Source organism: Anabrus simplex, chromosome X, assembly GCF_040414725.1.
Source record: "Anabrus simplex isolate iqAnaSimp1 chromosome X, ASM4041472v1, whole genome shotgun sequence".
In the NCBI taxonomy this organism is placed as follows: Eukaryota; Metazoa; Arthropoda; class Insecta; order Orthoptera; family Tettigoniidae; genus Anabrus; species Anabrus simplex.
Window position 1 is genome coordinate 49,758,125 of NC_090279.1, and position 72,089 is coordinate 49,830,213.

At 38.8% G+C, this 72,089-nt stretch overlaps 1 protein-coding gene across 1 annotated transcript; it reads right to left on the reverse strand.

The window, feature by feature from the left end:
• Window positions 1-11,617: 11,617 nt before the first annotated feature.
• On the reverse strand, window positions 11,618-52,188 carry LOC137503264 (uncharacterized). The gene is made up of 4 exons (XM_068230806.1): window positions 52,123-52,188; window positions 47,522-47,617; window positions 27,510-27,592; window positions 11,618-12,161 (listed from the first exon to the last, which is right to left on the reverse strand). The coding sequence occupies exons 1-4, from the start codon at window positions 52,186-52,188 to the stop codon at window positions 11,984-11,986; spliced, it is 423 nt and encodes a 140-aa protein (XP_068086907.1). The 3' UTR covers window positions 11,618-11,983.
• Between the last annotated feature and the right edge of the window lie 19,901 nt (window positions 52,189-72,089).

The following is a 72,089-nucleotide window of genomic DNA, read 5'->3' on the forward strand; positions in this document are numbered from 1 at the left end:
TACTACATCGACGCAAAATCTACGATCTTTGTCTGAGGTTATGATTACACCAGAGTATCGCAATCAGTTTAGAACTTTTATTCAAGATACCTATGGATCTCTCTTTGCACCTTATATAGAAAAACTTTTTACAGGACAAACTGACACTACCTACGGTATTCGCTACGAAGATGACTGTTTCTGGATGGGAGATTCAAATGTTAAGATTTATAACAACAAACTCATTGTAAAAGGTGTTACCTATAAACCTACGAAAGGACTCTTAGAACTTCTTTTCTCACGAATACCTGACAAGGATATAATTTTACAAGATGATCTTAAAAATATAAAGCAATACTTTTTGCTACTGACGCAACACGACGTAATTACAAGAGAACAGAAGCTGTAAATGCGAATAAGAGTCACAAGTATCGTGAGTTTATTTCTAAGCTGTTTCCGACTGCACGTAGTCTTGATGTTATCTACAAGTCTTTGTTGCCGTATGTGGATGTAAGATATTGGATGACCCAAAATTACTCGTTGAACGATTACAACTTTTAAGAGCATCGCAAGAGGCTGGTCACACTGGTCACCGATCAGAAATATTAGAAATAGAAAGAGAACTACGTTATGCCGGTATTATTTTGTAATGGCTCGTCAAGGGAAGATCTCACCTGTAAAGGTAAACATCGCACATGAGTTACATAAACCAGCACGTCGCACCCAGTGTCGCAGACGCGTTATTACACGACGAAAAAATGATGTCTGGCAAGCAGACTTAGTAGAAATGATTCCATATGCCTCTAGTAATAAGGGGTATAAGTATCTACTTACTGTTATCGATGTGTACTCGAAGTTTGTTTTTGCACAACCCGTGCATTCTAAAACAGCAGCTCAAGTTAAAGAAGCATTTAAACATATTGTTGAAGAATCGAAACGCTGCCCAAGGCTTCTTCAAACTGATCAAGGTAAAGAGTTTTACAACAAGGATTTTTCTTCTTACCTCAAGTTACTTGGCATTCAACACTACTCTACGTTCAGCAATCTCAAAGCAAGTGTTGTAGAACGCTTTAATCGTACACTCAAAACAATGATGTGGCGAGAATCGCACTCATCGCACTATCGGAACAATCCACGTCTTGTTACAAAGAATACACCTCGTATAAATGCTATTCATCTTGTAATTAAAACAGCTGATCCACGTCGCCATCGCTATAAAGAAGGTGATTTTGTTCGCATCAGCAAACACAAGTCTATCTTTGCAAAAGGATACACACCTAACTGGAGCACTGAAATTTTTCAAATCAGAAGTGTTAAGCTTACTAATCCAGTTACGTATTTACTTCGCGAGCTCAGAGGACAGCCTATTGAAGGAGGATTCTACATCGAAGAACTGCAGAAAACAAAATATCCTGATCACTATTTAGTTGAGCGTGTTATTCGACGTCGTGGCAATAAACTGTATGTTAAATGGCTTGGTTTTAATAACAGCTTTAATTAATGGATTAATAAAGAGGATGTACTTTAAATCTTATGTGTGTTTTATTTTAATCCTCTACGTTTCCTTTCTTCTAAGTCACTAGGACATGCTGTAGGATTAAGCAACACCTGTAACATGTTTTGACAATTCATATTTATTTTCGAATATATATATACATTTTTATCCTTTGTTTATTTTGCGGTCTTTGTCACTCAGTTTTCGTTTTATTACACCAACAACGACAAGTGCTGCTATATTCTTCTGAGTAGCTAAAGCACTAGGTAATAACACACACACACACAGCATAACTGTACGAAGCAGATTTTAACAGCTACACGACATACTCTATGCAGGCAGTATGTAACTACGTGTCAGGCGAACGTGTTCTAGGGCCGCAGGGGAGATGAAGCACGAAGAAAAGAAGAGCAATCACTCTATTGATGAGTCCACGCCCAACATGCTTCCTCATCTTTTTCCCAGCACGTTTCTTCACCTTTCCCTTGTTTACTCTCTCCACAGCCATGATAAGTGTTTACAAGCGTAGACAACTCGTTAGTTTCAGGTCCGTGATACAGTTTAATTAGTTGACATGTACGGCACTGTCCCACAAAAGGTCTTCTACCTAAACTCACGTGTTCATGATGTAAACTACAGGTTTGATGCTCTGACAAAACAGGATCTTGAGTCCACTCACGAGGCACCTTATCCCAAATCTTCTTTACAGCATTCGCAGCTACATTAACCAAAAATGCCTTTGGTAATGCATTTAACTCTTCTTCAGTAAAAGTGTTTAGTTTCTTTTTGCATGCATAAAACTTTACGATCGCCTTTTCAACTGCGTTACACTTAGTATCTGTTAGAAATGACATGATGTCTTTACTCTACAAATGTTTCTTTTACACTAAGGTTATTTCGACACTGCAGTTTACATATGTTGTTCACTTCCCGGCATGCACTGCAACACAACCAATCAAAGAGCATGCATACATGTTGTAAAGACTGTTTACTTGTTTCTCTACTATGCTCTTTCGGAAGAGTTTTAAATGATGGGCGACCCAATTCATAAATGTCGATAATTTCACACATTGATGGTAGAAAATAACGCAACCATTCTTTCTTTTCACAACGCTTTAAAAGAACAAGATCTGCTCTTGACAAATGTGCATTCATCATTAAAGGTAGAAAACGATAAGGTATTCCTTTTTCTTCCCACTTCAAACCTAAATTGTTTTCAATCCACTGAGTCTGCTTTTTATCTTCATCTGTTTGCAAACAGTAAGGGAGCGGTGGGCTAAATACTAAAGTAACAAGTTTTGGTGCCCACAACACACTGCAATCTAATACAGCCACCTCTTTAAAAACAAATTTGTTTCCGTTTACTTTAAAGCCTTGCACATCAACTATTAATGTTTTCATCCTGTTTGCACTCTACTCTCTATCACTGTTTCTCGAAGACTAAAGCCTTTAGTCAACGAACGGGTTTAAACACCTACAATAACGTCATCGCTGTAGCACATGCAAACTCTTGTTTTTATGATGCATACTTATTGCATTCCTTTACACCGACTTACTCTTAAGAAAACGGACAAGTCTAAACATGGATGATGACGTCATCACTGCAGCACGTGCTTACTCTAGCCCCCCCTTCCCGATGTATGATTAAACTTGTTCGAATTTACCGCCACCACATTTCAACTAAAGAGTGTAGCACCGAGGTAAGCGATGTAAGATAGCGGTAACTGTGTTGAATAAAAATGGCTGTTTGTCAGAAAGAATTTTTCAAATTATCCGCTAGTACATAGAGTGCGGCACTGCGCTCTCTTGATTAAAGATGGCGGATGACAGCTGTCAAAAATCACGTGGGTTTGTAAAGCACGTGGAATTTACTACCACTACAAATAGGGCAGCACGGTGCTCTCTAGATTAAAGATGGCGGATGACAGCTGTTAGGAAAAAGAATCTAGATTTTAAATTGCTCGCTACTACGATAAAGATAGCAGCACGGTGTTCTGTAGTTTAAAGATGGCTGCTTTTCAAAAAAGAATTTTTGAAATTATCCGCTACCACATTTCAAGTAAAGAGTGCAGCACTGAGGTTTGCGATGCAAGATGGCGGGTGACAGCTTGTCAAATAGATTTTTTCAAATAGTCCGCCTCGAAGGTAAGTACCTAAAGAGGGCAGCACTAAGGTTAGCAATACAAGATGGTGGATGACAGCTGTGACGTAAAAATTTCCCGAAAGATAGCAGCACGATGCTCTTTTCATTAAAGATGGCAGCTTGTCAAATATAATTTTTTCAAATTAACCGCCTCAAAGGTAAGTAGCTAAAGAGGGCAGCACTGTTCTCTCTGGATTAAAGATGGCTGCTTGTCAAAAAGAATTTTTCAAATTATCCGCCACCACAAAGAGGGCAGCACGGTGCTCTCTTGATTAAAGATGGTGGATGACAGCTGAAGAGCACATAGAATTTGTTTCCAAACAAGAGCACGTGGAATTCGCCGCCACCACATTTCAACTAAAGAGTGCAGCACTGTTCTCTCTGGATTAAAGATGGCGGATGACAGCTTTCTGAAAAGCACATGGGTTTGTTTCCAAACAAGAGCACGTAGAATTTTCTGCCACCACATTTCAATGGTAAGTAGCTAAAGATGGTAGCACGGAGCTCTCTAGATTAAAGATGGCGGATGATAGCTGTAAAAAAGCGCATAGGTTTGTTTCCAAACAAGAGAATGTAGAATTTTTCAAATTGCCGCCACCACATTTCGAAGGTATCTAGCTAAAGAGTGCAGCACTGAGGTTTGTGATGCAAGATGGCGGATGACAGCTGTCAGAAAAAAGCACGTGAGTTTGTTTCCAAACAAGAGCACGTAGAATTTCCCGCCACTACAAAGAGGGCAGTACTTTGCTCAAAGATGGCTGCTGTCACGTGGAATTGTCTGCCACCACAGGTATCTAGCTAAAGAGGGCAGCACGGTGCTCAAAGATGGCTGCTGTCAAAAAGCATTTTTCAAATTATCCGCCACCACATTTCAAAGGTAAGTAGATAAAGAGGGCAGCACTGTGCTCTATAGATTGAAGATGGTGGTTGACAGTTGTCAGAAAAGCACGTGGATTTGTTTACCGATTCAAATCTCGCGCTAGTTAGGTTAAGTTGGTACCACTAAGGTTTAGACCCGCCAAGATGGCAGCACTGAAGATGACAGGTGACGAATTTACAGCTACTGCAATAAGGAGGGCAGCACGGTGCTCTGTAGTTTAAAGATGGCGGATGACAGCTGTCAAAAAGCACGTGGATTTGTTTACCGATTCAAATCTCGCGCTAGTGAGGTTAAGTTGGTAGCATTAAGGTTCAGGCCCGTCAAGATGGCAGCACTGAGGTTAGCGATGCGTTGTTGTCTGTCAAAAAGCACGTGGCTGTCAAAAAATGCACGTGGCTTTGTTTACCAATTCAAATTTCGCGCTAGTAAGGTTAAGTTGGCAGCACTGGAAGAGGCCTCTGGCTGTGGTGGTGGTGGAGGATGCCTCTGGGACCCGGTGGTGGTGGTGGCCGCCGAACCATCCAATTATAGTACTGCTACCATCTTGCGCAGTAGCCTCTAAGCTAGCCTTCTTCATAAGAGTAGCCGCCATCTTGTGCGAGCACCCCTAGGCTGTCTCATAAGGAGCTATGTGTAGTCACCATTTTGTGTCCGTCATCTTGAGTAAGCATCCCTAGGTGGTCTCCAGCCATCTTGTGCAAGCACCCTTATGGCTGGTTTACACGTGGACAGTGTTTAGTACAGTAGTAAGTGGTAAGTTACTACTTAACTCACGTAGGCTTGTTTAAACGTAAGACAGCGTTTAGTACAGTGGTACATGGCAGTTTGTCACTCAAGCCACGTGATTCAGTCGTTCCTGTGTCGTCAACTACAGCAGAGATAAGATGGACGGCCATCAACAACGTGTTAGATAACATTTTAGAGGAAGTTGAGGATGAGGTGACCAAAGTTAGGAGAAAAAGAGAATGGGAGCAAAAATAGATTACCAGAAGGAATAATCTCGGGGCAAGTACAATTCTCTTTAAAGAATTAGCCGAGGAGGATCGACAGGAATATTTATGTTATCCTTGCGAATGTCACAAGCAACATTTAATGAGTTACTGCATAAAGATACAAAAGACAGATACCATCATGCGTAGAGCATTATCAGCAAAGCTGAAACTGCATATCGTGCTGTACATGCTCGCGACGGGAAATAATGTCCGAAGCCTTCATCATTTCTTCAGAGTTTCCAAAGCCAGTATATCTAGTGTTTCCGGAAGTATATGAAGCTATATATATAAATATATATATACTGCTCTGAAAGATTTCATACAGGTAAGGAAAAATACAAACACATATTGGTTACAATATTATATATAAGCAATTGTTCAGCAAAACGACTATTATCAAAGGTTTATTGCTTTTAAATTTCAGTGAATACACATCAAAAACCTATCACAATAATTAGTATTGTTTCCATTCTGCAGTGACTTAAAAGCTTCTGTCCATCTAGCCATTGTTGTCGGCAATTAGAATGAACGATCAAAAGAAAACAGGAACTCACAACCATGATCAGCTCCGTAGCTTTACCCACAACTTATGAACTTGACTAAATTGCGCCCGTTCGCACGTGGTAAGTTGCAAGTACAGTGCTCCCCCACTACTCCGATGGGTGCGCACGCAGCTGGTGAGAAGTCTACTTGAAAAGAAAAATAGACTGGATTCTATTCCACTTGACTAAATTGTTACTTAATCGTTTACTTACCACTTACCACTAAAGTCACAGTTCACACGCTGCAAGTCACTTAAAATTAAGTTAAAAATTTAGTTACCACTAAATTACTGTCCGCGTGTAAACAGGCCATTAAGCTGTCTCATAAGAAGCTATGTATAGCCGCCATCTTGTAGAATTAGATAGCCGTCAATGTCAAAGGGCCTAAGTAGGAATCGAACCGTTGATCCCATCATTAGACTATGTTTTTCTTATGCTATCATGTTCTTGATACTGCGAACCTCGGTACTAGGCGGAAAAATTTTGTCCGTTTTGCTCTACGATATACCTTTTTCGAGACATTTAACATTTTTCATTTAAGCCCCAAATTTAATAAATCGAACCAGCACGGCACGTTATACTCTCTACCATAGTTAGACCTGACCATGTTACAAAAACGTGCTTAAATATAAGCTAAAACACAGCAAATACCAAAGGGCCTACGTAGGTATCGAACCGTTGATCTCATCGTTAGATATTGTTTTTCTTATGCTATCATGTTCCTCATACTGCGAACCTCGGTATTAGGCGGAAAAATTTTGTCCGTTTTGCTCTACGATATACCGTTTTCGAGATATTTAACAATTTGCATTTAAGCCCCAAATTTAATAAATCGAACCAGCACGGCACGTTATACTCTCTACCATAGTTAGACCTGATCATGTTACAAAAACTTGCTTCAATACAAGCTAAAACAAGCAAATGCCAAAGGGCCTAAGTAGGAACCGAACCGTAGATCTCATTATTAGACTATGTTTTTCTTATGCTATCATGTTGTTCATACTAGGAACTTAGCTACATGGCGGTAAAATTTTGTCCGTTTTGCTCTACGATACACCGTTTTCGAGATATTTAATATTTTGCATTTAAGCCCAAAATTTAATGAACCGAACTAGCACGACACGTTAGCCTCTAAGCTAGCTTTTTTGATAAGAGCAGCAGCCATCTTGCGCAAGCATCCTTAGGGTGTCTCAAGCCATCTCGTACAAGCAACATTAAGCCGTCTCATAAGAGCAGCCGCCATCTTAAACAAGCATCCCTAGGGCGTCTCATGAGGAGCCATGTATAACCGCCATCTTGCGCAGGCATTCCAAGGGAATCTCATAAAGACCTATGCACCCTTAGAGAGTCATGTATAGCCGCCATCTTATGCAATTAGCGTTGAGAGATGGGTGCTGTAGAATTTTTTATTTATCCGCCACCATATTTCAAAGGTAGTAGCTAAAGAGTGCAGCACTGAGGTTTGCTATGCAAGAGGGCGGATGACAGCTGACGGAATTGACCGCAAGATAGCAGCACGGTTCTCTGTAGATTAAAGATGGCTGCTGTCAAAAAGCATTTTTCAAATTATTCGCCACCAAAGTTGAAAGGTATGTACCTAAAGAGAGCAGCACGGTACTCTCTTGATTAAAGATGGTGGATGACAGCTGTCAAAGAAGCACGTGGTTTACGTTCCAAACATGAGAATGTGCAATTTTCCACCACCACATTTCAAAGGTATGTGGCTAAAGAGTGCAGCACGTTGCTCCGTTGATTAAAGATGGCGAATGACAGCTGCCGAAAAAAGCATGTGAGTTTTTTCCAAACAAGAGAATGTGGAATTTTTCAAATTGCCACCACCACATTTCAACTAAAGAGCGCAGCACGGTGCTCCTTGATTAAAGATGGTGGATGATTGCTGTAAAAAAAGCACGTAGGTTAGTTTCCAAACAAGAGCACTTGGATTTTTTCAAATTGCCGCCACTACTTTTTAAAGGTATATAGCTAAGGAGTGCAGCACGGTGCTCTCTTGATAAAAGATGGTGGATGACAGCTAACGGAACTTTTCAAACTGCCCGCTACTACGTGCTTATGGTAGTAGCCATAAAGAGGGCAGCACGGTGTTCTGTTGATTAACGATGGCTGATAACAACTGACGAAATTGCCTGCAACTACGATAAAGATTGCAGCACAGTTCTCTCTTGATTAAAGATGGCGGATGACAGCTGTCAAAAAAGCACGTGGCTTTGTTTACCGATTCAAATCTCGCGCTAGTAAGGTTAAGTTGGCGCATTGAGGATTAGGCCCGTTAATATAGCTACACTGACGTTAGCGATGCGTTGTTGTCGATGATAGCTGTCAAAAAGCACGTGGCTGTCATAAAAGCACGTGGATTTGTTTACCGATGCAAATATCGCGCTAGTAAATTTAAGTTGGCAGCACTGAGGTTTAGGCCCGTCAAGATGGCCGCAGTGAGGTTTGCTATACGCTGTTGTCTGTCAAAAACCACGTGGCTGTCCAAAAAGCACGTGGATTTGTTTACCGATTCAAATCTCGCGCTAGTTAGGTTAAGTTGGTACCACCAAAGTTTAGGCCCGTCAAGATGGCAGTACTGAGGTTTGCGATACGTTGTTGTCTGCCAAAAAGCACGTGGCTTTGTTTACCAATTCAAATTTCCCGCGGGAGGTGCAGGCCCCTGGGAAGGCCTCCCTGGTGGTGGTGGTGGTGGTGGTGAAGCGGGCCCCTGGGAAGTCCTCCCGCGTGGCGGTGGTTGAGGAGGCACCTGGGAGCCCGGTGGCGGTGGTGGACGCCGAACTACCCAATTATAATACTTAAGACGAGGCCACATAACCAGTTGCAAATAGAGGATTGTGGTGGCGTTTAATAAATACACAGAGGGTCGCTGAACGCTGAAAGGCATAAGTCTTTAATGAAGGTGTATGTATGAAACGGAACTGTCTGCGGTCAGTTTGCAGATGCAGCAGATTTTAGAAGGCAGTGAAAGACAAGAGACAAAATAAATAACAGAAAAAAAGAAAGTAGGAACCCGATATCAGAAGGTTGCGTGTTCAAATCACGTCGGGGTCACCAATGTTACTGCTTATAACTCTTGGTCACTAATCAATATTTAATGCATTTATTTACACTGCTGTATGTACAACAATAAGATTTTACAAGCAAAAAAAACGTCATCTTAATGAATTCGCGATATCGGGTTCCTACTTTCTTTTTTTCTGTTATTTATTTGGTCTCTTGTCTTTCACTGCCATCTAAAATCTGCTACATCATATATCTGGCATATAACAGGACGATGATGGATTGCTTACCCTACTGATTTCTCTGATAACTTAGATATGTGTTTGCTTACGTAGATACTGTAAGTTTATATCTAGATTATATATATGCCTCCATCTCGCACAGTTGAATGATGCATGAAGTTTGTTATCATGCAGAAGAATTAGATCGCACGAATCTGCCCATTCTATGCCAGCCTCTCCTCTTTTGTCGGTACCTGCGTAGCCCAATATTGTATTATGCCTGTTGAAATAACCAACCACAAACTTCACATATTGATGCTGGAAGGCTCTACAGATCTAAATACAGTACCTTATGGCTTATTAATTGAGCCCTACTGTGAGAGTATCAATGACATCACGGGAGAGGATCTGGAAAGCACAGAGGGTGTTCAACCACTAAACGCATGCCCTTGATTTTTGGAGGCGAATATTCTAGCCTCGGTGAGTTTTTTGAATGAATATTATTAGCGTGTGGAGAAAAATGCGAGGACATATATTTTGTGTAATTTTTTAGATCCTTACAATGAAGTCAATACTAGAAATAAAACAATCAAAATGCAAAATATTATTATGCAAACTTGCGTAAAATAAACCAGTAAATCCATACATACAGAGGATGACGATGAGCAGAAAATGGGAAGTGGTAATAGTTAAATGAGGTCTGTGTATTCCAGTAACTTCTACAACATAGTCCGGTGTATTTTGTTATGTGTAGGGCTGATATGACCTTGTATTATTTTAGTGGAAATTTATCACAGCTTCAACAATTGATATCTCTACTGAGAAGATACGAGGCGAAATTTACGATGCTTGCGTGTGTTAGAAGTTCCATGTATTATAACAGAAATTTTGTCATACTTTTCTTCGGCATGGGAGGTTAAATTCAGTGCATTTGTCATAGAATTTGTTCAGAGAAGAACATGTTTGCGATAGAGCAGTAAAATTTTCAGGAATTTTAAGTATGTTAATATGCAAGATTTCATGTCCACAGACGTAGAATGAGTTGTGCATGCAAATTGAAAAGGTTTGGTCAACTCGTAATTTGTAGACGAAATTAATTATATTATTGATTATTATTTATTTATTTATTTATTTATTTATTTATTTATTTATTTATTAATTTGGCGTTTGGCTGCATCGCTAGACAATTAATATATACAATAATTACATCATACTAATAACAATAATTGATTCCATCACGCTAATAAGTTGAGGACAGTGGAGAGTTCGATTTTAATCTATCTCAGCAGTATAACTAAGGTATTTAGCATTAGAGGTTACCTGAAGACTTTTTCTGCCAATCTACTTCATGATAAAATTGATATCAAATGTTTGGCCTTCACATATTTTCTGGTTGTTGTATCCAACAGTAGACAAGAATGAGTTCAGTCCCTGGGAAAACTTCATGAAATTCCATCTAAAACGAATCCAAATCTCATATTAGAAAACCCGATACTTGGAAGTATCCGCTCGATACCTCCACAAGAAAAATCTGGTAACACAGTTTGGCAAAATTCCTCAGGTAAATAATTTCAAATATTTGGGGAAATCACCCAGCCATCTGCATTAAATCATGGAGAAAACAGAGATATTTCTATATTACAAGTAGGCCATAGAGTCACATGGAAAGGGTACAAAAAATCAACATCCCGGAAAGCTAAATTAAAATATTATAATACCTTAATTAAGCCAGATGCATCACACACATCAGAAACCTTGATTATTTGAGAAAGACCAGTATCTAAAATTATCGAAAAACAAGAAGTCCTAAGCAACATCTTTCTCCCAGCATGCATAGAAGGGGTGTGACTGAATAGGAGGTCTCCGGAATTATACCAACATACTGAAAAACTATCGGATACAAGTGCAAAAAGTCGATTGAAATTTGATGGACATATTAAAGGAATAGACGAAGAAAGCTCGCTAAAAAGTTATTTAATTATGCCTAATCGCTAAGAGTCAGAATGACTGGATAATTGAAATTAAAAAGACCTTCAAGGAATCAGCATTCCAGATGAAATTACATGGGACACGCCTAGCTTTAAAAACGTAGGTGAACAAATATCATTTCGCTAAAAACCCAAGATGAAAACAAAGGAATGGACCACTTTCCGGTGTACGTCATGAGGTGTGCCGAGAAGGTGCCGTTCTGGCTGAAGAACTTATTACTTCTCTTCGGTGTGCGATCGCATATGCCTCGCTAGATCTCCAGAATTGGAGGTCTTGTGGAACTCCGAAGCCTTATGCAGTAGTTAGTGGTACGTAAAGCAAAATGACATTATTATTAAATCTCGTGTGGCTTCCTCCCGGCGTGACGTGACTCTCGTGCGCCGCCTCGGCCGTGTGCACCGGCAGCGTGGTATTGCGTGCGAACGATTTGCCACAAAACAGGGCGCAGAACGGCATCTCTCCAGTGTGGTTCTCATGTGCATGGTTAACCCTCCAGTGGTCGCTAGATGAACTGTAACACGAGTGGTCGCACGTGAGATTTTCTCACACATTAAACATAATTTATAATCAATATATCTGCTATAATTTTGCGGGGCGTAAGAGTGAGCTGTGTTATACAGTTCAGATAAAAAGTGATTACCCATATATTACAGAAAAAAATTACTCCTTAATGGAAATCAGTCATTAGTTCAGTCACTTCAAGTACAAAAGTGCCGGGCTGAATGGCTCAGACGGTGAAGTCGCTGGCTCTCCGTGCCCAAGTTGGCAGCTTCAATCCTGGCTCAGTCCGGTGATACTCAAAGGTGCTCAGATACGTCAGCCATAGCTTTAAAGACATATAAAAGAACTCTTCTGGGACAAAATTTCGGCACCTCGGAAACTGCAAAGACCGTGGAAAGGTGTTACTGGGATGTAAAACCAAAAACATTGTTATTAATATAGAAGTTTCTGACAGTCGCAATACAAGAGCAACAATAAAGTACAATAGGTCTTCTCTCTAACACCTGAGTTAGCTGGACTTTCTGGCTGAAGATTTGCCACAGACATATTAGCTACATGGCATCTCTTCAGTATACGTCTGCATTCGTTTTGAGAGTGCGATTTCTCGGAGAAGAACATACTACAGATACTGGACTGTTGTGGCTATTTGCCTGTGTGAGATCGCATGTAACCAACTACTTGAGATATCGTACTGGATAATTAACCACAGACAGTGCCGCCGTACGGAGTCTCGCACGTGTGAGTCTGCACGTGTCGTGCAAGTTTGGATTGCGTGCTGTATGATTTACCAAAGATAATGCACCCAGCGGCTTCTTTCCTGAATAATCACGCATGTGATTTGCGATTTTGTGCTTGAATGACTATTTACAAACAATACGACAGAATGGCCTCTCCTCTGTATGAAACCGAATATGTTTCGAACCTACCTTTGTTGGTAAAAATAATTTAACTGGTTCTGCAGCAGTACGGTTTGTTTCCCATGTAAATATATGACAAGACAGATAGTATTTCGTGCTGAACGATTTGCCGCGTAATTCATTCAATTTGCCCTCTTACCCGTGTGAGTGTTTATGTGATTTGTAAGGTGGGATTTTCGACTGAATGACTTGCCACAGACATTGCAAGAGAACGGCTTGTTAACCGTATGTATCCGCAAATGAGCTGTGAGAGTGAATTTCTGCTTGAAGGACTTGCAACAGACATTACACCAGTATGGCTTCTCATCAGTGTGAGTCCGCATATGTATCAAAAGTGTACTTTTGAATCTAAAGCCCATTTTACAAGTATTGCACCAGTAGTTTAGCTTCTCGGCCGTGTGAGTACGTATATGACAAGACAGGTAGCGATTCGTTCTGAACGACTTTCCACAGTAATTACATCTGTGTTGCTTCTCTCCCGTATGAGTCTGCATGTGAATTGCCAAGTAGATTTTCCGGCTTAATGACTTTCCGCAGACTTTGCAACAGAAGGGCTTCTCGCCCGTATGTGTCCGTAAATGGTATCTTACAGCGGTTTTGTGCCTGAAGAATTTGCCACAGACATTACAGCAGCACGGCTTCTCGCCAGTATGTATCCGCAAATGCTTTGTTAGAGCGTTTTTCTTTTTGAAGGTTTTACCACAGACATTACAACAGTGTGGCCTCTCGCCTGCGTGAGTTCGCATATGTTTCGAGAGAGTGGCTCTCTCAGTGAAGGGCTTCCTACAGGTACTGCACCAGTATGGATTCTCGTTCGTATGAATACGCATATGACGAGATAGATGGGATTTCCTGCTGAAGAATTGGCAACAAACATTGCACACGTGTTGCTTCTCGCGTGTGTGAGTTAGCGTATGAAGATTTAGTTTCTCTTTCCGGATGAAGGATTTCCCACACACATTGCACCCAAAACAAGGTGCTCCGCCATCCGGAGGTTGTTGATATGCATAGCTCACCTCAGGTCTCGATCTACAGTGACAAATTAAAACCATGAATAATTGTTCAACAGTCACCTCAACCACAACTCTCACACAAAGGCATTGCTACTGAACATTCCACACACTGATACCACATGCTCAATAGCTGTAGTCGCTTAAGTGGGGCCAGTATTCAGTATTCGGAGATAGTAGGTTCGAATCCCACTATCGGCAGCCCTGAAGATAGCTTTCCGTGGTTTCCCATTTTCACACCAGGCAAATGCTGGCTCTGTACCTTAATTATTAGGATGCGACGTAAAGCAACTAGCAAAAAAAAAAAATACCACATGCTGAGATTTCATTTCACATGAATATCACATTCCTGAGAGTAAGCAACATCTGAGATCAAATTCAGAGTGTAGACTTAAATTAAAAAAAGCTCTCACTTGTTACGAGGATGTTTTGCGTCTTTTCCCTCGAATCACGATATCACGCACAAGAAACTTTTGACGGTTTAGGAATGTAAAATTTTATATGGAGGCAACCCCATTTAAAGAATGCATGAGAAGAAATGGTCCAGTCTAAAAGTAGAAAACAAGCTCTTTAATCCGGCGCACATTTATCTACTGAAATCCATATATGTCTGTCCTTCTATATAAAGACGGTATATGATCTGGAGTTTTGATCTTATTCAAACGCTCTGCACTTAGTTGCAGGCAAGTCATTATTTTTGTAAAATCCGTTGTTGTTGAGGTTGTTCGAGAGAATCTCAGTGGTTAGATATTAATAAAGTTGAGAACATTGTTTGCCGACAGTCAGCAAGATACGCTGAACCACGGCTAATCTGCTATGAATGTTACTTACGGTCACGAAAAACATGCATATTGAATTTGTACATTGTTAAAATATCAGTTTAGCATTATATTTCATCACAGTGTGGTTATTTCTAATTACGTAACATTGATGTGCAATCAAACAGAACAACCTACAGATAGGACGGTAGGTTTATACAAGGGAGTGCATACTTACTATCATGACGTACATCAGTCTACGTCTTAATTGCTGTCTTTAACAGAGGCCGCATGTAACAAAACAGGCCTCCCTTTACATCAACAACATCAACATCGTCCAACAAGTATCTTCCATCAAATATCTTGGAATTCTTGTGAACCAGCATTGTGGTTCAAAATGTGAATTCTTATCCAGGATTGGACAAGCAAAAAATAAGTTTAATACCATGACGACCTTACTCACCAGCCGAGAACTCAACCTCCAGCTCAGAGTTCGAATGCTACGTCGTTATGACTTTTCAGTCCTTCTGTGTGGTTTCCAAGGGTGGACGCTCAGCCCTTTATTGGAGAAGCGGATTGAATCTTTTGAAATGTACTTATATAGAAGAATACTCCGAATATCTTGGGTAGACAGGAAGACAAATGAAGAAGACCTCAACATCTTGAACAAGAAGAAGGAGCTTCTCATAACCATCAAGGAGCGTGAGCTCAGCTACCTTGCCAGAGATGCCAACTTTCAAGAAAAGCAATTCGTAATGTAGCCGTTCGGGCTCCGGGGGGGGGGGCTGACGGGCGTGGCGGCCGTAGAATTTTCCTTTTCGAGATCTTACTAACGTACATAACATTGAAAAATTAATGAACAACATACAATTCAACCAGATATTCAAAGACTGGCATATAAAGAGTATGATTCTTACCCGCTAAAGAAACAGGTGATCTGCAGTAAATATCTGAGGTAGGTTGAAGGATCATTTCTTTTGCTGAGTACTGTAGTTTCTGTTTGGTAAACGTACACTGGTGACATGCTACTCCGTTTGATATCGTGTGCTTCCTCTGCACTAACAGAGCATTTAACAGTTCGGTGTTCAGGTTATGTAGCGCATACCTATCTACGAAATGCCACTGTAATATTTGTCCCAAATGGAACATAATCATTCCTTTTACACAAATGGAGTGAAAAATCTGCGGTAACCGTCGTTACTAGAGAAATATGTATACGTTCTTACAGGCTTTAGTAGGACTCACTTGTGTTGTGTTCCGCTTCCCGTGCCGTCTTTTGTTTCTTTCTTGAGGTCCAGGGCTAGCACTGACGAATGGGAGTGCTATGTCTGTGAATTCTCATTATCTTTGTCCATGTGACTAGCGCGGGCAGTTCAAACAGCAAAATAAATATATAACTTTTTTGTTGAAAGGAAAATAGCATGATCCCATGACCTATAAATACTGTATATCATTTATGAATGAGTTAGGGCAAAACGAATGGGCAACATGAAGAAAACGACACCTAATTAATGTAAACAACTTCAGTGAGCAAAGATATCACACACGAAAGTGTTAGACAAAACAAAACACATACGGAAGCGCTGCGACGTAGCAGAAAAAAATAGTTGTAAGGTTGTAAAGTATGTATCCATATCATTCTCTTCAAGTAAAACATTTCGTACTATTTCTTAATTTACTACATATTTTCGAGTATTGCTCCCTAAATTTTTGAACTACTTTTGGTTTATTACTAGCGTCATTAATCAGTGTAATTTCCTGCACAATAAGTTGCTTCATTATTTCAAACCTTTTGCATTTTGTAACACATGATCAGCATATATCCGACAAGAGCAATATATGTAAATTTGGCAACTAAAATCGCAATAAATACTTCAACAGTCACGCACGCAGTATCCACAATGAAACGGAGTTTCTCACCACTTCGCCGCCAAAACAAAGGCAAAACAACTCGCATATTTGAATGGAAGTCTGGTCATGTGACGAAGACAACAGCTCCGCAAAATATACCACTTCACAGGTGCCGATTTCTCCGGCAATAGAAGCAGACACTGAGTTTGGCGCGAGAAAAATCTAAATATTCTCAAATGACGGACAGATAAGGGGTATAAATAATTACTGAGAAATCCGAAAATAATATTAAGAGAATTAAAGCTGTAATGGCATTCCTTGTCTATACTTTTGAACATTTCATACACTTAGATTTGAAAATCAACAAATATCGTAATTTGAGGTATGTGATTCGTAAAGGCGTAATTGTGATGGGTAATTCGTAATTATTACGATTGAATTGTAACAGTTGGCATCTCTGCCTTGGGCACATCATAAGAGGTGAACGATATGAATTTCTCAGACTGATCATTCAAGGGAAGACTGAAGGGAAAAGACCTGCGGCGGTGGTATGGACATAAGTCTATAGAAATCATCCGTGCTGCCGTTTCGCGTGTAATCATACTCAATTGAATCGCCAACCTTCGGAGGGAGACGACGTCATAAGAAGAAGTACGCAACAAGGAAACCACTAATCCTGATGAAATCCTGGTAATGATGAAATATAACAAGCAGATGACAGCTCTTTCACTAACACTGACGCTTTCTGTTCTCCGCCAGACACTGTTGCCACAGACATTACGCAGGCGACAAAGAATATGGCTCGGTGGTAATGTTTTATTACAATTATCTGATATCCTGAATTTGAACCCAAATGCAAGCTATCATGTCTATGAATATTCTTACTAGTGTTGCTTTAATACTACGTCTAGAAGGAGCATGAAAATCAAGGCTTTAGCCAAAATTCGCGATGACAGGACGTTGAATCGAACCGTGGTGGATACTGCTCCTGTGTAAAGGAAGGAATGAGATTCCTTTATTTCAAAAGATCACGGACAACGTGATTATTTTTAGTGGATTGATAACATAGCATTCAAGTCTGTGCCTGTCTTCCTACCGCAGAGTGGTCCTACATATTCTAGGAAAGTAGAGCGAGAAATGTAAATTTATTGGTTAAAGGCCAGATCCCTTACAACAGGCGAATTCACATGGCCCAGTCGAATGCATAACTTCCTCAGGAGCAGAGTAATGTTAGGCTCGACTACCTACACTCTTAGGAGAAAATAAGTGGACAAGTAAAAGTAGGACATTGATTCCAGGTACGACAGGCTGGACCTCTTGATCATCACACAAGATATTGATGTTGAGAACACTAGGCAACTGGGGCAGAGAATTTGACCATGGATTTAATATCATACGTTTTGTGGTAGGCAAAAGGTGGAAAAGTCTGTGGCATTTCTTCTTTACGTGATTGCGTGATATTTGTGACAAGTGATTTATCAGGTTTACAGTTAGTTTCTCAGTACAATGGTATTTATTTTGCATTGATAAATATTCTCCACGAACCAGCTATATTGCTGTAACATGTCGCACGTCCCAGGTGACGGATACGGTTTGCCTGCTGGCCTGCTGGTAGGCTTGAGCAAAATATAATAGTTCTCGCGGAGCAAACACGCACGAAGTCCTTAATGACAATTTTGGCGGGGATGGGAACGTTCGATGCGGAGCAGTTGACAGAAGTGGTACTCTACTCTTCTGGAAGTTAATACAGTAAGGAGCGCAGCGTTTCATCTCTAGAGGAGCGGCTGCAAAATGCGTCTGTTCCCCATGTCCGGAACGGCGTAACTACCTGCTGTCATGAGCTCTAAAATGCTTCAAGACAAGCCGGCCGTAAAATAACACCGTCACGTGATTGCAGAAATATGTCTCATGGAATCGGAACGAAGGTTAGGGCGTACCCTGGAAGGGACGCGCTTGGCAGGGCCCGGTCAGCATGAAAAGTAGGCAAGGGTTACCAGCGCGGGCTGTGACGGTTAAACAAGCGAGTACCCCCATTTTGTATCCCATCACTGAATTATGCCTACATGAAGTAGCAAATTAGCAACAGCACTTGAGAGAAGGCATATAGGCATCTGTGAGGTGCAGGGAAAAGGATGGACAGGGAAAAGTTATGCGAAACGGGGTGCGGTTACTAACTGATGTACAACGGAAGCCGAAGAACATCTAGTAGCGTTGGCATCGTTATACCAGCAAAATTCGACGGTTCAGTCTCTGAGGTGCAAAAGTATGAAAATCGCTTCAGGTAACTCGTCCACATTGGGGAGAGAAGGAAATTCCAATTATTCTATGGAATTCTCCACAAACTGGCTGGGCAGAGGAACCAAAGATGCCTTCTGGGCAGTCTGGCAAGAAGAACGCTGACTATCTTATCGTTGCCGGTGATCTGCATGGACGTGTCGGACGGAGGAAAGAAGCACACACAGTCCATGGCGTTCATGAATATGTTCAGAAGAACGATGATGGCCAACAAATTCCCGATTACGCAGAAACTGATCATCGCGAAAACACAGTTCAAAAAGCGTGATATTCAGCTAGTCACGTACTACAGTGGCTCTCCTCCAACTCACACTGACTACATCCTTCTGAGACGAAGGAATCTCAAAGATGTTCTAGAGACAACAGTTGTTCCTTACGAAACTGTTGCGATGAAACGAGCGGAATATTTAACGGCCAGTCAAATCGAGGCAAGACAAAACGTAAGATATCCAACCTTTTTACAGCATCAATGAGGAAACAAGACGGTTTGCTACTCGACTGGCGGGAAGCTCGAGTACACTGGCGGAACCACTTTGACAAAATTTCAATCTTGGAATTGTCGTATCTACCTATCCCAATCCCCTCCGCTGTTGATGGTCCAATGTAAGAAATTGACGTCACCGAAGTCCAGAGAGTTTTGCTTCCCTCAATGGGGGGATGCAGCAGTGTGACTAAAGCAAGCTATTCAACCAGATCACCAAAGAAGGTCAAAACCAACAGATTGATGACGGAATATCCATTCAAAAATAAGGGAAGCCCTGACGAATTTTCTAATTACCGCTCGATCATACTTCTGAGCCACGCAATGACAGATTTCGAACAAATCTTCGACAAAAGAATTAGCAATTTAGCCAAACATACAACAATCAAAGCTGGTTTTGTGTAAAATTGTGGCACAACAGGAGCAACCCACGCTACAAAGCTGTTACGTGAGAGACACTGTGAAAAGAATAAGAGGCTTCATCACGACTTTCTGGACCCTGAGAAGGACTTCCATCGGGTACCTCATAACCTTATCACTCAGCGCTACAAGAACATGGCATTCCAGAGCACCTTGTTGAGAGGGTATAATTGTTCCACCAAGAACCAAGGAGTTAAGTTCAAGCTGCCGTAAGAGCGTCTGATGACTTCCGCATAACTGTAGAAGTCCACCTGCCTTATCACCACCGCTGTTCATTCTTGTGATGGACACCATTACATCAGACCTGCACAGTCCAATACCATGGACACTTCTCTATGCAAATGCTGCAGAGAATAAGCGCCAAACAGAAGATAGGAACAATCGACTAGCGCAATACGTCCCGAGCCTTAAGAAAAAGAAGACAGAATATATGACATTACATCGTCGAGAAGTTGGAACCATGCATGTTGACGGTGAATATATAGTACGAGTAGAGAAATTTAAGTGCCTTGGTTCCACAATCTGTGATGATGGACGGCTTACTGATGAAGTCAACTTAAGAATATGCAAAGCCTGGCTGATGTTGAGAATGACAACGGGTGCCCTAGCGACCGTCGGATGAAGAACCATCCGAAATCTAAGACCTACTAAACTGCTATCCGTCCTGTCGTTTTCTATGGCAACGATTGCTGGCCAGCTAAAGAGGCAGAACGCCAATTAAGCATCATGGATACGAAGATGCACTGATCCAGAAGAAAATTGAGGAAAGGCGTGTGCGCTGGTTTGGCCATATGTTGCGTGCAGAGGACGATATATTGGGAAAGTCAGCGTATACATAGAAAGTCGGTGAAAAGCGGCGCAAGGGACGAAAAAGACAGCAGAGGACAGATAAAGTGCACAACGGACTGAAGGCTGTGTGACTACATACGAACATGGCCCGAGACTGAACTAACTGAAGACAGTCACAACACCGGACCCTGCCACTAGGCAGGCTAACACTAAAGAAGCAGAATAACAAGAAGCAGATTGATGAATATTTGTAATAAAAATTGGGGTACAATGGATAATATAGACATCCTATCATTCAACTCAGTATGTTCAATTCTGTATCTTACAGCCTATGTCCAATTTCTATAAGGTCTTATTTCCACAAAATAGTGTTTGAATGACAGAACGCTTCTGTATTTCGTGTTTACGTGCATTATGAAGAAAATATATAACTCAACAAAATTAAAAATTCAGGGGTATCTGTGTTAATCGGGAATGACAGTTTGAACATTCAGTGAAATTCTACAAGTACCAACAAGAGGGGAGTCCATAAGTGTATTCTAGCTTGAATGGAATTTTGCAATTCAATATTTCTGCTTGCAGGCTGAATGCTGAAACACATAGCTGTCTATAATGATGATGTATGTACGTGTGTATATTTCTGCTTACATCCGTCAGAGATAGCAGACAATCGTAATAATTAATTTGTTATTTTCACCCTGATCACGTCTACAAATATAAAGACCAAGGAAGAATGGCATGAAGAGGTCACCTCAGGGCCATATGACACTCTACACTCTACAAGTGGAAGAACACCGCATCACTAAGTGTTTAGTTCAGGACCATGTGTCTCTACACAAACGGAAGTTAGCCTCATCACTAATTATTTAGCTCAGGGCGATGTGTCTCTCCACAAATGGAAGGTAATCTAATCTCATCACTAATTGGTAAATTCATAAATATGTCCTTTTCCACAAGTCAGCAATTGGAAGGTCCAATAAATAAAATCTTTAAGTCCGTTTTTTCAACTTATCAGGAAATGAAATACAAAGTTTCAATCTTACACAAAATCTATATTTTTCACTTCTGTAATCCAATTTTTGGTTGTATGGAAATATACATATAAACTATTATTTAAAATAACTAAAAGCTCTTATTAGTTGTGAAATATAGTTTATAAAATGCAAAATTTTTGGGCTTCAAATGTCACTTGTACTCATCCACATTACCCATTCCATCAGAACTATCAAGACTGGAGTCAGTAGTTTGAAGCACACTGCTATAAAACAATCTGTCACTTACTGGCACATACTGGAGCATAAGTTTTAAGTCCTTCACCTTTCCCTCCTTCAATGGCAAGTACGTTTTTTACTTCTGCTTGGGTCCCGCATTCAGCAGGCTATTCTTAGATACACCATATCTATACAGCGACACCTCCTTAAAGCCTGTTCCGTTGGTCTCTTCAGATAATTGCATCTTTCCCCCACTTGGAAAATGACCCAACAATATTTCGATATACCTGGCAAACTGGGCTTTAATATGCCCCTGTACATTTCCTGATAGTGTAGGACAGGAATGATTCTTTCCTCTTCCCTAGGATCTTCAGAACTACCTGTGAGGGATTTTTGCACAACACAACATCAAAAGCGTTCTTCTTCTTACATTCCTTTAACATTTTCACATACTTTCAGGACCAAACTTCTTCTTATATTGCTCGATTGCTCCAAAATCTGAATCAATAGGCATCATACTGTGTCCTGGTACAGGTTACACTATTGTTATTTTATCAAAAATCCTCTTGACACATAGCTGATCTAAATAACAAAAGAGATACTTATTCTTGTTTTGTGAGAATGCATTATCACAAAAAAGAACAAGATACCTTTCTGTTGACTTGTAAATATTAATGTAATCCCCAAGATGGGTTTTTACTTCATCAGGGCACTTTGCAGCAAAATATTCTGCATACATATATATAACGGCTTTGCTTGTCTTTATATTATGAATTCCAAATATGTGAATCCACAACTGATGGTGATAATATTCATTTTAAACATTTGTGACAGGTAAGGGCAAATTCTTCTGAAAATCGAAGCAAATGGCAAGAGTATCTAGAGAGTCATTGTTTTTCGCAGCACAGAGTAGCTGATAAAAAGTTTCTGCATTTCTCTGGTGCTGCTCCAAGCACTTCACCAGATTTTCTTCAGTTCCATCATTTTTGGATGATTTAGCTGCATCAATGTCTATTTTGTACCTTGTGCAGATATTACACATAACTTTTCTAGGCAGACCAAATAAAATACCTGCCAGAAGATTTCATATGAGATGGCATTGTCTTTATGTTCTTGATTGTAAGCTTTATGAAACTTTGAAGTGTTCATATTTGGGTCTAAGAACTTCCTCAGCCTATGTCTGATCATGTGTAGTGTGATTCTCTACAGGGCAGATTGTCAATAAAATTTATTTCTCTAGTGTCTCCTCACGTGTTCTCCGATGATAATTGGTGCTTTCCTCTCATGTCTATTACACTGTAATCTGGTTTTTGGCACTTTTGCTACCAGACGATCCCGCTTAATACCAAAAAGAGCAGTAAATGCAGAGGCACAATGAAATTGTTTGATTGTTGTCTATAGTTACAGAATATACGAAAACTCACCTAGGATGGGAAGGAATATCAGATATGCTTGGACGATGTATTTTCGGTTGAATTAACTGCAGACAGCCTTGTAAATATATGTTCTGCTCCGTGTGTGATTGCAGACTGTTAAATCTGTCATACAACTTTTCCTGTCAAGCACTGATAATTTACTGGCACACTTGCACCAGCATGGAGGAATGTTCTCCATCACCCTTGTGTTACTGGCTATTTTCCTATTCTGTTTACAGTTTTTTACATCAAGCTTTCTTTTCTTGCCCACTTTCACGTTCTTAACACTTTGAATATTAACACTGTCGTTATATTCTCCTTCTGTAATGGCGTTCCTCTTCATACCATCTGCAGTAACTGATGATCTATAATCAACATTGGCTGTCACAGATTTCTTTCTTTGTTGATGAACGGGACTCTCATGCTCTGCAACAAAAGACACAAGAATATTTAGGTGTAAATACCACAAAAGATAACCCTTTAATTTTGAATTATGGCAAACGACCTTAGGGAGATAAATACTATATTGCTAAGTAAATTTTCTTTACCGACCTGGTAAATTATTATCCTCTCTTTCTGCAGAAAATATACCAGTTATTATCTCTTCTATCACGACTGATACCTGGCTGTTTCCTGTTTCAGTGTACAAGATACGCTCTTTTCTCACGCCCCTCTCTTCCATATTTCCATTGTCTTCTTGTAACTGAATAATGGTGGATATCTCGGCTTGCTCTGCAGTCTCTCGCACAGATTCATTGTTGTGTTCTTTGAAGGTGTCCTCAAGGTCCATCAATATTCTCTCTGAACATTAAACCAAAAGATGAAATATGTTTGTATACAGATACTTTTATAGTCTAAACTTTCAGTAAAACCATATGAATGAAGTGGAATAAAGCAAAACTATGAGTTTCTTGTACATACCTAATTCATCTGCACCTAACATGTACTTCAACATCTTCCTCACTACACATGGGAGTGTTACAAACACACTACTAAGCAATATTATTCCTCTGGCTTGATTGTTGAGCAATAAATGAAGTTGGCAGAGTGTATTTGTTGACAACAAAATCTCGGATGGGGTGAGGGAAATGTTGGATTTATTTCAACGGACTTAGTGGACTTAGGGATTTCTTTCGTTGCCTTGAGTGGACTTGGAGATTTATTTTGCTGCATTGAGTGGACTTAGTGATTTCTTTGGACTTATGGATTTCTTAAATTTAATTACTAGAAAGTACGAATTATACTCATGCAAGTTACATACACTTAGGGTTATTTATCACTGAAATTGATTGGAGAATTGAAAAGAGCGGGAAATTTTGTTCCGGATAAATGCATTATCTCCATTTGTCAAAAAATGGACTTAAAGATTTTATTTATTGGAATTATGAAATTTTATGAATCTTAAAACCTGTTCATATTTAATTCAGTACCGAAGTGATATGGCACATATCTTAGACATTTTAGAAGAAGGCATTTAAGTTGCTGCATGATATTTGTAGACTGCTGAAATATGAGTCAAGATACCATAGCACCTGAGGAGAGATATAAAACAAAGTGGGAAGCTGTAGGTAAGATCCGGTCAAGTGAATCTTTCAGAAGCATCTAAAATCTATGATATACAATAGACTAAGCTACGTAGCAATGGTCTGTCCTCTGCCTTATATACCAAGGGAATACACACAAACAGCTTGTCTCTTTGCTGGTTCGAGAGTGCCTCTGCACAAGATATGTTTAGGAAGAAGAAAGTTTATTTTTTAATTTTTTATTTTATTTTTTGCTAGTTGCTTTATGTCGCACCGACACAGATATGTAATATGGCAATGATGGGACAGGAATGGCCTAGGAATGGGAAGGAAGTGGCCATGGCTTTAATTAAGGTACAGCCCCAGCATTTGCCTGGTGTGAAAATGGGAAACCACAGAAAACGATCCTCAGGGCTGCCGACAGTGTGATTCGAACCCACTATCTCCCGGATGCGAGCTCACAGCTGCGCGCTCCTAACCGCATGGCCAACTCACCTGGTTAAGAAAGTTTATTTAAACTCCATCCAAAAATGGAAATATGCATTTTGTGTATGAAAAGTATTCATAAGCAACATTTTTATTGGTGGTCATAATACAAGATTGTTCTCTAACATAGCCTATTGTGTCCTGTTACACAGGAATTACAAAGAAACAGCAGAATTTGAACCTTGAAGAGTGTACATATTTGGGCTATCTTCAGTTGTGTGCATGGTTCTGCTCTGACTAATGAGTGAGTGTAAGTTGGTACTGGGTAGTTCAGGGGACTGGAATGAATATTTATTGCTACTAGTTGAGAATGTACAGTAGGAATAAGTCAATGCATCACATAACTGTCAAGAAGACTCTAACCATCCACAAAATAAAATCTTTCAGAATTCATAGTTTCCATCACTAATCTGGATTAAAGTCAAACCTTAGGCTATGACTAGCCATTGCAGGACCTGCCAATACAGGGGCTCGGTCAAGGGCACCAATCTGTGATTATACAATCATCTCCCAGGGATTATCGAAGATCGTTTCACACAGTAACCAACAACGGTGTGACAGCAAAAATAATTAGCAAGTAGTCCAATGTCATCCCTACAGTTCAAACAACAATACTGCATTAAATGTTTGAAAACAGGATGTACACTTGTGCTACATTTTAACGTCAGTGATAAAAATTACAATATTAAAATAATATTACATAATTACATTATTATTTACCTACTTTTATGAGAAAATAAATTTACTTACTTGAAGAATTCTGAATTTTTTAGGCAACCTGTACAAATTTAAAACTTCACTTGTACTTGTCCATTTTATTAGATAACACTAATTGTGTAAATGTGTTTGTAAACAACATGCTACAAGCACTTGACTGACAAAGAGCACTAAAATGAAAAGTTGGACTTGGCGACAATCAGCAAGTGTGACCCCTACACTGGAACAAACATAAATTCAATGCCACAAACTCTTTTTGCTTACAACAATGTGGACATCTCCAAAATAGGCACTCAGTCAGGGTTTCATCTTGTCACTTATAAACTTTACAAACACGGAAAAGTTTAACTGACAAGATTAACTTGTGAGTGTCCTATGCTTGTAAGTCGTAAAATCGGCACGGTATTTTACAACGTGCATTTCCTCTAATGCTTAATCACTGGTAGATAATTGTTATTGCTCATTAGATTGGATTCACTATTCAGGTTGAACCACAGTTATAACATATTTACACACGAAAATCAAAGTCTTATTCGCTATAACGAAATACTTAATTCGCGGATATTTACAAGTTAATATGACGGCAATGTCATACAATGTCAAATACTGTTCATTTGTGATGGAGGTTTAGCCTTATTAAAACTGCAATCAATTGTTATTACACACATATTTAAGGGAATATTATGAAATAGATTAGTTTGGCAGATTAAATGTTCAATTATTTCACTTGAAAAACGTCTTAATATTCACACGCTTATTTCTCATGAATGTTTAAACTCAGTTTCATTCGAATATGAATACAAGTTTAAATCAATTAAATTTGTTCAATTTGCAGTTGAAAGTACTAAGTCTCTAAAGTGATTAATTATCATAAATCTTTGACAACACTTTGAAATTATTAAGTTAGTATCATATCACTCCAAAAGTGTCTAAGTTCCAACACGAGTTATTGTTGTATAAGTCTTGTAGAAAACTTTACCGTACATTTCGTACGATGTGATGTCTTGAGTTCGAACATCGCGAACACATTCACGAGAGACAACATGACCACACGACGACAGCGAGTTGAGAATTGAACTGACCTGACCTGGCATAACCCCGTTCTCTTATACCAATCTGCCGAGGTCAGCTCCCCCTTGTGGAAAAATCAAGTTTCTTTATACCTGAATTACTCCTGAGGTCCGTAGGCCTTAATGAAATTGCAGTATGTTTGCCTTCAAATAATGGGCTATCCGATGGCGTATCTCATTCATTGATATCTCAATGGGTTACATAGTTAATACAATTTCTTCTAGTATGTTCGACAATATCAGGAGCAGGAGCGTGATGTAGCTTGCTTGCTGTATGCATGCCCAAGCCATTCCGTTACGCTGCTTCGCTTGCTAGGGTCGTCCCGTTGCGCTGACTTCCGTTAAATAAAATTATGTTCCAGGCCATACATGGTTCCTGGTACAGTACGAACGAACACAATTACTGAGACTATCTGGAGGTAATAGTAGCAGATGGCATTTCAGATGATAAGAATGTGATGAACAAATGATGCAGTGACAGTGAAAGAAAGAACATATTTTGCATGGTTGCTTAAAGGCATCGAAAACAAATACACTTCAAAAATATCTAGCTTTACCAGAGATTATTTTTGTATATATATTCAGTAAAACTACATGACGGAACCTTAAATATGATCTTAAAGTTCCTGAATATTTTAGATACACTTAACCAATAGAATTCTAAGATATTAGTGTTTATATGTAATCTTGTAAAGAAAGGATTAAACTGATCAAAATGGCAAGCTTTTGGAGATCAACCAACCACTACTGAACACGAGTGTGAGTAGGTATGACCTGTTCATATTGTATTGGATTTGTTGTGTACGTACTTTGTTTCTTCTTTGATGTATGGCAACAGCTGATCATCAGTATGTTCTTCTATGAATATTTCCTCCTTAATATCTTCGAAGGGCTATAAGTAAGAGATAAGAAAAGTAGAATAAAGAAGTAAGGGAGTAAAATATATAGGCCTAAACAAGAAACAGCTGATAAACTAAATTGCATAGTGGCAAAAGAGGAGTATAATTAATTTATCTCCTATTTTAAAAATATAAGAGTGGAAAGGAACAATTACGTCAAAATCACTTTAATTGCAAAAGAGGTGTCTACCTTGGTGGTGAATGGTACACAAAAATACCTTATTATCCAGCAGTAAATTTTAAATGAACAGAGAAGAAGACAATTTTTTAAAATGCAGTATTATACAAATCACACTGAATTTTTTTTCTATTAAACACACAGCTAATCCTATATATATTTATATTATTTACAAAATTCTACCTATAACACCTTCTGTATTTACAAACATGATCGACGCATATACAATATGTGAAATTGTTTCAAATAATACTATACCACTGCTATTAGATTAAAATTTACATTGCAGTTACATATTATATATTTTTACTCTTTTGGAACCTAACTTGCATAAGGACCTGCTGCCTCTTAACCCAAGTCCCTTTTGCCACTGCTTTTCAGACAACTGATAAGACAGATAAGAACGTGAAAAGGAACACACTCCAGGATAGCAGTAGACAAAGTAGCCAAGAAAAAGAGGAAAAATTTGTTAAATTGTAAAATTAAAATTGCCTCCATATTTGTGAAAATTCAGCAGAGTATAATTACACATACATGTGGGGATGGAGGCACTTCCGGATGATTGTACATGTCCAATTTAATGAAAATAAATAAATAAATAAATAAATAAATAAATAAATAAATAAATAAATAAATAAATAAATAAATAAATAAATAAATAAATAAATAAATAAATAAATAAATAAATAAATAAATAAATAAATAAATAAATAAATAAATAAATAAATAAATAAATAAATAAATAAATAAATAAATAAATAAATAAATAAATAAATAAATAAATAAATAAATAAATAAATAAATAAATAAATAAATAAATAAATAAATAAATAAATAAATAAATAAATAAATAAATAAATAAATAAATAAATAAATAAATAAATAAATAAATAAATAAATAAATAAATAAATAAATAAATAAATAAATAAATAAATAAATAAATAAATAAATAAATAAATAAATAAATAAATAAATAAATAAATAAATAAATAAATAAATAAATAAATAAATAAATAAATAAATAAATAAATAAATAAATAAATAAATAAATAAATAAATAAATAAATAAATAAATAAATAAATAAATAAATAAATAAATAAATAAATAAATAAATAAATAAATAAATAAATAAATAAATAAATAAATAAATAAATAAATAAATAAATAAATAAATAAACAAACAAACAAATACTATCTACAAATCCTTACCCAGTACTACTCCTTGCTACTCTTTCTGTTGATCCCTATAACCACAATGACTATCTATTTCCTTTATCCCCTTATATTCACATTCGCCTTTTTCCATATTTCTATAGATGACTTGACTTGTCACCTCTTTGTTCATGTCCATGTTATTTCTTTCCCAAAACACTTCACTGTAATATTAAATAATCCCATATTATTCCTACCATTTTCCCAACAATTGGACAATGCTTGAACCATAACCACAGAAGTATCCATCATCCCTCTCTGTACAATCAATCAATCAATCAATCAATCAATCAATCAATCAATCAATCAATCAATCAATCAATCAATCAATCAAAAGCATTTAGGACGTTCGGTTGTTTATGTAGAAAAATATTGTGTTAATGTATGAAACAATTCCCTTGGTAAATTATTTCAATCACTAAATCATCTTCCTGGAATATTTGGAAAAATTTATCCCCTTGAATTTCATCTTAACTTCATGTTGTGACTTTTCTTACTTTTAAAGAACATTAAATTTCTTCATTAACTGACGTCATTCCAAGCCATCTCTCCAATGACATCTCAGAATAAACTTGTCCCCTTTCTCCAAGTCTTCCTAGCCGAAACTTCGCAACATCTCTGTAACACAACCCTTTTGTCAGAAATTACCTGCAAGAAATGGAGCTGTTTCTGTGGATTATTTCCTGTTCTCTACTCAAGTAATACTGGTAACAGTCTCATACTCCCATTGTGGCCTTGATGGAGATTTATATGCCCTCTCCTTTAAAACCCCTAAATAACCGCATAATCACATGAAGGCCCGGTTTCATCAACACATGTTAGTACTTAACAAGGTGTTAAATCATTTTAACATACGATTTAAGAAAATTTGCGTTTCATCAACAAATGTTAACATTAACAAATGTTAAACTGCGTATTAAAGTTAACATCAGCCATTTCCAATGTTAAATGGCTAACATTAGCATTTAGCAACCTGTTCCAAAATGGCTGCTGTGAATCTCGCTTTCGAGGCGGAATTGCTCTATTTAGATCTTTTACAAAACAGTCCTGATCGAAGAAGAGTTCAGCGACGTAATGACTTTGAAAATTTGACGGATCCGAAATTTCTTCATAGATACAGGTTATCGAAAACAGTCGTTGCTAAGGTTGTTGACGAAATTCAAGTGAGGTTAGAATATCCTACGAAGAGAAACCTACCTCTTTCTCCAATGTTGCAGGTACTGATAATATTACGAGTTTTTGCTACTGGTTATTTTCACATAATGGCCGGAGACAATGCTGGAATTTCTAAAGCCACTGTTAATAGAGTTGTTTGTCGTGTGTCTGCAGCCATAGCATCCATGAGAAGGAGGTATATAACATTCCCTTCAGTAGAAGAGCGTCAGTAAATTATCCGCGACTTCTATGAAATAAGCCGTTTTCCTGGTGTTTGTTCTACATGCAATAGATTGCACACATGTAAGAATCCAATCACCTGGAAGCAATTGGGCCGAAATATATCGTAATCGAAAGGGATATTTCTCTGTTAATGTTAATGTTCAGGCGATTAGTGAGCCTAACCTCCAAATCAGGGATATACTTGCTAGGTAGTCTGGTTCTGCACACGACAATACAATATTTAATAACTCCCATATCGGAACACAGTTTGCAGTGGGACAATTAACGAATTGATTTTGTTAGGTGACAGCGGATACCCGCTAAAAAAAAGTATCTGTTTACCCCCGTTGAAAACCTCGCGGACTTTTCCCCCGCCTCGTCCTTTTCTTTTATCGTCAAGCCATCTGTGCGCTTGCACTCAATAACTTATATATATATATATATTTACTAACGAATTCAATTAACAACTCTTCTTCGAAGGAGGAAAAATTAGAACTACGATTCCGTTTCACTTCACGCGCCATATTTTACAGCTGTGCTCAAACAAAAGCGCATCGGAGCGCGCTGTAAAACGGCATGTTCGTACCACTGCCTCCTTGATTCGCACCAGTTCGCAATATTGGGAGAGTTAACAGTCGATTAGTTAACATTTCACAAGAAAAGTTTGATGAAACGCAAGAAATCTAACAAGATGTTAAATTTCTAACTCCGTATTAACTAACTACTTGTTAGTATATATTTAACATGTGTTGATGAAACCGGGCCTAAGACATCTGTAAATTTGAAATTCAATCCTGTTTATGTGATTACCACAATGAAGACCTATCCTTATCATGAATATCTAGATACTTACAGAGATCCCCATGAAGAACTATCAAACCATCAACACAACAATTAATTGTGAAACACACAACCTGACTTTTCACCCCGTTTACCAACATAACATAGCAATACATTACAATATTGTCAAGGTCTTTTTGTAGTCACTCACAATCCTGAAACTTATTTATTACAAAGAGCCTTATCTTTCATTTCAGTTCTTTATTCATATTGTTTCTGCCTGCTGTCATTTCATGATGGATACAGTACTTTTGCATCCATCTCTTGGTACAGGCTGGAGCAAAGTGTAGCTTCCACTTAAGTTCCAGTCTCATCCGGGGCTGTGACAATATGGAAGCTGCTGGGGTATGAGTGGTGTTGATTAATGACATTCGGAGTACAACCAGAGTGTCTGAGTGTCATGAAAGGTGATGCTCATAGGGTTAGTTGTGCTACAATAACACTGTCTGGCCCAGTGGGGAAAGCAATGGCAAACTACCTCACTCATCTTACCTAGTAGACCTCATTTTGGTACTGCCATTGGTTTTTTTGGTTTCCCTATAACTGCATAGCCTTTAGTGATGCTATTTGAGGATCCAACCAGCCTCTGGGCTGATGACCTAACAGAGAGACAGACATTCATACTGTGTGTATATATATATATATATATATATATATATATATATCAGAAAATGAAGGTCTCATAATAATGCCTTGCGGGACCCAATCCCATAATTGTTTCAGTATCAAATAAAGCTTCACCTACTCTAATGCTATGAGTTCTATTTTCTAGAAATACTCCAGACGTGGCCAAATTATTAGAGTAAAAGGTATATTTCTATGTTTATGTAAATTATTGAACTTTATAGCCTAATCCTTGACCTTCTTTGGTGGTAAAGTTACCCCTTAGGATATCCCGGTCTTCACTAACGTACTTTTTTTCATACAGTGGCTACAGTGAGAACCGCAATGTAATTTCATTATTCACATGGTTTTGTGTCATTTTTGCTAGCATTCATGAAATGTTGTTTATTGTCTATATCTGCATATTGTTGCTGTATGGAAGTAAATAATGTGACCTATTGTTAAGACTGTGCATTCTGTATGTTTCATGCATTATTGATATTATTCACATGTTCAGTTGATGGTTTTTAAGAGTGGTTTCAAAGAACTATAAAATTTTGAGGTTATGGGGAGACGAAAGGACCTTTCGCCAAAAAAGGGACTGTCAGAGAGATACTTATTGAGAAACGTAATTCACAGCAAGTGATAGCTTCTAGATTGCAAATATCACAGCGATCAGTAAATACAATTTTAAAATGGGAAGACAATGGGAAGAAAAAATGTCAACAACGTGCTGGAAACTGTTTGCGAAAGAAGAAACTAACCCCCAAGGAGGAAGCAAAACAGATTCATTTGTCAGTAAACAATCGCAAGGTTATTAGTTCGGTATGTAAAAAATTAGCAGATTATGGGTCATTGGTACCAGCCAGGACTGTGAAGCGAGAGCTGTTTACTGCTGGAATGAGAGCAAGATGACCTCAAAGAATACCGAAGAGGTTCCAGTAGGCCAAGACTCTCCGAACATTTTCATCTGAATGACAGTAAAAGGCAAGTCCATGCAAATTACTGTAATTCCTAAATTATAATTCATTATTCCATTTTTACCCAATGTAACTGATGTAACCATACAGTACAGTACAAGTATGACATTTTTCTTTGAAACTGTACAGATTATTGCATTTAATGACAGGCTTACTTGTTTTATTTATTCTATGTTTTTTAGTGACGAATCGGTATTTCCTGTCGAAGAAGAGACAAGTAAATATGTCACGAGGAGAAGCATCCAACTTCAGTGATGGCCCCGAGTGTGTTTTCTTAGTACGGCTGTGGGCGGTTATATATTGTAGAAGGAACTATGAGACGTGAACAGTATAGTATTAGGAACCCGTTTGCTACCTCAGGTGCAAGAGTGCTTTGGCCAAAGTGAATTTATTTTAATGTCACACAGCAAAAATGTTATCGAATTTTAAGGGAAAACAATGTGAAAGTATTTGATTGACCTAGAAACAGTTCAGATATGAACCCCATAGAAAATCCTTGGGCGATAGCAAAGAAAATTTTTTTTTTTCAAAATGGCGCCTGGTAATGGCGACGTAGTGTTTTATTCTCCGAGTAAATTAACCGTAAAATGTGACGAAAAGTGCGGAAAATGTCGAAAATTAGTGAAAAATGGAATGTTGTGTGATTCATGTGATCGATGGTGGCATTATAAGTGCGGAAATTGCCCTAGAGACGTAAAAACTAAAGAAAATGTTGACTGGATTTGTGAGCAGTGTGTTCGGAATGTTGTTGTTGGGGACGGCGTTGACGAAGCACCGAAAACAGTCGATGAGGAATATAAAAGTGCATTAGAAATTATAAACATTCTAAAAAAGGACAATGAGACTCTTAAAGTTGAAAATCAAGAATTAAAAGAAAGACTGCGATCGCTAGAATTTGGGACTGACCATTCTTCGAGTGATATACCGGTACAAGTAACAAACTCGAGCACGTGGTGTCAAGTAGTTCGTGGATGGCCGGCTAAGAAGAAATCTACAACTGAATTTCCGGAAATAAACATTAGAAATAGGTTTTCTGCCCTAAATAATTTAATCCTGGAAGAAAGTGATCGCGCGCGTGAAACCAAATCATCGCGATCCGTTGCCCTGCCGAGTTTAAAATTTAGGCCTAGAATTCAGACTCAAGACCCAATTAGGCCTAAATCAGCGAAGGTAGCTGTGTTTGGTGATAGCCAAGGAAGGGGAATTGCGGGAGTGATTAACGACGAGAATATAGCAGCAACCGGAGAAATATATCCAGGAGCTTCTATCAGCAGTGTTGTGGAAAACGTAGAAGCAACAACTAGGAACTTCGGGAGCGGCGATGCAGTGCTTATCATCGGTGGGACGAACGACGTAGCTCGCGACGACGCCAAGAATGTAAGATCCCAACTTAAACATACACTAGGGAAGCTGACCCACACTAACGTTTTTGTAGTGAACGTGCCCCACAGGCATGATTTGAGTAGAGACTCGTGTGTGAACATTGAAGTGGACAAGGTCAATGCAGATATTGTTAAAATTTGTAAACATTTTCGGAATACTCAGGTTATAGAATGCAGCAGTTTTGAGAGATACTGTTATACAAAACATGGCCTCCATCTAAACAATTCAGGTAAACGAAAGATAGCAAATATTGTTCTAGATTTTATTAATCTTAAGATATGTACTGTAAAGTAGGCAACTCCCTTGAGTTATAATACTGACCAGGAAAACTAGTAGAAAGAGCCAGCTGTACTTCAAGCTGGCTCAGTCAACTAGAAAAAGAAACTCAGGATAGTAAGGAATTTCAAGTTACCCAATTGCAACAGTCAAGTTTTAGGGAGGAAGGGGGTCTGAGATTGCTCTTGGTAAACTGTCAAAGTGTAGTAAATAAACAATTAAAATTCGGTACATTGATGGAATCTTATGAGACTGATGTGGTGATAGGAGTGGAATCGTGGTTGAAAGAAGGGGTGGGTAATAGAGAAGTATTTCCAGAAGGGTACACAGTCTATCGTAGAGACCGAGGAGATAAAAAGGGAGGGGGTGTGTTTATTCTGGTGAAGGAAACTTACTGTTCACATGAATGGTTTACCGATGAAAGGGATGAAATATTAGGGATAAAATTAGTTTGTGATAATATGAAGGAGGTGGGAATTATAGGAACATACAGGCCTGGAAGAGAGGAAAGAGACATGGAAATCTTTGAAAAAATAATAGATTATACTCATAAAAACAATAATAATGATATGGTAATAATTGGGGGAGATCTAAATTTGCCTGAAGTTGAATGGAAAGGAGCTGCAAGTGAAGCCCATGAACAGAAACTGGCAAATAAGTTAATTTGGGAGGGAGGATTTACACAAGTAGTACAAGAACCGACTCGTCTCAATAACTTACTAGATGTATTCTTGGTTAAACCATGGGAAATTGTTGATAAAACTGAGGTAATTGAAGGAATAGGAGACCATAAGGCTGTAATAATGGATGTAGGACTCGTACCAAAAAGGCTTAATAAGAGGGTTACACAAGACAAGAAATTGTACAGAAAAACTAAAGTTGATGAATTTGGGACTTACCTTAAATCACAATTCAGTTGTTGGATAAGTGAAGGGAGTAACGTGGATACACTTTGGGCTAAATTTAAAGGAATTATTTGGGAAGGAGAGAAGAGATTTGTACCTGTTAAGAAGGGTAAAATGACCTCAGACCCTGTTTATTATACAAGGGAAATAAGAAAATTAAAAAGAAAATGTAGAATAGTAAACAGGAAAATCAAAGAGGGTAGGGAGAGTAGAGAAACTAGAAAACAGCTAATGAGGGAACTGAATAGAGTGAAAAAGGAAGCAAAAGAGAATTATATGAATGGCATACTTCAAGAGGGTAATGACCACAAAGGGAAATGGAAAAAGCTGTATTCATATATCAGGAATCAAAAAGGAAAAGGAATCCAAATTCCTACAATGGTGGGAGAAGGGGGTGAACACTATTTAACAGATACTGAGAAAGCAAACCTATTTAGTAGGGAATTTAGAGATTCAGTAGATGAGTGTCAAGAGTTGGAAACCGAAACAGAAGATAGAGAGGGAGAGAGACAGAGGGAAACAAGAAGCTTCTCATTCACAAACGAAGATATTTTCAGAGAAATCCAACTGCTTCAGCAAGGAAAAGCAGCAGGAAGTGATCAAATTACTGGGGAGGTATTAAAGACAATGGGGTGGTACATAGTGCCTTATTTAAAATTTCTCTTTGACTATGTCATAAATAATAGTGTAATACCAAAGGAATGGAAGGAATCTATAATAATACCAATTTATAAAGGAAAGGGTGATAAAAGGAAACCAGAGAACTACAGACCAATCAGCCTGACCAGTATAGTTTGTAAAATTCTGGAGAGTTTAATATCGAAGTACATCAGAGGGATATGTGATAATAAAAATTGGTTCATGAGGAGCCAGTATGGATTTAGAAAGAAATTTTCTTGTGAGGCACAACTGGTGGGATTTCAGCAGGACATATCAGATCAGTTGGATTCAGGAGGTCAGTTAGATTGCATAGCCATAGATCTTTCCAAAGCCTTTGATAGAGTGGAACATGGAATATTATTAAAGAAATTGGAGGGAATAGGATTGGACGTAAGGGTTACACGTTGGATAAAAGCATTTCTAAATTCAAGGGTTCAGAAAGTCAAAGTAGGAAATAATGTATCTCAGGAAGAGAAAGTTTGGAAGGGAATTGCACAGGGTAGTATAATCGGTCCGTTACTTTTCTTAATATACGCAAATGATTTAGGGAACAATATAACATCAAAAATAAGATTGTATGCAGATGACATAATTGTTTATAGAGAAATAAATAACATTGAGGATTGTTCAGAATTGAAGAAGGGACCTTGAAAGTATCCAACAATGGGTTGAAGAAAATAATATGAAGGTTAATGGAGGCAAATCAACTGTTACAACTTTTACAAACAGGAGCTTTAAAACTGAATTTGAATATACTTTGGATGAGGTAGTTATCCCAAAAGATGGCAAGTGCAAATACTTAGGTGTGAGATTTGAAAGTAATTTGCACTGGAAGGATCATATTGATGACATTGTTGGGAAAGCATACAGATCATTACATGTCATAATGAGGCTACTTAAAGGATGCAACAAAGAATTAAAAGAAAAAAGTTACTTGAGTATGGTTCGTCCATTATTGGAATATGCAAACAGTGTTTGGGATCCTCACCATGAATACCTAATAAAAGAAATAGATAGTGTGCAGAGGAAAGCAGCAAGATTTGTAACAGGGGATTTCAGGAGAAAGAGTAGTTTATCAGAAATGTTAAAGGAACTTGGGTGGGAAACTTTAAGTAAGAGAAGGGAGAAAACTAGACTTACAGGATTATATAGAGCCTATACAGGAGAAGAAGCATGGGGAGATATCCGTGAGAGGCTTCAGTTGGAAAATAATTATATCGGCAGGACTGACCACAAATATAAAATTAGAAGGAATTTTAGCAGAAGCGATTGGGGTAAATTTTCATTCATTGGGGAGGGTGTGAAGGAGTGGAACAGTTTACCAGGGGTAGTGTTTGATCCTTTTCCAAAATCTGTACAGATATTCAAGAAGAGAATAAACAGCAACAGAGAAAATAAATGAAGTGTTAGAGGGCATTCGACCAGTGCAGGTTATTGTAAATAAAAAAAATGTGTGTGAATAAATTAATTCCATCCCCTGGTCTAAGGAGTTTGGACAGCCAAAGTAGGGGACTGCCTGTAGGGGTGAAGTACAGTGGGGACTTCGAGGGCCCTGGGACCGCTACGGTAGCTGTGAAGGCCCTTCAGGAACTCTGAAAAGTGGTGGCAAAAGGGGCTCTGGTTAAGACGCAGCTGGTCGTTATGCTACTTAGGATCCAGAACGGGTAAAAAAAAAAAAAAGTAAATAAATAAATGCAATGTAAATATTAATCTTATACCAGTTGTATAGTATCATTTGAAGAAGTAATTCCACATACTGTATATCAGTTGACTATATTTGTAAGTAGTACAGGAGATATTATAAGTAGAATTTTGTAAACAATATAAATTTATTAAGGACGAGCTGTGTGTTTAATAGAAAACATTGTTAGCGTAAATTGTATAATATTGTATTATAGGAAAAATTTTCTTCTCTTGTTAATTTAATATTTAGTGCTTGACAATAATGTATTTTAGTGTACCATTTGCCACCGAGGTAGACACCTCATTTGCAAATAAAGAGATTTTGATTTTGATTTTGAAATCCAAAACTCAATATAACGACTAAAATGGCTTCATTGAGAAGTTCATTCACATCTGGCTTCATGGTGACGATTTAAAGAGCCAGTGTAAAATACAGATTGAGAGTATGCCCAGTCGAAACAAGTAATTTATTAAAGCTAAGGGGATGCATACCAAGTACTAAAGTCATAAATTTAAAAATTGGTAACACCATATGACATCAATTCTCAATTTTTTTAATGTTTACTCTAATAATTTGGCCATGTCATTATAGTCATTCATTTAGCAACTATTTATCTAGGCCGCCTGAACTAATTTTTATCAGTAGTCTCACAAGATCTACCCTAACAAGAGCCTCAGATATGTCAATCGTGATACATTTGACCTCCTGACTATAACATTTCTGCTATATCATGCTGGAATCTACAAGATGAGCTTCAGTGGAATAATGTTTCCTAAACGTGAACTACCTTCTATCGAAACAGTTGGCATTCCAAGAGCTTGCATGCAACACCAGTCAAGATGACTACTGTGTAATTATTGGCTTTATGTTTTTCATATTTCCTTTATACACAGCGTGCTACTACACTAATTCTTCACTTATCTGGTATAACTGCTTCATACATACACTAATCAATTAAGCCCTACAGATTTGGTTCTATATCTCAACGAATTGACTTTGGTGTATGTCCAGAAGTGTTACCAATACCAGCAGCATTTCTAGTTTTAAATTTTTGTTTCTTATTTTCAATATTTTTTTTTGGAGGTCCATGTGGACATTGCTAAGTAATATGAAAGGATTGTGTGAAATTGGCAACTGCGTCAGGTACTGCAAAAGGACATGACCATACCATTGGTGACATATCTTATGCCTCACGTGTAACAGGTGCGATGCCCATTTGCTGGTGAACGGTGTCTTTATACGTGATGAAGGACTGCGATGCCCGTCGACTAATGGAGTATACACATTCCCATGTTGTACAATTGCCACTCTATATCTTTCTCAGTCTGTCGACATTCAAGGCCGTACACAGCAACCAGATGTAGTACCATGCAGTATATTCTGAACATCATATATAGTGGCATCCTTCAGTCACAGAGTGTGCCTGTGACTTCCCTTAATCTCATCCTTGCTGCTTTTATCACAATTCGCACTTCAACAACTACCCCACTATCAGCCTGTAGGCATGACCCTAGGTACCTGAATCAACTTGGATGGAGCAATTAGATGGTTCTGGTGACTCCATGTATTCACTCTTCTTTTTGTTCATTCCAAGGTTGTATTTTGAGAAACAGGTATTGAATCTTCACAATGATGCCGCAGTCCCATTCTGGATCTATCACCAAGTGCAACACCATCTGCATATAAGAGAGTCTTAGGCACACTCCTCTTCAGGTCCCATGAGGTGGTGTCCATGCCGTGGACAAAGGGCAATGTGGACAGAGTGGAACATTGGAGTACACACCAACTTCCACCTGGAAGCTCTCCGAGATGTTGACAGCACAACATACATAACGTCTGATATTCGTGTATAGCATCATTATCCAAATTATAAGCATTTCCGGTACACCATAGTCATGAGTGCAGACCAGATCACATGGTGTGGAACACGGTCAAAAGTCATTTCAAGATCAAGGAAGGCAAAGTACACTGCCTGCTGATGCTGTCAGTACTTTTCAATTAGCATTCTGGAAGTGACAATTGTACGAGTTGTTCCAGCACCCTTAATGAAGATGCACTGGTTAGCAATAATGCCTATCATTTCACCCAGTCAATAATGAAGGATATTCTCAAATATCTTCTCATGTACAATTGGGGGCAAATTGGACGGTAATTTGCACATTTTGCTGGATCGTCATTTTGCTTAAAAATAGTCACAAGGATGTTTGTAGCCCAATGACTGGGCACAGAGCCAGAGTCAACTCTGGCATTGAACAAGCTTGTCAGACAGTTGATAATGAGTTCTTTAAAATGCTACAACTTCCAGAAGTTTGCTGGAAGGTCATCTGGTCCTGGCGCCTTATGGTTCTTCATACTCCTAATGGCAATGTCGACTTCCTTTGATGTGATTCATAAGATGGGACTTACCATCAGCAATAGGGTGATGTGGGAATTCAATGCACGAGGTCTCTACAAATGATGTTTTCAATGTTTGAGGATTTCTTGTTTGTCCTGTAATCACTGGTCATCTTTGCTTCTAATGCACAAAGAGTGGTCAATACTTGTGTAAATTATTTTCAGCTTGAAAATAGTTCTCTCCTCCTTCCTTTGAGTTCAGTGGTGTGCAGTGTTAATCAGAACTATACCGACAAAAAAATATCAAGGATGCCCTTCATGTTCAGTTAAGAACAATGGTTCAATCAGAATGGGAGGAAAATTATTCTTTTTGAGAAAATAAGGTTAAATTTTTACTTCCATGTGCCGTATCCAAATTGACGAGCTGCTGCCGTATTTCACAGAAGACAAGTGTAGGGTGGGGTTATGGAATGTATGACGCAGACAGAGATAATGCTTCGCAAGTGTGAAAAATTTCCTCATACGACTTCGATAGGATGGTCTCCAACAGGCAATATCCCCAGTTCATTTATTAAATAGCCATGACTGCACACACTGTTAAAGAACACACCATATTTAAGACACACTTGTCAGTCAAGGAAAGCACCAGATTGTTTCTGCTCTCGCCTGTTTGTCTCAGTAATATTCTACATTAATTAACATGCTCGAAGGTACAAAGCTGCCACGTCACGATTGTGTATTCCTTCACTCACAACATTGTAAATTCAAGAAATACTGAACGAAGGAATCAACACTCTCAATGGTTCAATTACAGTATTGTTCAGTATGGCCACCTCCCACTTAGGAGCATAGTTCACAATGGTGTTGTAGTGAGTGACTTTGGACTCTGCCCAGGATGAGTAGTGTGTGTGGCGAACGCCTTGCAAAACTGCCTGTACTCTTGGTACAAGTATGTCTTCTCTTTCTATGGGGTTCACTTAGTAGTAAATTTCTGTAGAACAAAGTAGACACTGCCTACCGGAGCTCGGAAGCGACTATGCGAAACGAACGAGAAACTTGTGCATTTGCACCGAGAATTACCTCTGCCTCCCACTTTGCACTTCGCCTCCCTTCCCTCTTCTGACGCACAACGGCTGGCTCTCTGGCGCATCAAATACAGCAAGTTCGTCAATTTGACTTACATGCCCAGAATAACAAAGTAACTTCATTTCGTCATAAAGAAACATTTCCCCGGCAATACGACTGCACCATCATTCTCAACATCATACCAAGAGCATACCTGATTTTTTTATCAGTATAGTTCTGATACACCTTGTACACAGGTCATTATAGTGAGTGCGCCTCGATTCAGCTACAGATTTCTTAGCCACAAATTCGGCAAAGACAATTCTTTCCCTGTGTTCTGGAGTCTCTTGCGAAACCCAGTGTATATACTGCAACCGTTAGGGCTTTAGTCGTCACACCTAAACTAAGTATGAACCAGCTCTGAGCAAATCGGGTGACAAAATGAAACTGGCCCCAAAAATTGGGCAACAAAAATGAGGCTTACATTAGGTATATCAGTGCGATATTACTTAATTTGGTTTCACAAACAGATGTACAGATTGAACATTTCGATGAGAACCGCCAGAAGTCACTTACCAGGCTTGAAGTCTCATCCTCCCTACTTTCATAAGATCACCGGCTGAATTCGTAGAGCAATATGGGTAATGGAATGTCCGATAAAGAAATAAAATAGGCACTATCTAAGATAATGAAAGTAGGATTCTATAATATGAGAGGGATATGCTAATATTGCTAAATGAGAAGAATCTCCGTTCAAGTATATATTCTAAACATATTTATTATATTCATATGAACCACACAAATAATGTTGTATCTCAACTTAAGTATAAAAGAAACAATTAAACTGATACAATTATATACATTATATGCCTTCTTTTCTTGAAAATGTCTTGGCATAATTAATTCTTGGTGTACACCAATTCATTCGATCAACATACACTGATACATGATATATATTTAAAAAATGGATATTGAATGGTATCCTTTATTTGCTAAACTCTCGTCACAAATGGATATTAAATATGGTTCCGGTACCGAGGATAGAACTCGAGCCTCCTGGGTAAGAACCAGATATCCTTCATGTGTTAGTCATAAATGGATATTAAATAGTGTCCTTTGTCTACCGGTCATGATTTGGAGAAAAGAAAAGAAATTATAACACAATATAAGCACATCTGATATACACACACGAGATTGCATTGCCGAGTATCGAACATGTGATCCATTTGACCACGACAAATGTATATTTACATTGAACACTTACGATGAACATACATGCTGAACATATATGTGCGTATCCTGGGTTTACCTAATAAATTATATATTAAAGAAAATCAGTCAAAAGCTGGAATCAAACCTATCACCATAGTATACTTTGGGAAATGATAAAACACACAGAAACATACATATAAAAAATATCAAATATATTTACACAACACATCTTGAAGATATGGCTTAACCAAGCCATAATATCTGGTTAAATCTTCGCTCCAACATCATTCGAACCAACAGGCTTCGGCTTCCAAGGTAAAAATTTTGGGACTCCAATCAGAGACTAAATTAATGCTTAGCACGAGAAGGGATCTATCCTTCACAAAATCCGGAAATTATCCGTGTTACTTGCAACGTATAATTAGAACGGGATTGAGATTACTTTGGTAAATGAAAAGAGCTTGGCCCGTTAACATCGCTTTGCTAGAGACTGCAAACTTTGCTCAGCCTACGGTCGACCAGCATATACCTGTCCATCACAATATCAGCTGTGACTAGTCCTGGGTTGTGGATACCATAAATCGTCCGTCACTCTCCCTTTCATTTCTCTTACATATCATCTCGGCTCATTGTCAAGTATGCACTCACTTGAAAGCCATTATTTCTTATTATTCATCATTTGGCTATATATTCAGCCCAATTCAATATCTCACAACAGCTATAATTATTTATTCTTCCTTATCACTCCAACAACAAAACATGTTACAGCTTCGCCCTCTCATGTCTTGGCATCGTATCTCAATCCGTTCATTTAATTCACAGAGAAAACCCCATTATTTCAGGTTATTTTATTCTCACAATTTCACATATAATTATAAATTAATTACACCTCAGTTTGAATCAACTCCAATGATTATCTAATATTATCTGGGATTACAAATACCCGAATCTCAAAGTATCATTTATATCCAAATTACTCTGAAGATCTTTACCAGACAAAGAAATATAAATCTAGCTAACTTGCCGTTCTTGCAAAAGATAGTTCATATAAGCTAAGAACTTTGAAGTCTATATAATAATTCATGCAAATGAATTTTTTTAAATATCAATGATTATCTTAAAAATCACTTGATGATCCTACCTAATAATAAATCTTTCCCAGTCATACGCGCATAATGTTCCCTACATATTTAATATTTAATTATGACATTATAATATTTACAAATATTATTATTACTGGCATGCATATCTCGTGTTTAGGGTATATAAAAGTATGTACTTAACACTTGGTGAGTAAGGTTGCTGTCATCTAGGGTACATCTTAGATCTTTACACGAACATGATGAATATTCTTGTTCCTAGTAGTCCTTGGTTCTTCTTCATACGACGATCCATGACTCGAACTGCTGTTTTCTCAGTTGAATTTCGGGACGATCCTTGTAAAGCTGATTGCAGGCACTCAGGCGCGACTCTTGTAGGTTCCGAGTCTTGGGTTCGACGACCACTCACGAACATACAGAAAAATGGAGAATGAGTTATGAAATACTGTTTTATGCACTTTCAAAGGGGGGCCTACTTGTAACAAGATCCACTCTTAAGTTCAAACAGATTAACGCAAGTAGTGATAAGTTGTAAAATCACTGTTCATTCCCTGACCGTCACACAGACTATCACAACGAATGTCCCTGGAGGATGCGAATATTAATTTTGTCAAGAACAGTTATTTAATTTTTGCTAAATGTCACTCGTTCTTAAATGCTCAGGAGCGGTGATAATTAGCCCCTGCATATATTAATTAACTGTCTCACTACGCCAAATAACCTGAAGCGTTTGCCCTCCGTTGGTGATTGCACCATAGGTCATAATTAACTTCGACGATTGTGATGTTGAAATGCCAAATTAAGGCTTCTATTCGGCAATTATGTACATTAACTTGTACCACACGGCTTATTCCGTAAATATATTTACATCACGTTGATGTGTTTCTTCAATGGCACAACACTTTGTACACTGATGTCCAAGTAACTGATATTCAAGTCCGCTTCTGATATGTTGGGCTGCCACTATACAGACAACAATTAAGTAACGTGTTACCACTGCAGTTACACAGTTGATAATGAGATACAGTGTCTAGGTCTTGGATATATTTATAGCCTACAGGCAAAATGGTCAGGGGGGAGGTGAATTATGCCCCTGTTGGAAATGACAGTCCGGTAATCGAAGTTTTTGAACGACGTGATAACAATCGAATTAAAACTCATGACCTCTACTTTCTACTGAACATCTGTGAAACCAAAGCGATCAGTAGGTTATTCATAATTTCGAAAGTGTCCTTTTGGAAAATCATGCGTCATGTTTCATCATGCAATATCTCCTACCTTTTACCACATGTTGTCAGATTTCAGTAGTCGCCTTTGATCTGCGTACTACTGTATGATAGGCGTCATTATTGATCCATTAATAAAGTATTGTATTTATATGCATTGACAGTCAGCATAAAATACATTGGTTCGAATGGGACCCGTTTCATAAATTTAGAAAAATTATGTCATATAGAAGTATTCTTCTTCTTCCTCATTTTCGTAAATTATGGTGAAGTGGTAGTAATGAATGCGGTGTTGAATTTATAGTGGGCACACCATAATTTGGCCCTGTCTCTAAAAACCTTCATCTCCGTTTGTAGCGTTATCATCTCTTCTCGCTCGCTCGGAAAGAGAGCACGGTTTCAAGGTTAACAATACTGCGCTGTCTTCTTCTCATCACAGCATAGGGAAACTGCTCCCTCCGGACTGGCGTGTCGCGGATCATACCCCGGTTAAGCATACAGAATGCTAACTACTGCGTTATATGTCACAGGATGTTGCGGAAAACGGCATATATAATTAGCCAGACTTCCTAACATGTCCATAACTTGATGACGAACGGTCACAATACAGTATGTCTTAGTCTTTTCCTGCACCTCTTCTTGGACTGGAATCATCCACAAGAACGTTTGATTTTCAATACAGTAGGAACTAGGTTATGTTGTACCCAAGTTTACTGTGACGGTTGCAATGAATGATCTGTAGAAAGTGTCCACAAGTTGTCAATTGCATTCAGAATCCTTTTAAGAGATTTATGAAGCATATCGGCTTTGTAATTACGACAGACCATGCTTTCAAGTTTATGCTTATATTCTTGCAACACAGTCCAAAAAAACCTGCTAAAGGCATGATTCTTGAGGTGATCAATCTAATGCAAGTTCTTAGTTCTAACAGAACTTCAGTTGGTATAAAACACTCAAAAATAATCCACTTCATCTAACATTTGTTGACAATGTGCACATTCAGTACCACATGATACAACAAACAAATTCTCCCACTCAGGGACAGAGAAAAAGAGACAACAATCAGGAAGTAGGTTTATCACAATGAACTCTGACTGTCCTATATCAACACAGACCTATCCACATTATCAAACAAATTGTACACTTGCTTGAAGATAAACCGATGTCCAGAATTATCCCATGGAATATCTGCAAGCTAATACTCAGAGAAATATAAGAAAACACTAGTAAAATGCAGGGTAAATGCTGTAAAAGTGAAGCATGGATCAAAGGTAAATGGGCATAGAGAAGTGCTTATGGGTCAATTTATCTCCAAAGAAAAGAGACTGGGATGGATCAAACACATTTCAATGACACTTGGGTGAATTATCAATTAATAGAAAATTTAATGATCATCATAATTTTACTGCAAAACCAGTTACAGTAAAAATTTAACAGCTAAAAGATAGCTGGCATCTCACAAAAGTTGACTCTTAATACTGTCGAATGAGACTGCATAAGCACTGTACAAAACAATTTACACTGAAAATGAAATTTTCACACCATACATAGGATTTCTACAAACCAATTTTACTAATTCAACAAAAAGTGGAAAATGCATTGGCCACTGCATTCACATTCACTCAAGACACTTATAAAGTCACCAATGTTCATAAAAAAATACAACATGAAAATATCTTTTAGAACCAATAACAGACATCTTGATATATTACACAACTCTAACTCATTAAATAAATCTAATGCTTTTCTAAGTATGGAATATACAGATTCAAATGTAACAACAGTAGCTCTTCGTACCTTGATCAGACTGGACGTACCTTGATTATCAGATACTCTGAAAATATCAACGCCATAAAATATAACAGATTGTCTGCAAGAGGACAAGTTGTTTTATGTCGCACCGACACAGATAGGTCTTACGGGGACGATGGGACAGGAAAGAGCTAGGAGTGGGAAGCAAGCCAAAGTATCAAAATAAATGAAAGTAAATTTAGTTCAAAAAACTTAAAAACCCAAAACTTCTTTAAATCACTAATTATTCCACCTTGCACCAGAGTGCATGACCTCAGCTTTTTGTGGGGACATCTATGGAGAAAAATTCAAACTTTGTGATGTACACCAAAACAAAACGAAGAAATCCAGTCAGTTTAGGAAACGTTAAAATAACATATTAGTCAGTTATTCAGTACTGATACATTCTGATCAATGTCCCAACTTCATGCATTAGCGGTTTCAAGTTTTGTTCGATAGATAGTGTTCCCTAAGGCGCTTCTTTTCAATGTGCGGGGTTGAGGTGCACCTCCCGGTACAAATATTATAAGTCACAATGGACTAGTACCATCACAGACCACATTAGGGAGAAAAAGAATATTTTTCACTTGCCAAGAGATGGCTACAATGTGTGTAGTATACAAGCAATCAAACACAGTATACAAGCATATCACCCGCAACTTGTATCAATAAATTACTGTATTATTTAGAAAACAATAATTAATATAATCCATAAGATAACAAAGGTGTTTCATTTGGAAACAACCAGTAAAATATCCTGTAACAGTAACAAAAGAATGTATCCTTCAGCTACTTTGTGTTCAAAACTAATTAACAAATTCAAAAGTATTAGTAGGAATGATACCAGCTACCAAATGACATAGAGGTCTTGGAATAATCCTAACTGCTGCACAATTCATAACGGAAGATCGTGGAAAAACTTGAAGGAAAAGTGAAAACCAGGTATGTAAACAGTCAATCTCATAAAAAAGTATATTATCGGTAGGACTATCAATCATGTGCACTACAAAGATGGATCAAACCCCAGTATCTGTTGTGCCATTTTCTACCCATTTCCATTATCTGACGATGGCTTATCAAATTACGTACATTACCTCAAGAGAGTTTTCCTGCGATGACTCTGGCTCGGTTAACTCTGAGTTAACTTCTTCTTTCAGAGCTATCACTTCTGGTACATGTTCAAGATTTTCCTGTGGAAAATAAGATATATTAGTAATGCTCATAACACACATCTACAAATATAGTCACTAACAAATGAGTAGGGAGCGGATTTTTATGTGCTAAAAATGTGAAAAATATTTATTTTTTATGTGCTGAAAAACTTTAAAATATGTGATAAAAAATTGAAATTATTTTCCTTTACATATCACATAACTACTCGCGCTCAAGAAGTAAATAAATATAATGTTTTTTGTTAGAATATGGTGCTACCAAACGCGCTCCTTAAGGCAAAAAGATGTCTGTGTATGGAAACGTGCTGAATGGTATATTAATTTTAGATATTCCATAGTAGATATTATGAATGGGTATGTTTTAAAGGTACTGATTTGCTTAAATATGGCAAAAGCAACCTATCATCTTTGAAAAAATAGTACCAGTTCATACTCACCCATCACACGCTGGAATATTACTTGCTAGAAGTAGTCTCAGAATTGCAGTGACCAACAAAGGTCATCTCCAAATTGTCCATCACAAATGCATGCAGATTATCTCTAAAGAACGCCTTATACTGCGAAAACGATCGCTCCACATCACAGGGAGTCAGACGAGCATACTTAAAGAGAGGAATGTCACCAATAATAACGCCATCAATTTCGCCAACATGAGCACCCTCTAATGCATTAGAAATTTGGCACATTGTTTGAAATCCTCTGTTTTTTCTGAACAAATTTTGATATTTGACCTGTAACAGTCCCTGTACCTGCGAAGCCGGGAGTGAATCTAATTTATTTTCAACAGCGCACACTTCCTTCACTGTTTTGGATAACAGGTTAGTGGATTTTTCAAGTATGTCTATAGTTTTCACAAGAAGCTTAGATTGGCAGATATAAACGCCAAATCATTTTTCAAAGAGCAGTCTTTTAGTATCTCTTGAAGAATCTCAATTGACGACGCATCGTTTTTATCTAGCACGTTCGCAACGGATGCAAAATTTTCGAAATTGTCTGCGTAGTATACCACAGCACTAAGCCAGGTACCCCACCACGTAACAATAGGCAGAGGAGGAAGCGAAAGATCCGGGTTTTTCTCTTTAAAGATATCGATTCTTGAGGATGCTTTTTCGAAGACTTTTTTGCCATTAGACACTAATTTATCCACTTGAGAACACTGAGCCCGCACAGTTTCATATAACCTGTGTAGAGCATGAACAACGCAAGTTACGTGTATCATTTCCGGATAGCTCACACAAAGGCCTTCGGCTGCCTTTTTCATGTAAGCTGCTCTGTCAGTAAGGAAAAGCAGTACATGGTCGTATTTTATACCTTTTGGCCAAAGTGAGTTCATGGCTTCATTGAATAACCTAGCTACAGTGACGTGATTTGCAGCAAGCATTTCTTTACACGCTAACAAATAAGAATGTTCGCAAGCAGTTTTGTCATTCTTCAACACACCAACTACAACATTTCCTACTTTTATGCCACTTGAATAAGTGGTTTCGTAAATGCTCACCCACAGTTTTTCGCTATCACATACTGCCCGAATTCTCTGTAAAGTTTCTTCGTAACATTTTGGGAGACAGTTTTTCCTTAATGTAGATTCGTCTGGAGGCTCAAAATTAATGTACTTTGTTAGGAAATTTCTCAGCCCCGGATTATTTATTTTACCATGAGGAATGTCGGCGCAAACAAATGCTCTGCACACATCTAAATAATACTGGGAATATTTAGATGGGCCAGCATTTGAAGTAGCTGGTTCAGCTATTAGTAATTGTCGCGAACGCACACGCGAAGGAGCCGCAGTATGCTTATTTCCAGACAAATGCTGGATTAGTTGAGAACGTTGATCTGCACGTACTGTTTACCACACGGTTGGCAAAATAATACTTTTCCATCGGTAGTGAAAATGCTTTTAAATTCCACTACATATTGTTGAAGACGCGACCTTGTACTCGACTTCTCTTTTGGCATTATTCTACAGGTTACGGCACACGCATTTATGGTTAATCACTTTTCAATAAAAAGAATAGCAGCGGACACTGAAGGAAATATTTCTTATAAATCCATACAAAATCACACGACCACGGGAATGATATGTGGACCCGAACAGCTCACCTTACTCTTAGGAGTGATGAAATTCCACTACCTAATGGTGGGGCAATATTCTTCCGAGTCTCCCGTGTCGTAACGGAATTACGTCACCTTATCTCTCCGTGATTGCCTTTCGCTGATATTCTATAAACAAAACCCGAGAGGACTGACTCATAAAGAGTTGGAATGACATCATGCAAGGAAACATCTTGTGCAGCAAATCAAATCGATGTCTAAATATAACGACGTAGCCAGTGACCAGCAAGTTTTAGAACTTATGGAGGGAAGTCCATAAATAGCCGAAACATTCAGATACATTATGTTAAATACACTGTTAAAAACAATACCGTAATCATAAAATGAAAATATGAGCATTGTTTCATAACACAGAAGCATTTTAAATTTTATTGATCAACAAATATTGGCGATTTATGTGCTAATTATAGATTTTCTTAAAATATGTATTTACATAAAAAAAATGTGAAAATATGTGTTTTATGTGAAATAAGATTCAGTTTTTACACTTGGGGATGCACAACAGGAATAATGAACTTCGTAACTTGCGTTAAAACTTCCGCAAAAAAAATATGTAATTACATAAAAATCCGCTCCCTACAAATGAGCATGTTAATTCATTAATTTCCAGTATTACAGATACTTTCAGGATTTCACAAATGTTTAAAGAAGGTTTCTACCAGCAGATGATTGTTATATCCAAAGGCTGTACTGAGAAAGGTGTTATTATTCTTGCTCACTCCTTATTTCAGAGACAGGATGAGACAGAGAACAAAATACAAAATGCGAAACATTTTCTAGCCATACCAGAAGATATAATACCAGAGATGGAATTGGGGCTATCTCACACAGAATTTGGAAGGAAGCAGCCATAGGCATAAACACTAAATTGTATGAACTGTTATCATATGTTCAATCATATCAATCAAATCATAAAAGTTGTCTGAACCAATTAGAAGCATTACATTTCTAAATGATTTTTTGTTCTCAGCATAGAGTTTACTTATAGACAGATTAAAATTACTTGAAATAATGGAATCTCATTCTCTACTATGGTTTTGCTGAGATCACAGGGGCTACATAAAACATTAATACAGTTCTGTTTCAAACAGCATATTTCAATGGTTCCAAGTGTAAAATAAAAAACATAAACATGAAAGAAGCAGACTTATCACAGTCATACAACAGTAAAAGATGTGATGTAGCCCAAGGTCAAAGGAGCTAGAAATGAAATATTTTACTACTACAAGCATGTTATGTAGTGTTCTGTGAGGAGCTGAGGGGATGAGGAGAATCAGCAGTGTTGGAGTGTATATCTGCAGTTTCAGAAGATCTTTTATGATCTACTACGATACATTTAAATTTCATTCTTGGATTCATAAAACCTTGTCAGCATTTAAGGGGGAGGGACTGTGATTAAAAGCTTATGTTTTCATATAAATTAAGTAACTAATAAAAGTGAATTAAAGTAACAAGTTCTAGAATATACCAACTTACCACATTCAATACAGAAGAGAAGAGTAGCTGAACTAAGGAATGGATGAAAAGGATGCACAAAAAGGACAGGGAAATAATGACAAAGAGGAAAGAAAAAAATCTGTTTAATGTGCCTTAAGTCCTTAAAGTGTCAGAGCCAACTAAGAAGGGGCATATAATCATTCTCAGAAATCATACATTCTAGAGCCCTTAGACATGGTTCTCTATATAACATAGAATCTGACCTGTATTTGAGGAATAAAATGAGCTAATCACTATTCTGTCTTTCTAGAGGAATTCAACATCTGAGCAAAATACTTATTTTGAGAGAATGTACATTCAGATTTTGAGCTATTTCATCCCTCGTATGTCATAGGCAAATCTGCTCGTTCCTTGAAACACATATCTTCCAGCACATTGTGGATGTGAGGGTAACCCAGAATAATCAGACCTGTGTTGACATGATGTTTAGCAGACTGTTATATCCAGGCTCAAAAACACCAATGAAAGATTCGTGATTTAACTTCTTCTATTCTAATTATGGTAGGAGTAATAATTTTTAACATGTGGTGCTAATGCTGGTGCAGTAGTGTAGGAGGATATTAGTTTTTTAAAGTACAATTGGCCAACCATCCTCTATTTTAATCAGAGGGGAAAAATAAAAAAGGTTCAACCCCTAAACCGAAGTAATTTCGATACTGACAGTAAAAGGTCCAGACTAATCCAAGCTCAACCTAAAGTTCCTAAGAGTTGGCTGCTTTCTGTAGTGCATTGTGGTGTACTCCCCGACAAATAAACAAAACAGAATTGTACTACGCATAGAAGCTCATTGAGCAATTGGAGACTGCTGGTGTTAATACTGAGGAAGCACATAGAAAATTATGCTCCTGCCAAACTTATTCAGCTATTAAGGGTTCATTTCTGACATCTATTAATTTATCTGGAATTAGACCTACAAGTGATGCAGTTGTTTTTCCTTCAAGCCAGGCATGTTCCTCTTTGATCTTTGCTTCCAGGTCCATTTTGCACTGCAAACTGAAGTAGTAAGAAGGTACTGGAATGGTTGATTACTTCCACTGATCTTACACTGAAACATAAGCCAGAAAAAGATATTTCCTTATTGATCTCATTGATACTTATGGTGTTTGTCTACAAACTAAGCAACAACCTTGTCATTTTATATGACCATCAATATTATGATCATACCAAAAAAATAAAAAAATTTACATGACTGTTGATATTATGATCATACCTATAGGACTTCAAGTTTTCTATGACTGATACTTCGATCAAAGCTAAGGACCTGCAGTTTTACATGATTTCTAAAACAGTGATCACTTCCATAGGAAATATAATTTAACTTATCTGTCGATATCAAGATCATAGTCAAAGGACCCCTAGTATTACATGACACATTATATCGTATTAATAGCTATCTAACATATAGTTTTATATGGAACTGAAACTGCAACAAGATGACCTTTCTTGAAAATTCAGTGACTGTTCGTTTTGCATATCACTCCGATCACTGTGGTCCAAATACTGGAATCTCCCTACCATTTTTATCCTTTGCAATCAGCTTCAAAACTAACTGAACAAGTTCACAGTTCTTTGAGATATGTTCTATCAAAATTTTCCTTCCCAGGATCAAATTCTCTCAAACCATTCTCCTCTCATTAAGCTTATTCACTATCTCTTTATTTGAGACATGTTCAATCAAAATGATCTTCACGAACTTCTGATAACATGGCATTTAAAAGGCTTCAAACTCTGTTTTTCTTGGCACGAGTTATTATCTGTTCCACTTCCATACGGTGTCATATTCCTTACTCAGTGTAAACATAATTTTAAAAGTTTTCAATCTGTTCAACCTAAAGAACATGATGGAGAACAGATGGGAATTTAGGCTGGATTCAGTGCTGATATTTATCGATATTGAGAAGGCATATGTCAGTGTTCCATGGCAAGTGGTCTTGGATACATTGATAAAAAAGAAGGCAGGGAAAGGTGAAGAACATATTATAAAAGCCATGAACGAAAAGCGAATAAGTAGTATGAATACTACGATAGGACAAACAAACTGGTTACAAGTAGAAACAGGACTTCAAAATGGATGTATTTTATCCCCTCCAATCTTCATTACAATCATGGATGAAATCCACAAGTGTATAAAACAAAAAATGGGAAGCAAGGAGGCAAAGGCCCCACTCTTTGCAGATAAGACAGTAATATGTGGAGAAGATGAAATGGAAGCACAAGAACAAGATAATGTAAGGAATCAGGAGATGAAGGAATATGGAATGAAAATCAGTGTGGAAAAGTGTATGATGGTAGTGGTGACGAGAGGTAATAGAGAAGGAAATGGGAATATTGAAGTAAATGGAAGACCATTAGAAGTTGTGGGAAGCTTCAAGTATTCAGGGAGAATAATTGAAGAAGATGGGAAAATAAATTAAGAAACCGGATAGAGACTTGAACAAGCCAATGAGTTTTACCAATGTGTGAGATGTATAGTCTGTAACTGGGACATCCAACAGAATGCAAGAAAATTTTGCACCTAATGTATTACACACCATGGACAACAAAAATACATGATGAACGCAGAATGCAAGAGGTGTGTTTCTCTATTCAGTACAGAACAATCATGAAATTTTTAACTTTTTATGTTGAATACCTCGAGTAGTGCCCCAGAGAATTCATTTCACCCAATAGCAATGTTCATTAGTCGCTTTGTGATATTTTACTGTAAATGTAAACATACTGCACAAACAATGAATACTACAATTTCTCCTACAGGTAATACAAGCTTCGTTCCTGTGGCTAATTTTGTCGATTCTTACACATTGCCAGGGAATAGATTTCTATGTAAACACATATCTATTCAGGAAACTATGCTCAATTGTATTTTGTATATTTTAATGTAGGGGACAATACTGAAATGTGCCGTGTTTACTTGTTCTGATTACCGTTTACAATTTCCACAGCCAGAATTTATTCCTGAAGATTGTTCTTCCATTCCTGCCACTAATTTAATGTTGCACTAACAACGCCAAAGGGTTAAGACTAGGTATGCAGTGGCATTAATTAAGGTTAATTAATAATAAAATAAGGAAACCACGGAAACGTTTTTCAGGGCAGCAGATACTAGTATTCGACCCCATGCAATCTCACCGCCACTCACTCCTGAAAATCTTTTACACAGCATTAAATCAGAGAGACAGCCTACTGTAACGTAAATCATCACAAAAAAATACCAGAAATAGCTGCTGCGGGGTATTGATGTGACACAGAAGAATCTCTATAACAACACTGATAAAACAAGATACAGATATCCTAAATGGAATCCTCTCAAGAATTTGAACCCTACTTCCATATGTCGCATCATACAGAGTAATGAACAACTCAACATTCACAGCCTCACTATAAAATTGCACACAGAGGTAAATAACACAGCAAAACAATATCGGTAATTAAAATTACACACTAAATATTGCAATTTTTTGTCTAACTACCATCCGCATTTCTTCATCTGCGTTGCTCTTCAGAAAAAAATCCTCATTCCACCAAATTTAGGGTATATGATAGATTGCTACTACACACAACTTGCAGGCACTTGCAACGCAAAGGCTGGGAGTTTTCTAAAAAGCGAGCTAGTTATATGCGTATTCATTTTAATGCTTAATTAAAGATAAAATTTAAGAAAACTAATAACTTTAAATATTAAAAATATGTAGAATGCTGAAACTGAGAAGGATTAATAATAACTTCTAATAATCTCACTTGAGATCTATACATTTAGCAAATGTACATTATTGAACTTGAACATTACCGACAATATGTTAGAAGTTGTGGAAGCAGTGTACAAAGACATAAATCACAATTCCTCAATGAAGAAAATCCGTAACCTCCTTATCGAAATAAGCTGTACAATTGGACTTATATAACAACATACCAGCCACTTCGAAACAAAACCGGATATTTGAATGTTGTTTAATCACTTAAAACAAACACTTGAAGAACAAATTTGATTTGTAACATTCAGTAGAACAGACTCAATTTAGGAAAGGATGTATTACTTGTGACAACTACAGAGTATTCTTCTTCTTCTTGGTTAGTTTTTGGACATCGTCGTAAGACGCTACGTCTTCTTCTTCTTCTTCTCGGTTAGTTGTTGGACATCGTCGTAAGACGCTACGTCGAGTCACTGGTTTGCGGGATAATTAATGTCTGGGAGAGGTACCAACATGAGAAGAAATTAGTACACTACAAGATAGAAGGGTGAGCTATGTAATGAAGTGAATGACAACCGGTAATAATGAAACTGAGGAAAAAACCAATAATATAGAGGCTAAACTAACTAGGATAACCCAAAAACACAGGGATACAGGGTTCTAATGCTTCACGTCTGTGTGGTCTGCCACGACGTCTTACTACAAACAAACTCGACCGGACCACAAATAAGGGTTGGGATGCAAAAGTTCGTACCTATAGGGAAGGAAAAGGTTAGAATTGAATGTTACAGGTAACTAAAAAAAAAAAAAAAAATTAAAAAAAAAATTAAATATTAAGTCTACAACGCGAAAAGGCGATTGAAACACTAAACACGAAACAGTTAACAGCAGTTGGCAACCCGCATGTACAAGCTTAGCTACGAATGCGTGACGGTGATGTTCATATGTCTGACATTGAAAAATGATATGATTGACAGAACCTACTGCTCAAACACATGGACATAAGTTACTTTCGATAAGATTAAAGCGATAGAGATGAGCAGGCGTACACACATGATTTAAGCGGAAACGTATGATTTGAAGAATATGACGCCGAGTGTACGAAACAACGGCGAACCACGGTTTAGTAGGAATATCAGACAGTATCGTGAAGCAGTGCTTACCTTTCAACGGGGAAGTGCGGCGCCATTGCACACCACTGATCGTGGATGACGTGATGACAGTATTCCCATAAGTCTGTGTGTGAAACTGCGTTATAGTAGACCAATCCAGTACCCTGGGCGACCTCGTTAGATAGGATATCCGCTATAACGTTGCCGTGTTTTCCAGAATGGCCCGGAAGCCATGTGAATAATACTTGAAAATGACGGAGGGACAAGTCTGAACGTAATTTACGGAAATGTTGAATGTACCAAATATTAGAATGTTCGGGATTGTCTAAAGCCATCAAGGTGCTTTAGTAGTTAGTACAAATGAAAGCTGTGAATATTCCAAAATATTGTATGATGTTGCATATGTAATATGTTCCGATAATTCCATTACAGGATCCGCATGTGTTACTTAGCAGTAGGGGAATGTCCAAGTGATAGAGAAAGGTCATCATATATTTCTTGTAGCTCTTTTTTCCATGGGTCTTTTGGGTCCATTACTGCGATTAAAGCTGCAAAATCGTTAAAGAGTTTTGGAAGCCGTACATCAGAGTGATCGTGTGATTTACCATGTAAAGCCAGGACAGAGGGAGAGACCGATATTGGCGCAGGAGGCGCCGAAGGTTGCCCTTGAGGACTCGGCTTCCGGGATGTAGATGCAGGCTCGTTAGAAGTAGCAGGTATCAAACGTACGACTGGAGTGCCAGAATGTTCTGGAACCGTCTTCGGATTGCTGAGCAAATTAAGATATGATGCCTTGTCATAACTTGGTTTAGCGGGTGGGCGGGAAGGGTTACTAACCACCATAGTAAATTTACGCTTTCGAGGGAAAGTTTCATCCGATTGAGATGATCTATTAGGTAAAGGAGGAAAATGTTGGGGCATCAGAAGGGGGTTAGATAAGGACTGTAATGGGGCAAAATAGTTTTTCACTTCGAAATATGATTTGTTTTCAACACTCATAATGCGTTTAATTTCTTTTTGTTGTTTGTGGATTTCACAATGTTCTGCTCCCGCAAGATGATTTCCGCCACAGTTAGCACATTTAACGACTGGGTGAGTGCAGTCTTCAGTAGAATGAGTAAGGGAACACTTTCCACATCTCGGCTCCCTGGAACGACAATTAGTAGCGGTGTGTCCATACCGCTGACATCGTTTACATAATAAAGGAGAGAATATAAAGGCCTGAACCTCTAACATGACTTTAAAAATGGACACACTTTTCGGAAGTTGTTGACTCTCGAATACAACCTTCACAGTACCTGTAGGGATATATTCAGTTTTTCCGTCTTTAGATGAACGTCTATTTAGACGTTGTACCTTCACCACTGGATATGGCGAGTCTAAATAGGTGAGAATTTCGGATTCGGAAATAGTAGTGTCTACTCCCCGTATGACCCCTACTCGCTGAATATTCGAAGACGGAATAAAAGCTGTCAAGTTCTTTTCCGTAAGAATGGGATGAGAGAGAAAGGCGTTTGCAGCCTTACTAGACATGAAAGTAACTTGAATTCTATTTCTTCCCTTCCTATGGATGGCCTTGACGTCACTAATGTGCCTCTCGTAGAAAATCCGTCCCAGAGCCATAGGGTGAACATGTCCTATTTTATTGGTAGAGTCAATCGATTCGACAAATACTATGTAAGGGCCAAGATGAGTGGTAGAATAGGTAGCTACAGGAACTTGCGGACGCTGGTCCGAATCACGTATAGTATCTTGAGAACTGTCACGTTGGGTAGCAGTATTACTAACGTCCATGGGTAAATCCTTACGCACGGCACCTGTACCAATATCAGGAGGCCGGCCTAAAGGGCCGCCGCCACTATCTACAGACATACTAGCCCAAAAAGAATTACCCTACACTAGCCCCAGAACAAACACAAAAAAAAGGACTAGAATATGAACACAAACATAAAAAACTCTACTTATCTACGGACAGGAAAAGGCCGCTGCACCAGTGACCGGAGCGAGACGTGTGCACCGCACAACAGCCGAACACCGAATGAGAACTACAGAGTATGAGACACTTCTTCCGCTACTTGAAATGTGAATGGGCTTGTTATATCACCCAGTTCCAGTTGTTTCTCAGAAAAGTGCAGGCCCTACCTGTACAGAACTTACACAGCACACTTCGTTCATTATTATTATCATTATTATGGAAATATTCCATTATATCGACGCTAGAATACAGTAGTTTCAAGTTAAATTTGAATTCGCTTTTAATTTCTGGACATATGTAAAAAACGCGAAAGACGTGCAGAAGTAATGGATGTTCATTTACGAGCGGAGGGAGGAGTTCAAGCGGTTCAAGTATGTACGTGCTGCGCTGTAAAACATGACACAAATGACTCGTAAACACCGGCCTCGCGGTGTCGGTGGCAACGCGTCCGCCTGTAACCCGGCGGCCCCTGGTTCGATTTCCGGCAGGGTCAGGGATTTTTTAATTTAATTTATTAATATCCCTCGCCTGGGGAATGGGTGTTTGTGTCATCCTTAACGTTCCGTTCCTCATATTCAATACTGTACACTACCGCCATTTACATAATACACGCAGGTTTCCTCACATATGGTGCAAGTAGACGCCAAAGATCTTCAAAGATCGACGCCCCGAACTTATAGCATTAAAAAGTTAAATAAGGAATGCAGTTTCGCGCAATAATAGCGACAAGTTATACATTTCTGTGAAAATGCTCGTTAATTCCTGTCGTATGAAGTTCACACAACGCGCTTGTCATTCAGGGTTTTTTTTTTTTGCTAGATGTTTTACGTCGCACCGACACAGATAGGTCTTATGGCGACGATGGGACAGGGAAGGGCTAGGAGTGGGAAGGAAGCGGCCGTGGCCTTAATTTAGGTACAGCCTCAGCATTTCCCTGGTGTGAAAATGGGAAACCACGGAAAACCATTTTCAGGGCTGCCGACAGTGGGGTTCGAACCTACTATCTCCCGAATACTGGACACTGGCAGCACTTAAGCGACTGCAGCTGTCGAGTTCGGTCGTTCAATGTTTGTACGTAAGAATGCTATCTGTAATATCGTCCAATAATAAGGGTACCGGTATAAACTGAGGGGCCTAGTTTCTCACGATAATAGTGACAAGTTATAAATTCCTGTGAAAATGCTCGTTCATTTCTCCCGTACCAAGTTCACACTACGCGCTTGTAATTCAATCGGAAGTTCTGTTACATAATTATTATGTTTGTACGTAAGAATGCTATCTGTAATAACGCCAAATAACTTAAGCATTAACGGAGGGGCGTAGTTTCTCACATTAACAGCGACATGTTATAAATCCCTGTACAAATGCTCGTTCATTTATCCCGTACCAAGTTTAAACAACGCGCTTGTAATTCAATCGGAGGTTCTCCGGAGGCACCGATTGAAAGCGCCTGGAGCCTCCGCTCCGTAAACAACCGCTCCGTTAACAGCGCTACTGAAAAGGGCACCGGCGGTACTAAGTGCAATGTGCTTAAGAACCTTGTGTCCCGCTATGTCTGGCTCAAAGAGGATATATAAGTGAGAAGGAACCTCTCCGGGTGAAAGAAAGAGAATACGAAAGCAGGTCCGTAAGTCTAAACCTATGTGGACAGCCATGGAAGGAGGGTCAACTGCCTGAACTTTACGATCCAATTCTTCGTACACTAACGGAAATAAAATCGTACGGTTTTAATACATATATACATGCATTATCATTATAGTCCGTTATGCCATTCAGCGTTCAGTCTGCAAGCATCTGTGAACTTACCAAAACGGCACGTCGGAACAATCCTCTATTTGCAACCAGTGCCGTGGCCTCATTTAGTTCTATACCTCTTATCATTAAATCGTTAGAAACTGAATCAAACCATTGTCATCTTGGTCTCCCTCTACTCCTCTTACCCACCATAATAGAGACTATTATTTTTCTAGGTAACCTATCCTCCTCCATTCGTCGCACATGTCCCCACCACCGAAGACGGTTTACGCGTGCAGCTTCATCCTTCGAGTTCATTCCTAATTTAGCCTTTATCTGCTAGCTCCGTGTAGGCCTACTCTCCTGCTATTGTTCCCACCTGGTTTAAAGCAACAATTCTCGCTACTTTCATGTCTGTTACTTCAAACGTATGAATAATATATCCCGAGTCCACCCATCTTTCGTTCTCGTAAAGCAAAGATGGTCTGGAAACACACCGATGTAAATACAGTTTCGTCCGGGAGATGACTTCCTTCTTACAGAACAATGTTGATCGCAATTGGCAACTCTCTACATTGGTTTTACTAGACCTTGATTTAATCTCACTTACTATATTACTATCCTGGGGGAACAACCAACAAAAATATTTAAAATTATCTACCTGTTCCAGGTTTGTATCACCAATCCGACATTCACTTCTGTTGACTTTGTAACCTACTGACATCAGTTTATCTTGGAGAGGCTAATTGTTATTCCATACTCACTGCACCTATTTTCAAGTTCCTGGACATTAGACTGCAGGCTTTCGGCACAATCTGCCATTAAGACGAAGTCGTCAGCAGAGGCCAGACTGCATACTAAATTTCCACCCGCCTGAATCATTCCTTGCCAATTTATACCTTTCAGCAGATGATCCACGTAAACTACGAAGAGCAAATGTGAAAGATTACAGCCCTGCCTAACCCCTGTAAGTATCCTGAACCAAGAACCCGTTCTACCATCAATTCTTACTGGAGCCCAATTGTCATCACGAATGCCTTTGATTGATTTTAATAATCTACCCTTAATTTCATCCCCAGTATTGTGTCCATCATTTCATTCGGTACCCTGTCATGTGCTTTCTCTAGATCTACTAACCCAAAACACAGCTGTCTATTCATTTCCTAACATTTTACATTCACCTGGTGCGTACTGAACATCGGGTCTTGACAGACCCTCCGTGCTCTGTAACCGCACTGGATCTCATGCAACTTCCTCTCTGATCGCACCTTCTCTTCCGAGATGCCGGTGAATACTTTGCTTGGTATAGTAATCATACAGGGAACGGATTTATATGTACTAATATTTATTGAAATATGTACATACAGTATATATTTAGTTATTTTTATTCAAATATTGAATTATATAAGGACTTAAAATTGCACATATAACATTCATTTCTATTTTATCAAAGTCAAAGGAGCTAAACAAAGTAGATCTATATGCAACATTATATTGCACTTCTCATTTTAATATATTTGAAGAACACACAATATTTTATTCTCTGTTACCAAAAGAATGGATTACAAAATGTTCTTTTAAGTGCTGCAAAGTGAATCTCCATCTATTATCTGTAAGGACAGTTTTATATTGACTGAAACTGCGTTCAACATCGGAAGACGTAATGGGGGCATAATTCAACTTCACAATACCTACTGGCGTTAAATCCAGTGTTAATTTTACAGTTAAATCTCCACACAGCATTGCAGCAACCATTGTCCGGGGTTATTTGAAAGCACAGTTTGCTTCATTTGCAGGATTCAGTTGTTCCACAGTTTTATTCACAATTTCACAACTTTCAGAAAGTGGGAGATGCGAGTTTTGGAGCCTTTTCAGTGTTTTTGTGATGCGTAAAAAATTATGCTGGATAGGTAACATAAGTCATTTTTCACATATATGTCGCAAACAACTGTTTTCGCGGCTTCAATTGAGGCTGCATCTTCAGCGTCCATGGTATGCAGAACGTTCTTAATACAGTCTATATATATTCAACATAATATTCAATCGCTTGCAGCCACGTACCCCACCTAGTTAGAATCGGCTTAGGCGGCACTGGAATCTCTGGGTACATTTCTTTCAAAAGATGAACTCTTCTGAGGGGCTTTGAGAAAAACTTTTTTCACTGAGGAAATCAATAAATTTACCTTGGGGTAACTGCCTTTTACCACTTCAGCCACACGATGAAAGGCATGTGCTACACATGTTAAATGAGCCATTTTAGTATATACAGCATATAATGCTTCTCCAGCGTTCATCATATAAGGTGCAGAATCTCTAATAAAAAGTTACACTTTATTATACTTAACGCCCTGTGGCCAAAGGTTACTCATAGCCTCACTGAACAGTTTTGCTATAGTTTTGTTATCGCACTTTTCTAGAACATCACAGTGTAAGAGAATCCGTTTACAATAATCTTCGCTTAAAAAGCCAATGATTACGTTGCCAATTAGTCTGCCTTCTTTTCCTGTTGTCTCATCCATGGAAACCGAAATTGGACCGTCTTTAATCTCTTGCCTTATCTTCCGAACAGTTTCATCGTATATGGGTGAACAGTACGTTTTTATGAACGCTACCTCATCCGGGATGGATCGTTTGGTATATTTCTGGAGGAATTCCCTGAAGCGCTGATTATAAGAGAGGTATGTCAGCAGAGATGAGAGCACGGCAGAGATCGGTGTTGAACTCGAACGTTAAGCGGCACTGGAATCTCTAGATACATTTCTTTCAAAAGATGAACTCTTCTGTGGGCTTTGAGAAAAACTTTTTTCACTGAGGAAATCAATAACTTTACCTTGGGGTTATTAGTGGAATACTGTGTAGGAGGGATACTGACTGGAGGGTAATTGGGGATTTAAATGAGACTATGGAGTGGGTATGTGGGAAACTGGGAGTGAAATTTCTAGATCCAAATGGATGGGTAGAAGATAGGGATCTGCGCTCAGATGGCCTTCATTTAAACCGCAGTGGTACGTATAAGTTAGGAAATTTGTTTGGAAGGGTAATAGGGAGGTGCATTCAGGGAAGCGGGATGGCCTAGGGAGCGGTGATAAGGGAACAGGGAACTGGAAATCACGTAGGGATGACATAAAATTGTTAGTGTTGAACTGTAGAAGTATTGTAAAGAAAGGAATAGAATTAAGTAATTTAATAGATATATATTTACCAGATACTTTAATAGGAGTTGAATCATGGCTGAGAAATGATATAATGGATGCAGAAATGTTCTCACCGCACTGGAGTGTGTATCGTAGAGATAGAAGAATTTGTAAGCTACGAAAAAGTCAAAGATGAGACACATGAAATTCTAGGTGTAAGGCTCATTTCTAAAGATAATAGGCAACTTGATATATTTGGAGTGTACAGATCGGGGAAAGGTAGCACTGACGCGGATTCTTAATTATTTGATAGGATAATCAGCTATGTGGGAAACGACATGGAAAGAAATGTGATTGCAGCGGGAGATCTGAATTTGCCACATGCCAATTTGGAAGGAAATGCGAACGACAGGAAGCATGGCCAACAAATGGCAAATAAGTTAATATGGGAAGGACAGCTGATTCAGAAAGTGATGGAACCAACCAGAGGGAAAAATATCCTGGATGTGGTGCTGATAAAACCAGAGGAGCTCTATAGGGAAACTGAAGTAATAGATGGTATTAGTGATCATGAAGCCTTTTTTGTGGTAGTTAAAAATAAATGCGATAGAAAGGAAGGTCTTAAAAGTAGGACTATTAGGCAGTACCATATGGCTGATAAAGCAGGCATGAGACAGTTTCTAAAAAGTTACTATGATCGGTGGAAAACGGTAAATAAAAATGTAAACAAACTCTGGGATGGGTTTAAAGAAATTATTGAGGATTGCGAAAGCAGGTTTGTACCTATAAGGGTAGTAAGGAATGATAAGACCCACCTTATTATAATTGAGAAATAAAGAGACTAAGAAGGAGGTGCAGACTGGAAAGAAATAGAGTTGGAAATGGCTGTGGAAGTAAGGAGAAATTGAAGAAACTTACTAGAAAATTGAATCTAGCAAAGAAGGCAGCTAAGGATAACATGATGGCAAGCAGTCATACAAATTTTAGTGAAAAATGGAAGGGTATGTATAGGTATTTTAAGGCAGAAACAGGTTCCAAGAAGGACATTCCAGGAATAATTAATGAACAGGGGCGGTGTGTATGTGAGGATCTTCAAAAGGCAGAAGTATTCAGTCAGCAGTATGTAAAGATTGTTGGTTACAAGGATAATGTCGAGATAGAGGAGGAGACTAAGGCCAAAGTAGTAATAAAATGTACATATGATAAAAATGACATTTACAATAAGACACAAAAGTTGAAATTAGAAAAGCGGCTGCAATTGATCAGGTTTCTGGGGATATAATAAAGACAATGGGTTGGGATATAGTACCATACCTGAAGTACTTATTTGATTATTTTTTGGTCGGAGGAGCTATACCAGATGAATTGAGAGTTGCTATTGTAGCCCCTGTGTATAAAGGAATGGGTGATAGACATAAAGCTGAAAATTACAGGCCAGTAAGTTTGACATGCATTGTATGTAAGCTTTGGGAAGGCATTCTTTCTGATTATACTAGACATGGTTTTGAAATGAATAACTGGTTCTATAGAAGGCAGTTCGGTTTTAGGAAAGGTTATTCCACTGAAGCTCAACTTGTAGGATTCCAGCAAGGTATAGCAGATATCTTGGATTCTGGAGGTCAAATGGACTGTATCGCGATTGACCTGTCTAAAGCATTTGATAGGGTGGATCGTGGGAGACTACTGGCAAAAATGAGTGCAATTGGACTAGACAAAAGAGTGACCGAATGGGTTGCTATATTTCTAGAAAATAGATTTCAGAGAATTACAGTAGGTGAAGCTTTATCTGACCCTGTAATAATTAAGAGGGTAATTCCTCAAGGCAGTATTATCGGGCCTTTATATTTTCTTATATATATAAACTAGCTGATGTACCCGTGCTTCGCTACGGGATTCCTAACTGAATTCAACATAGGTCATTACAAAAACGTCAGTAGGAATGTAGCGATTGAAAGCAATGTTATCATATAAAATACTCGATCAAATGAAAAACCGCACACTTTCTCACTTTCAACGAACAGTACTACGGTGCCGATCTACGAGTCCAAAGTTCCGGAGCTGGAATAACCAGGTCGCAGACTGCCGTGAACACTCCTCTGTCATTATTCCGTTAAATATGCACACTACTCATTCCAATCGGTGCCTCAGAGTAGGGATTGAATAGCTCCAATACTATGATGAACCAGTGTGTTACGTACCAGATATATCAGAAAATGTATGAACCAGAGGAATGGCATGCTAAAGAAGAAAGTTATCTTTCTCCCCAGCTACTTCCCGCAAATATACAGGCAGGCTGTTACAGTCGGTACGATCAGGCGAGTTGCCCGTGTGGTTAGCGGCGCGCAGCTGTGATCTTGCATCCGGGAGATAGTGGATTCGAACCCCACTGCCGGCAACTCTGAAGATGGTATTCCGTGGTTTCCCATCTTCACACAAGTCATACCAGGCTGTACTTTAAAGCCAATGCCGCTTCCTTCACACCGCTATTCATTTCCTATTCCATCGTCGCCATAAGACCTACCTGTGTCGGTGCGACGTCAAGCAAATTAAGAAAACCTCGGGACCCTCACCAGGATTACCTGATTCAAGAACTGGAAAAAATCCAAAGAATAGCAGCTCGATTTGTTCTGGGTGATTTCCGACAAAAGAGTAGCGTTACAAAAATGTTGCAATGTTTGGGTTGGGAAGAACTGAGAGAAAGAAGAAGAGCTGCTCGACTAAGTGGTATGTTCCGAGCTGTCAGCGGAGAGATGGCGTGGAATGACATTAGTAGACGAATAAGTTTGAATGGCGTTTATAAAAGTAGGAAAGATCACAATATGAAGATAAAGTTGGAATTCAAGAGGACAAACTGGGGCAAATATTCATTTATAAGAAGGGAAGTTAGGGATTGGAATAACTTACCAAGGGAGATGTTCAATAAATTTCCAATTTCTTTGAAATAATTTAGGAAAAGGCTAGGAAAGCAACAGATAGGGAATCTGCCACCTGGCCGACTGCCCTAAATGCAGATCAGTATTGATTGATTGATTGATTGATTGTGTACCGGGCGGTACACCTCCACGCCGTTAATTTAAAATTTGCGCCAGTTGAAACTCCTCTACTGGAGGAAGTCTGAACTTTATCTACGGTATTAATTTTCAAGTTTCTCAGAAGATGTCACTACTTGGAAATTTTGGAGTTTTTGAACTGTGTCATTTTTTAATGTATTTTTGTTTTACCTGTAGTAAGAAGTGTGAACTTTCTCTTCTAGAGGACACTACTGAAAAACTACAGTGGTGCACCCTAGTGCAAAGTGAAAGAACTGTTTTTTGGAGAAATTTTTATTTCAAAAGTTTGTTTCTTGTTAAATTTCTTTCGGTTATTGTTTAAGTTGGCTGTATACCCCTCTCTTTCCCCTTGTTTTGTATTTAGCCAATCCCGAATTTCTTTAATTAATTTCTGACCAATCTGATGTATCTTCCCCCAACTTGAATATGCTGCTTTTCCCTAACCAATAAAGTTTTGGTGGGAGGGTGTTTTCTTTCCAAAAACGCCTCGAACTTTCCGCGAGAGTATATAAACTGCTGATTTTTGGGTCTCTGCACCACTTCTGTACCATCTTTCAGTGTGTAAAGTACATAGCAGGGGGCGGGTAGCGCCTCTTCCTTCACCAGCAGTTCAACAACCAGGTAATGGCCTATTAATAACCTCTTTTCTTGCTAGGTCAGCAGTTTAACTCTCGGGACGGGTCCGAAGCGTTTCCATCATGTAACCTTTTTCTAAAATGTAACTACTCTTAACATCTATTCTCTTTTAAAGCTACATATTGGGATAGAGAGTGCTTAACCCTCTCGAGCTCCCACTCATATTGTTTTGAGGTGAACTTATTTCTCACAACCGATTCTTCCTTAATGTAATTGCAAATTGTTCCTTTCTAAAGTCACCTCTGTAGTATGGGATTAGCCCTTGCATTAGTGGCCTAGAGCCAGATTAGGTTTTAAAACAAAGGTATTAGGAGTGCGGATCGCCTCCTCTCAAATTGGTATGTAATTAACCTTTTTCATATTTAATAGGCCTCAGTAGGTTGGGTATTTTACCCCTGTATCTATGTCCTTTGAGGACAACTTGAAGGTGGAGTTTGGTGTGGCCTTTGATAGGCTTAAAGTGGAGAGCGAGTGGCTCTTTTTCGAAAACTGAGTGTTGTATGCCTCGAGGAGGCTTTACTGTGTAATTTGGAGCAAGTGCTCCGGGGTTTGATTGGGGTCTTCTGCCCCTTTGTTGAATTCCGTATATCGTGAAGTTGGGCTAATTGCCCAAGAATTGTGAATTTGGGGCTCGAAGCCCAATTCTTGTGAATATTGTACTTGTAATTTCTTACCTTGCTACTCTGTACCTGCCATTATTGTTATTTCTTGTTTTTTTGCAAAGAAAATATAACCTTGTTAACTTTTACATTAACCTTCATTTCGTAGTTTGAGACCCGTTCACGCCCGCACCTTCTTTCACCTCTAACTACCATAAAAACACGGTAACAAGTGGTAGCAGAGCGTGGTTGAATGGGTCTCAATTTAGCCCCTTTTGACGGCTAAACATTGTTTTGATTCCAACTCTAACAATTTTCTCAGTTGCTGGCATTTTTAAATTTTCCTTTTTCAAAATTGTTCTGTCATCATGCCCGGCCCTCGCGACGTTCTCAATCTTGGGTATTTGCGCAAGGAGGAGTTGATCTATGAGTTAACTATCCGAAATGTGCAATCTGGAGGCACGGTTGCAGTAGACACAAACAAGCTTAAATAGTCCCTTGATTTGCCCATTTCCATCCCCATTTTGGGAGAGAAAGAAATTGACGACTGTCTTTCCACGATCGTCGAGAATATTACTGGGCTAGCATCTGTAGTTAGTTTTTTTGATGAAAATGATCCTTCTCCTAATCAAATTAAACGTGTACAAGCCAGGCTGTTTCATTTTTCAAATAGAGTTAACGATCTGTTGTCTCTAAAGTTGAATGACGTTCAGAGGAAGGAGGCTAGTACGGTGCTTGAAAATATTTCGGAATTATCTAATAAGGTAACTCAATTGTTAACTGGGGAGGTTCCTCCCAAAATCGATCAACCCACCACCGTGAATGTAGGTAGTGAGGAAGAGCCTCCTAAGGGAGAAGTCAATAAAATAACCGTTGCTGCTCAAACTATCTCTGCCCCATTGGACAACGAGTCTGAACGCCGTGCATCGTTGAATAATGTACGTGCTGAATTAACTTCTTTGCCACTGAAACCTCTACCTACTATGTCACCCGGGTTCAGCAGCTTGCCTCATCCATTAGCAATGTTACTCAGAGGTATCTCTAAGTTTTCTGTTAATACCACCGGTGAAGTTATTTCGTTCTTAAGGTTTTTAGTCGAATTTCAGGATCATGCCCTTGTTTTTTCTCTTTCCCCGTGTCAGATTTTGCAAATCATCTATCCCTATGCAATTGGTATTTTCTCAGACAAAATAGTAAGAGCCATTGCCGAGCAATCATCTATTGAGGATTTCCACGCCCACTTGCTAGCTAACTTCATCCCGGCTAGGGCCAGGTCCTCCCTTATTCAGAAGTACTATTATCGTGTACAGCGTTTGGATGAAAACTTGGCAGACTTCATCCAAGATATTAAATTCTATACTAGGGTGTTTGCTCTTCACTTTCCGGAGGATCAGATTGTACAAGCTATTGTGGAAGGCATTTCACCATCCTATAGGTCATATTTGTGTTTCGCGGCGTGCCCGCAAACCTTCTCTGAACTTGAAGCATTGGCCGTCTCAGCGGAAGGAGTTAGATACGCCGATTCATTGCGTGTCGCGAAAGAACCCCCGCTTTCTTTTAGTAATACTCGGCCTCCACCTCGCCGATCAGTCACACCCCGTAAATGCTATGCTTGCGGGTCGCCCGACCATCTTCGGAACAAGTGCCCATTGCTCAAGTCTTGTGGGACAAGAAATGGAGCTGGTTCATCACTAGGCTGTTTTAAATGTGGGGCTTTCTCACATATCGCCAAGAATTGCCCAAACTCAAATAGCACCCCCTCCTGCTCAACTTCTGGTGCAAATTCCACCAATGCCAACAATAAAAAATGACTAGTGGTTTCGGCTGAGTCGACTAATCCCTCTTCCCGAGGCTCAGCCCCTGGTAAACAGGTCGAAAATTCAGGGAAAGTTCAGTCTTCAAATTCATCTTTTGAATGCCCTAAAGAGTGTCTTAGGATTGCGGCGGATACCCCCGCACCTGTTCCTTATCTTAAGATTGAGTTAAATAACGAACCAATAACAGCTCTATTAGATTCAGGCAGTGTTTGTTCTATTATTTCGGCTGAATGGTATTCAAAATTGAAATCTGTTTGTAAGCTTCCTAACTATTGTTTGTCTGCGATCCAATATGTTTCTGCTAATTCCTCTCCATTAGAAATTCTGGGTTCTATACATGTCAAAATTCGTATTTTTAAATTTACATGGAAAATCAAATTGTTTGTGGCCAAGCACTTGACTTGCCCCATTATATTGGGAGCTGACTTCATTTCTTACACGGGTCTTGTGCTCGATCTTCAGAGTAGGTCGTGCACTTTCAAATTTGCTTCCAATTGTAAAATCCCCTTGTTAAAATGTAATTCTGTATCATGTTCATCTATTTCGCCTACCCAGGATGAGATGTTGTTAGACCTTAGACATCTACCTGAGGAGCAGGCTGATAGTATTCGTAAGTTGTGTCAGTCGTTTCCAGAGGTGTTCTCTGATACTCTTGGTGTTACTGACCTTATTGAATACAAAATTGAGGTCACGGATTCGATTCCTGTCCGTTTTCCACCTTATAGGCTATCTCCACCTAAAATGAAGGCTCTGAAAGAAATCATCGATCAGATGTTGAAGGATGGTATTATTAGGCCCTCTAAGTCGGCGTATTCTTCGCATATTTTTCTAGTCCCGAAACCCCAAGGGGGCTTCAGGCCTGTCATTGATTACAGGGCTCTCAATCGGAAGGTGGTGTTACAATCTGTGCCCCTTCCCGACCTTCATTCTTGTTTGTCATGGTTCCGTAAGGGCAAGTTCTTTACCATCTTGGACTTGAATCAGGCCTACAATCAAATTCCTCTTGCGGAAGAGTCTAAACATCTTACAGCGTTTGCCACGGACTGGAATTTATACGAATACAACCGCGTGCCTTTCGGGCTCCCCACGGGAGCAGCTGTACTCACTAGGCTGCTAGATAGGGTCTTCTCCGACATCAAATTTGAGTACTTGTATCACTACTTGGATGATGTCGTCGTATTTTCGGAGACCTTTGAAGAACATCTAGATCATCTGCGAGAAGTTCTCGATCGCCTTCGTAAGGCTGGGTTAACTGTCAAGTTGTCCAAGGATGCCTTTGCTAAGCCCTCTATGTCATTCCTAGGGCATATTGTGTCACCTGATGGTGTTGCCGTCGATCATTCCAGAACACAGGCCATCCGTGATTTTAAACCTCCCAAGGACGTTAAAGGTATCGCCAGGTTCATTGGTATGGTGAATTTCTTCAGGAAGTTTATTCCTAACTTCGCTAATAGAGCGGCGCCCTTAAACCTTCTTCGTAGGAAAGGCATCACATTCGAGTGGGGACCTTCTCAACAAGCCGCTTTTGAAGATCTTAAATTAGCTCTCTGTAATGCCCCTGTCCTTGCTATGCCTGATTTCTCAAAGAAATTCATCGTCCAAACTGACGCGTCGTCGTCAGCAGTTGCTTCAGTCCTTCTTCAAGAGACTGAACTAGGGAGGCGACCCATCGCCTATGCATCTAGGACTCTATCGGCTCAAGAAGCCAAGTATTCTATCTATGAGCTCGAAGGTTTGGCAGTCTTATTTGCCTTAGAAAAGTTCCGTCTCTATCTCGAACATGTCAAATTCGACCTGGAGACAGATAATCAAGCCTTAAGCTGGGTCTTAGGTAGGCCGCGTCGTACTGGTCGTATAGCCCGTTGGGCCATCCGTATTTCTGCCTTCCAATTCGATGTCAGGCATATCCGAGGTACCGAAAATGTTGTCGCTGATGGACTCAGCCGCATGTTTTCCAACGACGTCGAGACCCATGATCCGGTCGATAGTTCTTCACCTTCCGAGTCCATGCTATCTGATGTTAATGCCATCTTAACAGATGCTCCCATGCTCTTTAGGGATATCGAGAAATACCAACGTGAAGATCCGACGCTGGCTCCGATAATGGAGACCCTTTCTTCTGGGGAACATGTCGTCCCTTATGTTCTGAGGGATGGTGTTTTATGTTGCCCTTCGAGGCATGATAAGATGATGAAAGTTGTCGTTCCAGCTGTTCTTGTACCTATGATCTTCAAGTACTATCATGAGACCCCATTAGGGGGGCATCTTGGAATCTTTAAAACTCGTGAAAAGATTCGTGAAATGTTCATCTGGAAGGGTATGGACGGTGAAATCCGTGAGCTAGTAAAGGCTTGTAAGTCTTGTTTGCTTAGTAAACCAACCATGTCCACCAAGGTAGGCCTTTTGTCTTCCCATCAAGCGTCGCGCCCCATGGAACGCCTTTATATCGATTATGTAGGACCCTTCCCCCAGTCGAAGGGAAATGCCAACAAGTTCATCTTTGTATGCGTAGATGGTTTTACAAGGTTTTCCTGGTTATTTCCGACTAAGCTGGCTACCGCTCAGTCCACCATTACTTGTCTAAATTCTATCTTTGCGTCTTTTGGTCCGTGTCAATACATTGTATCTGATAATGCTAAGGCTTTTACGTCTAATCTATTTCGTAAATTCTGCTTTGACCTGTCCATCTCTCACGTGACTACTTCTGCTTATTACCCTCAACCATCTCTGGCTGAACGGGTTAACCGTAATCTCAGGTCCGCGCTTATTGCCTATCATCACGAAGATCATTCTAGATGGGACACGTCCATGCATTGGCTAGCTTTTGCTTTGAATTCGGCGGTTCATGAATCTCACAAGTTTACTCCAGCTTCTTTGATGTTTAAGTTCGTTCCCAACACGCCGCTCTCCAACCTCTGGTCTCTGAGTGACATTCTACCTGAGACAATAGACCCAGACAACATTAAAGATCTTTGGAAGAAGGCTAAAGCCAATCTTAAAGTCTCTCATGAAAAGGTTAGGGAAAGATATGATCGTGGACGGAGACCCACCAATTTGAAGGTAGGCGACCAAGTGATGGTCAATAACTTTGTTCCCGCGGGCAAGCTTGCCCCCAGATTCCATGGGCCGTGTGTC

Bases quoted from the DNA above. Each gene is read 5' to 3' on its own strand.
- LOC137503264 (XM_068230806.1), bottom strand. From the start codon at position 52,188: ATGGACCTGGAAGCAAAGATCAAAGAGGAACATGCCTGGCTTGAAGGA. The intron at 47,618-52,122 runs GTAGGTCTAATT...TATTTTCCACAG, and splicing joins GAAAAACAACTGCATCACTT to GAAAATCTTGAACATGTACC. The intron at 27,593-47,521 runs GTAATGTACGTA...TCTTACTTATAG, and splicing joins CGCAGGAAAACTCTCTTGAG to CCCTTCGAAGATATTAAGGA.